The 72,089-nt window shown below is 44.9% G+C and overlaps 1 protein-coding gene across 2 annotated transcripts; it reads right to left on the bottom strand.

Moving 5' to 3' along the window:
* Window positions 1–13,707: 13,707 nt before the first annotated feature.
* LOC134344164 (sodium-dependent organic anion transporter-like) lies at window positions 13,708–61,477 on the bottom strand. Of its 2 annotated transcripts, XM_063043503.1 has the most exons (6): window positions 60,959–61,475; window positions 42,393–42,559; window positions 35,909–35,997; window positions 18,804–18,979; window positions 15,408–15,565; window positions 13,708–14,169 (listed from the first exon to the last, which is right to left on the bottom strand). In XM_063043503.1, exons 1-6 carry the CDS (start codon window positions 61,303–61,305, stop codon window positions 14,126–14,128), a joined length of 981 nt encoding a protein of 326 aa, XP_062899573.1. In that variant the 5' UTR covers window positions 61,306–61,475; the 3' UTR covers window positions 13,708–14,125. The 2 variants fall into 2 exon arrangements, with proteins under 2 accessions (XP_062899573.1, XP_062899574.1); XM_063043504.1 differs by lacking the exons at window positions 13,708–14,169; window positions 15,408–15,565 and adding an exon at window positions 15,807–15,906 and having other exon boundaries at window positions 60,959–61,477.
* Between the last annotated feature and the right edge of the window lie 10,612 nt (window positions 61,478–72,089).

Here is a 72,089-nt window from a genome sequence, read left to right as displayed (position 1 = left end):
ATGAAGAAAGACTGGATGAACTGGGCTTGTACTCGTTGGAATTTAGAAGATTGAGGGGGGATCTGATTGAAACGTATAAGATCCTAAAGGGATTGGACAGGCTAGATGCGGGAAGATTGTTCCCGATGTTGGGGAGGTCTAGAACGAGGGGTCACAGTTTGAGGATAGAGGGGAAGCCTTTTAGGACCGAGGTTAGGAAAAACTTCTTCACACAGAGAGTGGTGAATCTGTGGAATTCTCTGCCACAGCAAACTGTTGAGGCCAGTTCATTAGCTATGTTTAAAAGGAAGTTAGATATGGCCCTTGTGGCTACAGGGGTCACGGGGTATGGAGGGAAGGCTGGGTTCTGAGTTGGATGATCAGCCATGATCATAATAAATGGCGGTGCAGGCTCGAAGGGCCGAATGGCCTACTCCTGCACCTATTTTTTTCTATGATACATTCACGCCTCTAGATCTCACTACTCCATATTGAGAGCCCCACTTTTCTCTGCTATTCCTTCAAATCAAACCAGGTTGTTGCATATATAACTTTAACCTTCTTCATTTCACAGGAATGAGTTATTCAGCTCAGTCCCCATAATACAGCTCTTTTTAAGAGCTTTCGAGTTTAATCCCATGCCCCTTTTTTCCCAGTAATCTGCAAATTTAGTTCTCTTCCAATACATTTCCAAACACCATTTGGAAATTCAGTGGAACCTAATTCAATTATTCTAGCTAGGAATGCTGTTCTTCCTACCAAATTGCATAGCCCATATTTTCCTACACTCTATCTGCCACTTCTTTGCCCACTTTTCAGCAGTCCAAGTCCTGCAGATCCTCTACCTCTGCAATAGTAGCTGCACTTCCACCTATCTTGGTATCTATGTCATATTAAATTTCATGAAACATTGAGTGAATACCTGAACAGTTCAAAATGACAATTTAACTCTTTCTGAACTCTTAGCATGTGAGGCCCATATTTATACTGCTTCTTGGGCTGTTGCTAATGGACTTGCTATATGGTTACCCCGGTGGAACCAGCAGTCTTAAACTATTATGGGATGTCCCTTATGGGGGGCAAAGTTGTGGAAGGACATTTGGAGCAGATCATCTCATGTTACCATGACATTTTACCATGGCGATGCCCATTTGAAAGATGATTCTTCGGTAACAAGGCTCAACAACTTTGCTGATAAACTCGCTGATATTGATATGGTGACACCTAGCCCACAGCCTCAGATACTGCTATGGCCACTTGCTCGGTGGGCCCATGGAGTCTTCTGGTCAATTGGAGGTACAGGATACCATGGAGTGGTCTAGGCTGCGGAGATTATTTCCTTCCCAAAGATATAGCTCATATGGAATTGTGGGTTATGTTTAGGAATTAAGTGCCAACAGCTTTTAAAATGACCCTTGGCATCCATTCACTGTGGACGTGCACCTGTTCAGATTTTGGATGAGGATATAAATTCTTAATGTGAATGGTGAGGTTAATACTTGGATCTGTACAATTTCTTAAGATGATATTAGTTCTAATTGTCAAGAGATACTAATTTGTATTCTTCATTATAAGCAGAAGGAAGAGTTCTATGTGCCTTAGACTGCTGGACATTCAAAGATAGATTGTGCTACATTACATTTTGTAAAACATTGAATAAATGCCTGAACAATTCAAAATGACAATTTAACTCTTTCTGAACTCTTAGCATGTGGGGGCTGTATGTTTGTTAGTGAGTGAACACTGTTAATGTCTTCAGAATGTTTACTGATAGCAGCTGGATTCTTTCTTAGTGTCAGGCACCATTAAAATGTGAATGTCTGTCCCATTGACTGGATTCTTTCTGTATTAGGACCAGTAACTTAAGGGTCTACATGTAAAAAATGATGCCCTTTTGCGAGTCCAAAGGACTGTTGTGTCCAAAATATTGGTGGAATAATGGATGAGAAGTGATCATTGCAGTGTCTAATTAAATTATGAGTGTATGCTGAACGCTGTTAATGGACATGGGATGTGTTTGAAAAAAGATATTTCACATTGAGACAAAAGATCAAGGAGTTTGTCTGTCTAGGACCCAGGGGTGGTTTCACAGGGAGGGAGGGAACATCAACTCAGACCATAAGAGGCCTGCGTCAGGAATTTTCATGCCTTACAAGGTGCAGATTGGAAGCCTGTGTGGGGCGCCACTTCTTGCACAGAAACTAGGGCAATGTGTGATTAAGTGTCTTGCTCAAGGACACAAACATACTACCACAGCTGAGGCTCAAACTAGCAACCTTCAGATCACTAGACGAACCCTTTAACCACTTGGCCACGTGCCCAACAAGTGAGTCAGAATTCAGAGCTCTCTTGACAGCAGCAACAATCAGGTGGTGACTAATAATTACAAGTGCTGAAATCTTTAAACAACGGGAATTCTGCAGATGCTGGAAATTCAAGCAACACACATCAAAGTTGCTGGTGAATGCAGCAGGCCAGGCAGCATCTGTAGGAAGAGGTGCAGTCGAAGTTTCAGGCCGAGACCCTTCGTCAGGACTAACTGAAGGAAGAGTGAGTAAGGGATTTGAAAGCTGGAGGGGGAGGGGGAGATCCAAAATGATAGGAGAAGACAGGAGGGGGAGGGATAGAGCCAAGAGCTGGACAGGTGATAGGCAAAAGGGGATACGAGAGGATCATGGGACAGGAGGTCCGGGAAGAAAGACAAGGGGGGGGGAGACCCAGAGGATGGGCAAAGAGGTATATTCAGAGGGACAGAGGGAGAAAAAGGAGAGTGAGAGAAAGAATGTGTGCATAAAAATAAGTAACAGATGGGGTACGAGGGGGAGGTGAGGCCTTAGCGGAAGTTAGAGAAGTCGATGTTCATGCCATCAGGTTGGAGGCTACCCAGACGGAATATAAGGTGTTGTTCCTCCAACCTGAGTGTGGCTTCATCTTTACAGTAGAGGAGGCCGTGGATAGGCATGTCAGAATGGGAATGGGATGTGGAATTAAAATGTGTGGCCACTGGGAGATCCTGCTTTCTCTGGCGGACAGAGCGTAGATGTTCAGCAAAGCGGTCTCCCAGTCTGCGTCAGGTCTCGCCAATATATAAAAGGCCACATCGGGAGCACCGGACGCAGTATATCACCCCAGTCGACTCACAGGTGAAGTGTTGCCTCACCTGGAAGGACTGTTTGGGGCCCTGAATGGTGGTAAGGGAGGAAGTGTAAGGGCATGTGTAGCACTTGTTCCGCTTACACGGATAAGTGCCAGGAGGGAGATCAGTGGGGAGGGATGGGGGGAACGAATGGACAAGGGAGTTGCGTAGGGAGCGATCCCTGCGGAATGCAGAGAGAGGAGGGGAGGGAAAGATGTGCTTAGTGGTGGGATCCCGTTGGAGGTTGCGGAAGTTACGGAGAATAATATGTTGGACCCGGAGGCTGGTGGGGTGGTAGGTGAGGACCAGGGGAACCCTATTCCTAGTGGGGTGGCGGGAGGATGGAGTGAGAGCAGATTTACGTGAAATGGGGGAGATGCGTTTAAGAGCAGAGTTGATAGTGGAGGAAGGGAAGCCCCTTTCTTTAAAAAAGGAAGACATCTCCCTCGTCCTAGAATGAAAAACCTCATCCTGAGAGCAGATGCGGCGGAGACGGAGGAATTGAGAGAAGGGGATGGCGCTTTTGCAAGAGACAGGGTGAGAAGAGGAATAGTCCAGATAGCTGTGAGAGTCAGTAGGCTTATAGTAGACATCAGTGGATAAGCTGTATAACCTGTAAGGGCTTCCCTTCCTCCACTATCAACTCTGCTCTTAAACGCATCTCCCCCATTTCACGTACATCTGCTCTCACTCCATCCTCCCACCACCCCACTAGGAATAGGGTTCTCCTGGTCCTCACCTACCACCCCACCAGCCTCCGGGTCCAACATATTATTCTCCGTAACTTCTGCAACCTCCAACGGGATCCCACCACTAAGCACATCTTTCCCTCCCCCCCCCCTGCATTCCGCAGGGATTGCTCCCTACGCAACTCCCTTGTCCATTCGTCCCCTCCATCCCTCCCCACTGATCTCCCTCCTGGCACTTATCCGTGTAAGTGGAACAAGTGCTACACATGCCCTTACACTTCCTACCTTACCACCATTCAGGGCCCCAAACAGTCCTTCCAGGTGAGGTAACACTTCACCTGTGAGTCAACTGGGGTGATATACTGCGTCCGGTGCTCCCAATGTGGCCTTTTATATATTGGCGAGACCCGACGCAGACTGGGAGACCGCTTTGCTGAACATCTACGCTCTGTCCCCCAGAGAAAGCAAGATCTCCCAGTGGCCACACATTTTAATTCCACATCCCATTCCCATTCTGACATGTCTATCCACGGCCTCCTCTACTGTAAAGATGAAGCCACACTCAGGTTGGAGGAACAACACCTTATATTCCGTCTGGGTAGCCTCCAACCTGATGGCATGAACATCGACTTCTCTAACTTCCGCTAAGGCCCCACCTCCCCCTCGTACCCCATCTGTTACTTATTTTTATGCACACATTCTTTCTCTCACTCTCCTCTTTCTCCCTCTGTCCCTCTGAATATACCTCTTGCCCATCCTCTGGGTCCCCCCCCCCGTCTTTCTTCCCGGACCTCCTGTCCCATGATCCTCTTGTATCCCCTTTTGCCTATCACCTGTCCAGCTCTCGGCTCCATCCCTCCCCCTCCTGTCTTCTCCTATCATTTTGGATCTCCCCCTCCCCCTCCAACTTTCAAATCCCTTACTCACTCTTCCTTCAGTTAGTCCTGACGAAGGGTCTCGGCCTGAAACGTCGACTGCACCTCTTCCTACAGATGCTGCCTGGCCTGCTGCGTTCACCAGCAACTTTGATGTGTGTTTTGCTGAAATCTTTTATGCCTTGCAGAAATCTTTTGTAGAAGTCTTTGTGGCTTGCTATTAAGTATTTTGTGTGGTTAATTTATGTTATTTTATGATAAAGAAAAAATTAGGCCTGTTACTTTGTTGTGCTGTTACACTTATTACCATATCTCCTAGACACTCAAATGGTTGGGTCCAATTAAATCAGCACATTACAGTATCATCTGCAAAGTTAGCTGCAACACCATCAGCTCATTCATTCTGGTCATTAATGCATAAAGGCATTTGATAAGGTGCCACACATGAGGCTGCTTAACAAGATAAAATCCTATATTGTTACAGGAAAGATACTGGCATGGATAGAGGAATGGCTGACAGCCAGGAGACAGTGAGTGAGAATAAAGGGGGGCTTTTCTGGTCGGCTGCCAGCGACTAGTGGTGTCCCTTGAGGGTCAGCTACTTTTCATTTTTTGTCGGTAATTTGAATAATGGAATTGATGGCTTTGTGGCAAAGTTTGCGGACGATGCAAAGATATGTGGAGGGGTAGGTAGTGCTGAGGAAGCAATGTGATTGCAGCAGGACTTAGACAAATTGGAAGCATGGACAAAAAGGTAGCAGATGGAATACAGTGCTGGAAATGTATGATAATGCATTTTGGTAAAAGGAACAATAGTACAGACTATTACCTAAATGGGGAGAAGGTTCAAACATCAGAGGTGCACAGGGAATTCAGGGTCCTCATGCAAGACTCTCATAAGGTTCATTTACAGGTTGAGTCTGTGGTAAAAGCGGCAAATGCAACTATTGCATTTATTTCAAGGGGAATAGCATTTAAAAACAAGGAGATAATGCTGAAACTTTATAAGACACTAGTCAGGCCACACTGGAGTATCGTCAACACTTTTGGGCCCCATATCTCAGAAAGGATGTGTTGTCATTGGAGAGAGTCATAGAAACATAGAAACAGAGAAAATAGGTGCATGAGAAGGTCATTCAGTCCTTCGAGCCTGCACCGTCATTCAGTATGATCATGGCTGATCATCCAACTCAGAACCCTGTACCTGTCTTCTCTCCATACCCCCTGATCCCTTTAGCCACAAGGGCCATATCTAACTCCCTCTTAAGTATAGCCAATGGACTGGCCTCAACTGTTTCCTGTGGCAGAAAATTCCACAGATTCAACACTCTCTGTGTGAAGAAGTTTTTCCTAATCTCGGTCCTAAAAGGCTTCCTCTTTATCCTCAAACTGTGACCCCTCGTTCTGGACTTCCCCAACATCGGGAACAATCTTCCTGCATCTAGCCTGTCCAATCCCTTTAGGATTTTATACATTTCAATAAGATCCCCCCTCAATCTTCTAAATTCCAACCAGTATAAGCCTAGTCGATCCAGTCTTTCTTCATATGAAAGTCCTGCCATCCCAGGAATCAATCTGGTGAACCTTCTTTGTACTTCCTCTATGGCAAGAATGTCTTTCCTCAGATTAGGGGACCAAAACTGCACACAATACTCCAGGTGTGGTCTCACCAAGGCCTTGTACAACTGCAGTAGCACCTCCCTGCTCCTGTACTCAAATCCTCTTGCTATAAATGCCAGCATACCATTGGCCTTTTTCACCGCCTGCTGTACCTGCATGCCCACTTTCAATGACTGGTGTACAATGATACTCAGGTCTCGTTGCACCTCCCCTTTTCCTAATCGGACACCATTCAGATAATAATTTGTTTTCCTGTTTTTGCCACCAAAGTGGATAACCTCACATTTATCCACATTAAATTGCATCTGCCATGAATTTGCCCACTCACCTAACCTATCCAAGTCACCCTGCATCCTCTTAGCATCCTACTCACAGCTAACACTGCCACCCAGCTTCATGTCATCCGCAAACTTGGAGATGCTGCATTTAATTCCCTCACCTAAGTCATTAATATATATTGTAAACAACTGGTGTCCCAGCACTGAGCCTTGCGATACCCCACTAGTCACCGCCTGCCATTCTGAAAAGGTCCCGTTTATTCCCACTCTTTGCTTCCTGTCTGCCAATAAATTCTCTATCCACATCAATATCATACCCCCAATACCGTGTGCTTTAAGTTTGCACACTAATCTCCTGTGTGGGACCTTGTCAAAAACCTTCTGAAAATCCAAATATACCACATCCACTGGTTCTCCCCTATCCACTCTACTGGTTACATCCTCAAAAAATTCTATGAGATTCATCAGACATGATTTTCCTTTCACAAATCCATGCTGACTTTGTCCGATGATTTCACTGCTTTCCAAATGTGCTGTTATCACATCTTTGATAACTGACTCTAACATTTTCCCCACCACCAATGTTAGGCTAACCCGTCTATAATTCCCCGGTTTCTCTCTCCCTCCTTTTTTAAAAAGCGAGGTTACATTAGCCACCCTCCAATCCTCAGGAACTAGTCCAGAATCTAAGGAGTTTGAAAAATTATCACTAATGCATCCACTATTTCTTGGGCTACTTCCTTAAGCACTCTGGGATGCAGACCATCTGGCCCTGGGGATTTATCTGCCTTTAATCCCTTCAATTTACCTAACACCACTTCCCTACTAACATGTATTTCCCTCATTTCCTCCATCTCACTAGACCCTCTGTCCTCTACTATTTCCGGAAGATTATTTATGTCCTCCTTAGTGAAGACAGAACCAAAGTAATTATTCAATTGGTCTGCCATGTCCTTGTTCCCCATAATCAATTCACCTGTTTCTGTCTGTAAGGGACCTACTTTTGTCTTAACCAATCTTTTTCTTTTCACATAACTATAAAAGCTTTTACAGTCAGTTTTTATGTTCCCTCCAATTTTCTCTCATAATCTTGTTTCCCTTTCCTAATTAAGCCCTTTGTCCTTCTCTGCTGGACTCTGAATTTCTCCCAGTCCTCAGGTGAGCCACTTTTTCTGGCTAATTTGTATGTTTCTTCTTTGGAATTGATACTATCCCTAATTTCCCTTGTCAGCCACGGGTGCACTACCTTTCCTGATTTATTCTTTTGCCAAACTGGGATGAATAATTGTTGTAGTTCATCCATGCAACCTTTAAATGCTTGCCATTGCATATCCACCATCAACCCTTTAACCAGTCTATCTTAGCTAATTCATGTCTTGTGCCTTTAAAGTTACCCTTCTTTAAGTTCAGAACCTTTGTTTCTGAATTAACTATGTCACTCTCCATCTTAATGAAGAATTCCACCATATTACGGTCACTCTTACCCAAGGGGCCTCTTAGGACAAGATTGTTGATTAACCCTTCCTCATTGCTCAATACCCAGTCTAGAATGGCCTGCTCTCTAGTTGGTTCTTCAACATGTTGGTTCAAAAAACCATCTCGCATACATTCCAAGAAACCCTCTTCCTCAGCACCCTTACCAATTTGGTTCACCCAGTCTATATGTAGATTGAAGTCACCCATTATAACTGCTGTTCCTTTATTGCACGCCTTTCTAATTTCATGTTTAATGCCATCTCCAACCTCACTACTACTGTTAGGTGGCCTGTACACAACTCCCACCAGCGTTTTCTGCCCCTTAGTGTTATGCAGCTCTACCCATATCGATTCCACATCCTCCCGGCTAATGTCCTTCCTTTCTATTGTGTTAATCTCCTCTCTAACCAGCAATACTACCCCACCTCCTTTTCTTTCATGTCTATCCCTCCTGAATATTGAATATCCCTGAATGTTGAGCTCCCATCCTTGGTCACCCTGGAGCCATGTCTCTGTGATCCCAACTATATCATATTCATTTATAACAATCTGCACATCTAATTCATCCACCTTGTTACGAGTCCAGAGGAGGTTCACAAGGATGTTTCCAGGAATGAAGGGAACATACTGTATAAGGAGTATTTGGCAGCTTTGGGCTTGTATTCACCGGAATTTGGAAGAATGCATGGGGATCTCAATTAACCTACCAAACATTGAAAGGACTAGTTAGGGTGGATGTGAAGAAAATCTTTCCTATGGTGGGGCTATCCAGAACTACAGGGCACAGCCTCAAAATTGAGAGGCAAACTTTTAGAACAGAGATAAGGAGAATTTTTTAGCCAAAGAGTAGTAAATCTGTGGAATGCAGTGCCACAGACTGTGGAGGAGGCCAAGTCCGTGGGTATATTTAAGGCAGAAGTTGATAGCTTTCTGATTGGTCTGGGCATCAAAAGATGTGGCAAGATGGCGGGTGTATGGGGTTGAGTGAGACCTGGGATCAGTCATGATGGAATGACAGAGCAGACTCGATGGACTGAATGGCCTAATGTCTTCGGCTCCTATGTCTTGTGGTCTAAAGAGAAAAGTTGCAGCCCCAAAACCAACTCCAACATAACCCCACTAGCTCAGGGTACTGTTTGAAAATATACTGTATTATGCAATTATTATTATTATGCATCTGGATTTAATACATTGTGTTTAATATGGAAAAAGTGTTTATGCTACAGCTGGTTTTCTAGTAATGCAACCTCTTAATTTTGATGAACTGTTTTTAATGCAAAAAACTGAATATAAACATTGAGTATAAAAATTCCACAGGTTAAAAAAAATCCACCATAACACAACACACAAAAATGCTGGAGGAACTCAGCAGGAGAGGCAGCACCTATGGAAAAGAGTAAACAGTTGACATTTTGGGCCAAGACACTTACTCAGGACTGAGAAGAGGGAAAATGCCAGAATAAAAAGGGGGGAGGGGAAAGAGTCTAGCTGAAAGGTAATAGGTGATGCCAAATGGGTAGGAAAGGTCAAAGGCTGGAGAAGAAAGAACCTGAGAGGAGAGGAGAGTGGACAATAGAAGAATGGAAAGTAGGAGGAGACCCAGGGGGAAGTGTTTGGCCAATAGAACAAAATATTTAACTCAAAATAATAAACACAAGTGATTCTGCATTGACTAGATGGGCCAAAGGGCCTGTTTCTGTGCTGAACATTTCTATGACTCTACATTGGAAATCAGATGAATCCTGATGAATGGTTTCAACCTGAAACATCAGCCCTTTATTTTTCTCCACAGATGTGGCCCGACCGGCTGAGATCCTCCAACTCTGAGTTCACTTAAACCCTGTGAGATATTATTTGTATACAAAAATAATTGCATTTATAGTATGTTATGCACCCTGTAACTGGGTTGCCAAACCAGCAGAAATGGACCACTTAGTTGGAGTCTGGTTTACTAGAAACTAATAAAGTTTTATTAAAGAAATAAGTAACACAGTAGTCTAATCGTAAGGATATAAATGCAACAGGTTAGCAATTATAAAACACACATGTACACAGAACTAGGGTAATAGGAATCATCCAAGCTCTATCGCAGTCTAGGGGTAAAATGATCAGTCTGAAGTGTCGCAGAGTTCAGTTCAGCTTATTGCAGTTCACAGTAATCGCTTTTGTGCCGTTGGCGGGGGGTGGGGGGGAAGAGGGAGAGAGAGAGAGAGAGAGAGAGAGAGAGATGCAAATCTGATTCAGCAGACCTTTGATGTTCTTTGCAGTTGGCTTTCGAGCGGACCCTTTTATGTCTTCTATCCCGCTGTGGTCACTGACTGTGACCCCTCCGTTCCGGATACGACCGTTCTTCCGCGGTGAACCCAACACCCAGGCAAGGGCGGACACACACACCAGGTTCCCGCTGATCATCGCTTTTCACCCTGTCAGTCTATGGTCGGTTCCTTCGAACTAGACATCCAACTCTCACCAACTTGTGGGGGCAAACCACTCTTCCACGGTCTCGTTATCTCGTGATCTCGTGGTGTGTGTCGTGCCTTAGCGAACCTGTTCTTTTTATCCCCCTGCTGGGGTATCGCCTGTCCATCAAACTTCAAACAGTTCAGGTTCAAAGCAACCGATCTGTCAATACCTGAAATCTGTTTCTTTCTCGTTAATCTCTCTCTTCTCTCTTATTAGCATTTTAAATGTTTCTCCATTGTCTCCTTTATCTCTCTCTCATTAGCATCAATCTTCTGATAACTTGGTTTGTCATCACAAGTAATAAAAGAATAAACTTATCGTAGATATCTGTGTAAGTATACAATTACATTGGTCACAACTACATAAGGATAAATAAAGTCACTTGCTAAATTATTTGTTCATGGGAAAAAAATCACATGGAGCTTGTTGAATTTTTAGTATCATTTTGTACAGCCATCTTGGGAATAATCTAACTTATTAAATCTATTTAATGTATATAACACAAAGTCAAATGCAAGTGATTTATCCATAAAGGTGACCCACCAGAATTTGGCTTTGACGTTTTGCCACTTCCACTCAAAGTGAATTTGAAGCCAACTGTAAACGGATCTTTAATTTGTCAAAGTTCCTCTGGACATAATGGTACATTTTTTTTAGATTTGTGTCTGAACAACAGCAATTGCAAAGTGAAAAGAAAAATGCTGCTGTATTCAATAAAAGCTGTCTTATAGGTCCAATTAATGTTAGTAAAATGTATATTCTTCCTAAATTTTTGCATCTATTTCAGTCTTTACCAATTTTTATTTCTAAAGCTTTTTTTTGATGCGTTAGGTGCTATTATTCTGTCCTATCTATGGAAGGGTAAACGCTCACTTAATAAAGCTCACCTTCAAAAATCTAAAAAGGTGATCTTCATGTTTTTCTCTCTCTAGCCCTATTTTACACAATCACCTTTTCCTACCTTCTGTGCGGGATTCAACATTTCACCATTGGTATAGAAAGGGTATTAGGCACTTTGAAGATCTTTTCATAGATAATCGTTTTGCAACTTTTCAACAACTGTCTGTAAAGTTTAACCTACCTAATACTCATTTCTTTAGATATCTTCAAATTAGACATTTCATTAACCCTTTAATATCAAACTTTCCTGAGATGCCTGAGAAAAATGTTCTGGATATATTTCTTTGTATCAGTCCATTGGGTAAAGGTTTAATATCTGCTATTCGGGATAAGTTAGTGATTTTGAGGCGTGCCCCCTTCGATAAAATTAGAACTGCCTGAGAACATGACCTAAATATCTCCTTATCTGATACGGTTTGGGATTCAATTAAGTCAGTTAACTCAACCTCTTTATGTGCTCACCATTGCCTTTTGCGGTTTAAGGTTGTACACGAGGCTCATATATCTAAAACTAAATTATCGCAGTTTTACCCTAACAGTAGTCCTCTTTGTAATATGTGTAAAGGGGCCAAGGCTTCCCTTATTCATATGTACTGGGCCTGTCCTAGACTTAAGAAATTCTGGGGAGAAGTTTTTTCAACCCTATCTCATATTCCTAATTGCCATTTAGAACCTAACCCTCTGGTTGCTCTTTTTGGCACCTTGGGTGAAGTAGAGATGCACTTGAGTCTGACTAAATGTCGAACATTATCTTTTGCCTCTCTCTTGGCTAGATGGTTGGTTCTTCTTAGGTGGAAAGATACTGTCCCACCCACTCATGCTCAATGGCTTAGTGATACCATGTCCTGTTTAGACCTTGAAAAGATTCATTATTTACTTCTTAATTCGGACATAAAGTTTCATAAGATGTGGGGACCTTTTCTTGAATATTTTCATAACTCCTCTTTAGGTTAAGTTCATTCTTTTTTTCGTATGCTACAATCCCTTACTTTCAGCTTTTTTTTCCTGTAAGTTTTATGGTTTTTTGTTGTGAATTGCATTATAGTTTTGGTAGTCGGCATTATACTTTCTTTTTTCTTATATCTATTACAGCTCTATGGAGTTGAAAGCTCCGATTAATATTTTTTCTTTTATACACAGAAATGTCTGGGCTGGTTTTTTTTCAGTGGGAGGTTGGGGTGGATACTAATCTTACATGATTTTAGTTTGGGTGCTTTTTTATTGTTATGAGTTATATATTGGACTTGTTTGTTTTGCACTGTATAAATCTCCATTTTGTTGATTTTTTCCCCTGTAGCTCTATTGTAGAAACGCATAAAAAAATTAGTTAAAAAAAGGCTGTCTTGTGAAACTTGAGTAAAATCCTGCATGAACTTAGGAATCGACAGTGGTTAGTTGGGGTTCCAAATGAAGCCTAAGGAATACTAAGACATGTTCATCATGGCCCAGGAAAATCAGTTAATAGAGAAACCATTGCCCAAGAAATTCAGATCATGGAAAGCTTGAAATTCTCAATAATAGACAAGAGATTTTTAAAAAATTCATTTATGGGATGTGGACATTGCCAGCTAAGCCAGAAATTATTGGCCATCCCTAGTTGCCCTTGAGATGATGATGAGCTGCCTTCTTGAAACTCTGCAGTCCCTGAGGTGTAGGGACACCCACAGTGCCGTCAGGGAGGGAATTCCATGATTTTGACTCAGCGACAATGAAAGAACGGTGATATGTTTCCAAGTCTGGATGGTGAGTGACTTGGAGAGGGATTTCCAAGTGGTGGTGTTCCCAGGTATCTGCCGTTCTCATCCTTCTGGATGGGTAGTGATCATGGGTCTGGAAGCTGCTGCCTTAGGAACTTTGGTGTGTTGTTGCAGATTGAAGGATAGTACCTGAAGACCAGGGACCTAGCCCAGAAAATTTCAGTTCGTAGACAGGATCCAGGGATGAGGAAATAGGTCAACAAAGCAAAGGAGGCAGAGGCCCAGGAAGTTCCACCAGCAGGAGCAGAGTTCTATTCACTGTATTAGAAAAACATCAAATAATGCAAGTGCCAAATGCAGTGCAGCCTACACCAGATTCTATAGCTGAGAACTGGTATGCTTAAAATGGGTCTTTTTCATTGCCCACACTTAACAGAAGAGGCTTTAATTATTATAGACTTTGAGTTTTGTAAGTCACTCAATAACTTAAATCTAACATGTTTTTTTTAAGTCTAAAAACTTCTCAGTTCAGTTTCTCTGTTATCTACACATAATTGAAAGGCTATTCCCATCAACATTCTTCTGTTGGCAGCCTCAAAATTACTCTGGGAACAATCATTTAATCTGCTCATTATAAATCCTTTTTTTCATTAAATTTTATTAAATAAATACCTACTCTTGTGCCAATATCCTTAAGTTGAAGTGCCATTTTAACTTCTCACTAATAATAAGTTTAAACACAGAAATATATTGGTATTGCAATTTAATGTAAAAATCAAAAGAATCCATTAAAAGGAAATACGGAGTATGTAAGAAATTACTAGGCAATGAAGGAATATCAAGAATTAGAAAAAGAAAATCTAATCCTTTTCTAGGAATCCTTCTGAAGCTTCTGATATATTTAATACTGCTTCGTAAGTTGATTAATTTCATCAGGGTTCTTGTCTGCTGGTGCCTTGCTCTTCATTCTTTGGCCACTGAATTTCCTCTGGCCATTACAAGATGAATCCACTTATACTTCAGGTGAAGTTCTGAATCTTTTGTATAGTTGATAGGCTGGTTGTAAAAAAATATATAAAATTGTATATTACAAAATAAAACCACAAAACAAAAAAGTAATCTGCATAAAACAGGCTTTCATGCAATAATTATCACAAGTGGAGCAGGAATGATTTTTATCTACTGGTGCCAGTGACTTTTTGGCTCCTAAGGTTGTCATAGCCAGGAGTGGTAGTGGGTATAAGCTCCCATTACCTATAAAGTGCTTTGGGAGTAAACACCGAGGAAGAAATCTGGAGCAAGGATCCCTAAGGTAGTTTGATGTTGTTTACAACTTCACTCTAGCAACCTCTGTGACGACACTGGTGCCAAGCTGTATTGGTTTTTGCCCTTCCCCTGGACTACATCAGTGACGTGGAGAGGGGGAACCGCTAAATGGACAACAGCTGGTTCTTCAAATCTTCCTGCCCAGGCTTGCGCCCTAGAAAGGACACAGTCCACCAGAGGCAGAAACCCATGATCCCCTGGACTTTAAGTACAAACTTCCATAACTAAATTCCTAGGAGCCTTCAAAAGACTTTCTGGATTATATTCATAATGTTCCAGCTAGTGAAGCTATAAATGTAAGTATAAGTATGAACAACATGTAAATGCATGCATATATAACATTTGGTATTAATCTACCATAGCAACTAGTAAAATTGGGCTCTTGTTTACTCAAAATAAGGGCTTTGCTATCAGATTGACATGGGAAGAAATGTTTTTATCAAAAGGACTGGAATTCTCCACCCAAGGTGATATGGGGGCCCAGTTGCAAAGTATGGTTTAAGTAAAGACTGATAGGCTTTTAGATGCAAATGGAATCAAGGAAGTGGTTCCTTGATTCTCAACAAAGCACAGGAAAGTGGTGCTGAGACCAAAGATCAATCCTGATCTGATTGATGGCAGAGTAGCCACAATGGGGCAAGTGGCCTTCGCAACCTTTGGTTTCTATGTTAACAGCTTTCTGCTTCGAATATCATTTAATCTAAAATAGCCTTTGTTAACTGAACGTCAGAATGCAATGTGACGTATTTTCTTTTTAAAATCCCACTATTCCTCCTTTACCGTTGTATTCCGCAATAACTGCTAAGCCTATTTTTCCAATTCACTCTCTAACCCCTATGTATCTACCATCCCCACGCACCAGAAGTTTGAATCCTATAAGAGGAATCCTTATAACTTGGTACAAATTGTCTAAATGCTGACAAATGTTTCTAGTCATCCTTTTATCTCACAATAAGTGTATTACGTACCAGAGACTAATATAAATCCATTAACTACTTGAAACAAAATATAAATGGCAGGGTATGCAAGCATTAACTTGAGATCTTCTGTACTGAAGGATACAGATAGGATTGCTACACAAAGTTGTCCATTTTGTGCCCCTGTTTCAAAACCTATTGTTCGACACCTGTGAGGTAAACAAAACAATTAAATTCAAACAATTATTGCAGTTTTCCCAAATTATATGCTCTGTTAAATACAAGTAATCAGATTTCTGACATAATGTTATATCACTTAATTGAGTCACCTATAAAACAAAAGTACTAACCACAAATTTAAATAAAGAAATGCTGAAATGGCAGTTCTCTTCTTAAAAATCAGGAACATTTTAAAATCAGGAAGGAGATCATGCAGTGTTCCCTCTCATTTAACTACAAGAGTCATGTTCTTCGGCCATTAAGCATTCTCATCACTGTCTGGTCTCCTAACACAACTGCTTCATAAGCAGTGAGAATCCAGAAGATATGACTGAAAATATTGAACAGAGACAATATTGTGAAACCTTAAGTCATTAGGTCAGGAAAAATCAAGAGAACCTCTAATGATCACATCTGAATAACCCTCCGGCCTTACATTAATTAAATAATCAATTCTGCATCATGTTAGACATCACCAGAGGAATCTTTGGAGGAAAGGCTATAGAATATACCCTGCATAGAAGATTTCAATATCCACTGTCTGCCACCAATTAGGCTGGGTTCATCATGAAGGACATAATAGTGGAGGAACCAATAGGAGCTATTAATCCACATGACATCATCATCAGCCTGCCATAGAGCATTGCTGACAAGGTGCCTTTCTTAGCTGGTCTCGTTTGTCTGCGTTTGGACCATATCTATTAAACCTTTTCTATCTGTTTACATGTCCCTAAAATATTATAACTGTATTTGCCTTTACAACTTCCTCTGCCAACTTGGTCCTTACATTCACCACAATCAGTGTGACAACTTTGGCCATCAGGTCCCGTTTAAATATCTTCCTTATCACCTTCAGTCTCTGTCTTCTATTTTTAGACCTCCCTGTTCTGGGAAAAAGACTGTGACCATTCACCTGATCTATGCCACTCATGACTTTATAAACATCTATAATATTGCCTTTCCATCTTTGTTGTTCCTAAGAAACAACCCAAGCCTATCCAATCTCTCCTTAATGATCTTTTTTGCACTAGTAAAATCCATGTGAATCTTTTCTGCAGCTTCACCAGTTTAAGCATTTCCTTTCTCTAATATAGCAACCAGAACCACACACAATAGACTTGGTATAGTCTCGCCAACATCTTGACAACTATAACATGATGTCCCAACTCTCTTACTCAATGTCCCCTCCAATTAAGGAAAATATGCCGATAGACTTCTTCACCACTCTGTCTACTTGTGTTGCCACTTTCAGGGAAGTACTGTACTTACACTCTTGGGTCTCTCTGTTTGACAGTGCTCCCCTGGACCCTAGCAGGACTGTTTATGTTCTGCCTTGGTTTAACTTCCCAAAATTCATTACTTCATACTTTGCACCAACTGCAGATGTCATTGTCCACAACAGTAGTGACAAGTAAACACCGAACAAAATTTCTGCCCAATCTTCATCATCAAGCATAGCACTTAACAGTGCCAAATTATCCAGACCATTTTCAGGCCTAGATGATTAAAAGTGGCTCTCTCCAGGAAATGCTGTGGCCTTAGTAGCAGAAATTAATACAACCCAACATGTGACTAACCCTGGTTCAAAGTAGAGTGTAAAAAGTGGAAGAACTGCAAAATGCTTGACACAAAATGGTTCAATATTTAGTGAAGCTATTGCAAAGAGACTTGTACATTAACTACCTTGGCAGTATTTCCCCAGGAATTCCACTATCTGCCCACTCTAACACCGATGGGAAATCTGCCTTTGGTCCTTGGCAATTCCAGCCTGATATGATACTCACTCAGGAAGGCAGAGTTCTGAGTAAAAAGGTAGATGTTAAATTGTCTCCACTCATGGCAAAATCTCATCCGACGGGCATAGTTACACAATTTGGGGCGGTCATTTAAAACTGAGAAACATAAGAACTTGTTACACTGAATAGGGTAGGAACTGGTTACAGAGGTCCATATGAAGGTATTTAGAGTTTTTCCTCTTTAAATACCTTCATATTGACCTCTGTAACCAGTTCCTACCCTATTATTGAAAACTGACACAGAAGGGATCAGAAATGGACCAGAGCAGGTATGATCAGGTTGAATGATGAAAAGCCTTCTCCTACTTTCTCTTGCACTTCAAATTAAGAATGTTGTGAAAGGATAGATAAAGATCATAAAAATATCTCCAATCTTGATGTTCAGCAGATAACTACAAGAGCAACACACACAAAATGCTGGAGGAACTCAGCAAACCAGGCAGCATCTATGGAAAAGAGTAAATAGTTGACATTTTAGGCCGAGACCCTTCATCTAGACTGGAATGAAAGAGCAGTCCGAGTAAGAAGGTGGGGGGAGGGGAGGAAGAAGTACAAGGCAGTTGATAATAGGCAAAACCAGGGGCGGGGGGGGGGGGTGAAGTAAAAAGCTGGGAAGTTGATTGATAAAAGAGATAAAGGGCTGGGAGGTGGAGGGGGTGGAATCTGATAGGAGAGGGTAGTCAGAGTGCCACAGAGATCAGAGGGGGAGCAGTGAGAGTGTATAGCTGAACTCCCAAAGGAAAGGTTTAAACTTCTTCAGGACAGGCATCAGTCTAAGAGATAACTACAAGAGACAAGTATGAATGGATGATCCTATCTAACACGTCCTACCCACCCCAGACTGCTCATTACCAATACCTGGTCAGATTGACTCACATTAAGAGCTAAATACACTGGACACAGCAAAATCTTGGAGACCTGACAATTCCATAGTTTTGGAGATCCACAAATAAGTTTAGCATCTCCTCTGTGCAGGTTGTTTTGGTGTTGATAATATATTTTCATCAAGACAATAATGTGGGCTTTTTTTAAGTATACTCTATCCACAAAAAAAAACAATGGTAGTTTTTACCTAGCCGATTATTAATCAGTAGACATTCCACCCAGAGCCTGGACTGACACCAACCTACTGCCCTCTACTGTGCCTATTGTCTTGTTTATTATTTATTGTAATGCCTGCACCGTTTTGTGCACTTTATGCAGTCCTGGATAGGTCTGTAGTCTAGTGTAGCTTTGTGTTGTTTTACATAGTTCAGCGAAGTTTTTGTATTGTTCGTGTAGCACCATGGTCCTGAAAAACATTGTCTCGTTTTTACTGTGTACTGTACCAGCAGTTATGGTTGTAATGACAATAAAAAGTGACTTGACGACTTGACTTCAGGGGAACATTAACCTAATGGCTCTCAAGTACAGAAATGTTTTGTTACTTTACCTCTTCGATGATTGCCGTAAGATTAGAGCGACAAAAAAACCTGCAGTGTAGCTAATCATAGGGTTGATGGCTCCTATGATGAGTAATAGCAAGTCAGCTTTCCATGCTCCTTTGTAGAGCAGTGTGGTTGTCACTGCTATGATAAAAAATATGACTGCTCCAGCAACGGCCCCACACTGTTTAGAAAAAGAAGCATTTGTTATTTAGGTTGGGACAGAGTTTGGATAAAAATTCTGTGAGTGAAGCATAGTATCTCCAGTACATAGGACAGGACATTGACATCAATCGCTTACTGTTTGGGGAGCCATGCAGCATCTAGGATGAAGAAAGCATGGAGTAAGGTTTGTTGAAGCACAGAATTCAGGAAGGATAAAATGAAGAGAGATAAAATGGGCTTAAATTTTGAGTATTTTTGAAAATTTGAAGAAAAACCAAAGTACAGGTTGAGTACCTGTTATCTTAAATTCCAAAATCTGAAAACCTCAAGATCCAAAATTTATTTTTGGGCGCTGACATGATGTCACAAATCAAAGATTCCACAAGGCGCTGAGAAGGCTCCAAGGAGGTGTGCAGGTCTCTGCACATCACTGACAGTTCTGTTAAGTGACCTCATATACAGTGCCTATAAAAAGTATTCACATACCGCCCCCTGGAAGGTGTTCACATTTTATTGCTTTACAACATTGAATCATACTGGATTTAATTTGGCTTTTTTGACACGGATCAACAGAAAAATACTTTTTTGTGTCAAAGTGAAAACAAATCTCTACAAGGTGTTCTAGATTAATTACAAATATAAAACACAAAATAATTGATTGCATAAATATTCACTCCTTTCAAGTCAGTATTTAGTAGATGCACCTTTGGCAGTAATTACATCCTTGAGTCTGCGTGGATAGGTCTCTGTCAGCTTTGCACATCTGGACACTGCAATCTTTTCCCCATTCTTACTTTACAAATTGCTCAAGCTCTGTCAGATTGCATGGGAATTGTGAGTGAACAGCCCTTTTCAAGTCCAACCACCGATTCTCAATTGGATTGATGTTTGGACTCTGACTTGGCCACTTTGTTGTTTTTAAGCCATTTCGGTGTAGCTTTGGCTTTATGCTTGGGGCCATTGTCCTGTTGGAAACCAATTTTTTTTTCCTAGTTGCAGTTCTCTTGCAAACTGCATCAGGTTTCCCCCTAGGATTTCCCTGTATTTTGCTGCATTCGTTTTACCGTCTACCTTCACAAGCCTTCCAGGGCCTGCTGCAGTGAAGCATCCCCACAGTATGATGCAGCCACCACCATGCTTCACGGTAGGAATGGTGTGTTTTTTATGATGTGCGGTGTTTGGCTTATGCCAAACAGCGTTTAGTCTGATGGCCAAAAAGCTCAATTTTGGTTTCATCAGACCATAGAGCCTTCTTCCAGCTGACTTCAGAGTCTCCCACATACCTTCTGGCAAAGCCTAGCCGAAATTTTATGAGGTTCTTTTTCAAACAGTGGCTTTCTCTCCTATAAAGATACGACAGTTGTATGCCCAGTCTCGCCATTTCAGCCAATGAATCTTGAAACTCCTCCAGAGTTGTCATAGGTCTCTTGGTGACCTCCCTCTCTGGCCCCCTTCTTGCACGGTCACTCAGTTTTTGAGGATGGTCTGCTCTAGGCAGATTTACAGCTGTGCCATATTCTTTCCATTTCTTGATGACCGAAATAACTGCACTCCAAAGGATATTTTGTTGTATCCATCTCCTAATGTATGCTTTTCAATAACTTTTTTTGGCACAGTTACTTGGAGTGTTCTTTTGTCATGCTACAGTTTTTGCCAGGATACTGACTTGCCAGCAGCTGGACCTTCTTCTTCTGACTTTTAATGGTGGTTGGCATTCCCACTTAAAGGTGCATTACTGCCACCAACTGGACTGGAGTGGGATGTAGAGATGGGAAATAAAACCCCTACTAGTTCTTCATCAAATGAAAACTAAATTACCCCAAAAAGCCCTATAGATTGTAAATAATGAAAGACAATATTGTGAATTAAATTAAAGTTTTTTGAACAATGGCTTTCTCTCCCATAAAGATGCAACTAGTGAAGCAGCAAAACTTAGTGAAGTTTTTAAAAGAACACTATCAACACCCAAAGATAGTAGTGAAGCCTGCATTTACTCTCTTTCAACCTTATATGCTTTACATTGTAAGCAGTTGGACCTTTCAGATACAGGTTTATTTTACTACAATCAATTGAAACACCTTAACCGCACACAGGTGATCTCCATGTAACTAATTATGTGACTTCTAAAACCAATTGGCTGCACCAGTGATTACTTGGGGTGTCATATTAAAGGGAGTGAATACTTTTGCAATTATTTTGTGTTTTATGTTTGTAATTAATTTAGATCACCCAGTAGTGATGTTTTCGTTTTGACACAAAAGAGTCTTTTCTGTTGATCAGTGTCAAAAAAGCCAAATTAAATCTACTGTGATTCAATGTTGTAAAACAATAAAATGTGAAAATTTCTGGGAGGGGGAGGGAATACTTTTTATAGGCACTGTAGATAATGAATAGAAGTTAATGAAGAATAGAAAAACATTGGATAGAGCGAAAAATGAAGCTCTTGACCTTGCGCTGAAAGACTGGATTCATCAGCAGTGGACTGAACAAATGCCACTTAAAGTTATGAAACAGGCAAAGATCTATCATGGCAAACTGAAAATTGATGGCAATTGTGAATATTCAGCAGGCTGGTTGCAGAAATTTAAAAGGCATGGCATTAATTTTTAAAAGATTTAAAACATTTTAAAGATAAAGTCTCAGCTGATCACGAGGTAACACAGAAATTCATCGATATGTTTGCGAAGATCATTGCTGATGAAAATCTAACAATAGAACAAGTCTACAATGCTGATTGTTTCTATATCTTATATAAAACCTAAAAAAAGTAAAATATAAATACAGTGCACAGTAATGTTTTAATCAAAACACGATATTGTAGTTAGAGACCGAAAGATTAGGAAGAAATTTTAGAAATTAGCAAGGTTTGACAAAAAGACATTTAATGGCTAAAACTGGAGATTAAAGATGAAAGGTCAGCTTTATTTGGCACATGCACGTCAAAACATAGTGAAATATGTTGTTTATGTTAACGAACAACACAGTCCGAGGATGTGCTGGGCAACCCACAAGTGTCACCATACTTCTGGTGGCAACACAGTATGCTCACAACTCACTGATCCTAACCCATACATCTCTGAAATATGGGAGGAAACCCTCATGATCATGAGGAGAACATACAAACTCCTTATGGACACTGGTGTTAATTAAACCTGGCGTGGTAAAGCATTACACTAACTGCTAGGTCACCCTGCTACCCCACAGAATTAATGCAAGGATTTAAGGAAATGGCAGAGGCCCTGAACAGATATTTTGTATCTATCTTCAATGTAGAAATCACTATAGGCAGTCAAACGCCAGCGTACAATCCAGCACCTGCAGTTACCATGGCTGTCAAATTCAATAATCCTCAGTGGTTGTCATGAACGTGGCAGTCTGTGCAGCTCCTGTAATGACAAACTCTAGGCTGAGAGGACGAGATTTTATTGAAACTGAAGAAACTCCAACAATTTCACTGCAAAAGTATTTTCTTGTCCACCACATGCCAATAGTCTGGGTGATTCATTACATATTTGTTTCAAACTTTTAGTGACAGTGCACCCTAAACACAGAGCCTTACAGAACATAAGACATAGAAAATGAACATAGAACAGAACAGCACAGTATGGGCCCTTCAGTCCATGACGTTGTGCTGGCCTTTTAATCTGTTTGCACGATCAGTCTAGTCCTTCCCCCTATATAATCCTTTCCCCATCACTCCTCTTTCATCCAGCAGACACAGAATGCTGGAGAAACTCAGCAGGTCAGGCAGCACCTATGAAGAGGGATATAAAGTCAATGTTTTTGGCTGAGACCCTTCATCAGTACTGCTTATCTTAGAGTCCCTAATGTATCAGCCTAGCTAGTGAGTCTTGTCTTTGGAAAATGCTGGAGAAACTCAGCAGATCAGGTGGCACCTATGGTAAAAAAAGGACACTCAACATTTCTGGCCCAGACCCTTCGGCGGGACAGCCTCAAAGTCCCAACTTTCTTCCTGTCCAGCTCATGCTATCCCTGGCAGTGCAAGTTATCACCATTCATCTTTGCAGCCATTTTCATTTGTGAAAAAGAAAATCCTTCACAAGACAATGATGGGTGGTTGAATTGAAAACTATTAGACTGAGCAAAACTTGGCTTGAGTTGATGGAATCTACCCACTCCCCCCACCGCGCCCTTCCGATCTGGCTGTATCTTCAACGATTTTTCTGCCCGTCTATTACAACATTGGTTATCCTCCTACCACCAAATCCCTTTGGCTCTTTCCCTTTCTTTAAGCATCTCACATAGTGGGTAAGTCAGATGAACTTAATGCATTAATCAGCATGTGGAATCACAAAAACATTCCGAGGGAAAAACAGGGCTGACTGCATAATGTTCCGGGCTACAGAGGTTTCAGACATGACAGAAGGGGATGGAAAAGAGGAGGAGAAGTAGTGAAAACATCACAACTGTACATAGAATATCCCAGGAGGATCATCCAAAGAGTCTACATGGGTACAATTTAGGAATAAGCGTGGGTGATCACTTTACTAAGATTATATATAAAGTTACATAAAGTTGTGGTGGTAGGGGATTTTAATTTTCCATACATTGATTGGGACTCCCATACTGTTAGGGGTCTAGATGGTTTAGAGTTTGTAAAATGTGTTCAGGAAAGTTTTCTAAATCAATATATAGAGGGACCAACTAGAGGGGATGCAATATTGGATCTCCTGTTAGGAAACGAGTTAGGACAAGTGACAGAAGTCTGTGTAGGGGAGCACTTTGGTTCCAGTGATCATAACACTATTAGTTTCAACTTGATCATGGACAAGGATAGATCTGGTCCTAGGGTTGAGGCTCTTAACAGGAAGAAGGCCAAATTTGAAGAAATGAGAAAGGATCTAAAAAGCATGGATTGGGATAGGTTGTTCTCTGGCAAGGATGTGATCGGTAGGTGGGAAGCCTTCAAAGGAGAAATTTTGAGAGTGCAGAATTTGTATGTTCCTGTCAGGATTAAAGGCAAAGTGAATAGGAATAAGGAACCTTGGTTCTCAAGGGATATTGCAACTCTGATAAAGAAGAAGAGGGAGTTGTATGACATGTATAGGAAGCAGGGAGTAAATAAGGTACTTGAGGAGTATAAGAAGTGCAAAAAATTACTTAAGAAATAAATCAGGAGGGCTAAAAGACATGAGGTTGCCTTGGCAGTCAAAGTGAAGGATAATCCAAAGAGCTTTTACAGGTGTATTAAGAGTAAAAGGATTGTAAGGGATAAAATTGGTCCTCTTGAAGGTCAGAGTGGTCGGCTATGCACGGAACCAAAGGAAATGGGGGAGATCTTAAATAGGTTTTTTGCGTCTCTATTTACTAAGGAAACTGGCATGAAGTCCATGGAATTAAGGGAAACAAGTAGTGAGATCATGGAAACTGTACTGATCGAAAAGGAGGAGGGTCCTTGCTGTCTTGAGGAAAATTAAAGTGGATAAATCCCCGGGACCTGACAGGGTGCTCCCTTGGACCTTGAAGGAGACTAGTGTTGAAATTGCAGGGGCCCTGGCAGAAATATTTAAAATGTCGCTGTCTGCAGGTGAGGTGCCGGAGGATTGGATTGGCTCATGTTGTTCCGTTGTTTAAAAAAGGATCGAAAAGTAATCCGGGAAATTATAGGCCAATAAATTTAATGTCAGTAGTAGGTAAGTTATTGGAGGGAGTACTAAGAGACAGAATCTACAAGCATTTGGATAGACAGAGACTTATTAGGGAGAGTCAACATGGCTTTGTGCGTGGTAGGTCATGTTTGACCAATCTATTGGAGTTTTTCGAGGAGGTTACCAGGAAAGTGGATGAAAGGAAGGCAGTGGATATTGTCTACATGGATTTCAGTAAGGCCTTTGACAAGTTCCCGCATGGGAGGTTAGTTAGGAAAATTCAGTCGCTAGGTATACATGGAGAGGTGGTAAATTGGATTAGACATTGGCTCAATGGAAGAAGCCAAAGAGTGGTAGTAGAGAATTGCTTCTCCGAGTGGAGGCCTATGACTAGTGGTGTGCCACAGGGATCAGTGCTGGGTCCATTGTTATTTGTCATCTATATCAATGATCTGGTTGATAATGTGGTAAATTGGATCAGCAAATTTGCTGATGATACAAAGATTGGAGGTGTAGTAGACAGTGAGGAAAGTTTTCAGAGCCTGCAGAGGGACTTGGACCAACTGGAAAAATGGGCTGAAAAATGGCAGATGGAGTTTAATACAGACAAGTGTGAGGTATTGCACGTTGGAAGGACAAACCAAGGTAGAACATACAGGGTTAATGGTAAGGCACTGAGGAGTGCAGTGGAACAGAGGGATCTGGGAATACAGATACAAAATTCCCTAAAAGTGGCGTCACAGGTAGATAGGGTCGTAAAGAGAGCTTTTGGTATATAGGCCTTTATTAATCAAAGTATTGAGTATAAGAGCTGGAATGTTATGATGAGGTTGTATAAGGCATTGGTGAGGCCGAATCTGGAGTATTGTGTTCAGTTTTGGTCACCAAATTACAGGAAGGATATTAATAAGGTTGAAAGAGTGCAGAGAAGGTTTACAAGGATGTTGCCAGGACTTGAGAAACTCAGTTACAGAGAAAGGTTGAATAGGTTGGGACTTTATTCCCTGGAGCGTAGAAGAATGAGGGGAGATTTGATAGAGGTATATAAAATTATGATGGGTATAGATAGAGTGAATGCAAGCAGGCTTTTTCCACTGAGGCAAGGGGAGAATAAAACCAGAGGACATGGGTTAAGGGTGAGGGGGGAAAAGTTTAAAGGGAACATTAGTGGGGGCTTCTTCACACAGAGAGTGGTGGGAGTATGGAATGAGCTGCCAGACAAGGTGGTAAATGCGGGTTCTTTTTTAACATTTAAAAATAAATTGGACAGATACATGGATGGGAGGTGTATGGAGGGATATGGTCCGTGTGCGGGTCAGTGGGATTAGGCAGAAAATGGTTCGGCACAGCCAAGAAGGGCCAAAGGGCCTGTTTCTGTGCTGTAGTTTCTATGGTTTCTATGGTTCTATTATACTACAGCCTCTCAGTAGTTAATGGAACAGAGTATGTAAGCAAATCACAGAAGGTTAACTGGGTTATTGTAGTGGGAGTGTGAACTTTCCTAATATTGAGGGGGATTAGTAAATTGTTTAATCACTGTCTCATGTACAATGTTCTGCATGCCACCCACACATCACATCAGTACACCAAGATAGCACCAGGAAAAGGCAGCAACGGAATACAGTCCTACAGTTACAGTGAAAGTGTAGTTGTCACGGGGCACGGGGGGTGCTGGGAACAGACCCAAATGTGAGACACAGACACTGATGTACAAGGAACAGGACTTGACTAGAGTAGGGTCGTGACAGGATACAGACAAGGAGCAGGGACAAGAACGTAGACTAGGGCTTAGACCTCGAGCCAGAGACTGGACAAGGACCCAGAACCTGGGTCTTGCCTTGGGCTCGGGCCCCAGAACCAAGCATGGACATGACATGATTGCAGGACTGGATGCTGGGGTCTTGAGGCTTCAGGCTTGAGGCTGGGGTCTGGGATCTTGAGCTTGGCTGCTGGCTGGGGTCTGGGATAGTTATAGTCATAGTCATACTTTATTGATCTCGGGGGGGAATTGGTTTTTGTTACAGTTGCACCATAAATAATTAAATAGTAATAAAACCATAAATAGTTAAATAGTAATATGTAAGTTATGTCAGTAAATTATGAAATAAGTCCAGGACCAGCCTATTGGCTCAGGGTGTCTAACCCTCCAAGGGAGGAGTTGTAAAGTTTGATGGCCACAGGCAAGAATGACTTCCTATGACGCTCTGTGTTGCATCTCGGTGGAATGAGTCTCTGGCTGAATGTACTCCTGTGCCCAACCAGTACATTATGTAGTGGATGGGAGACATTGTCCAAGATGGCATGCAACTTGGACAGCATCCTCTTTTCAGACACCACCGTGAGAGAGTCCAGTTCCATCCCCACAACATCACTGGCCTTCCGAATGAGTTTGTTGATTCTGTTGGTGTCTGCTGCCCTCAGCCTGCTGCCCCAGCACACAACAGCAAACATGATCGCACTGGCCACCACAGACTCGTAGAACATCCTCAGCATCGTCTGGCAGACGTTAAAGGACCTCAGTCTCCTCAGGAAATAGAGACGGCTCTGACTCTTCTTGTAGACAGCCTCAGTGTTCTTTGACTAGTCCAGTTTACTGTCAATTCATATCCCCAGGTACTTGTAATCCCCCACCATGTCCACACTGACCCCTTGGATGGAAACAGGGGTCACGGGTACCTTAGCTCTCCTCAGGTCTACCACCAGCTCCTTAGTCTTTTTCACATTAAGCGGCAGATAATTCTGCTCACACCATGTGACAAAGTTTCCTACCGTAGCCCTGTACTCAGCCTCATCTCCCTTGCTGATGCATCCAACTATGGCAGAGTCATCAGAAAACTTCTGAAGATGACAAGACTCTGTGCAGTAGTTGAAGATCTTGAGCTTGGCTGCCGGCTGGGGTCTGGGATCTGGGATCTTGATCTTGAGGCCTGCCGACTGGGGTCTTGATCTTGATTCGGGCTCGGACTCCAGAACTAGGCAAGGACAAGACGAGGCTACAGGACTGGACATGGCTTGGGTGTGGAACTCCTGGGTAGGACAAGACACAAGGACAGGACTCAGATAGGACTGGACTAGGTATGGACTGGACGAGGGCCTTCAGGAGCACAGAGCCTTGGACTAGAAGAGACAGGAGCACGGAACACAGAGCTGAGACCCCTCCTGGGAAGAGGATGTAGGGCCAGGGCTCACACACATAACACCGAGCCGGGACCCCTCCTTGGGAACAGGACGTAGGGCCAGGACTCACACACATAACACAGAGCCGGGACCCCTCCTTGGGAACAGGACATAGGGCCGGGACTCATACACAAAACACTGAACATGAAGAGACGGATCCCAACACAAGGTGGCGGCAAGCAGCCAGACCCACCTAGCGAAAGTGAGGACACAGAGACAGTTCCCAACACTAGGTAGCGGCAAATAGCCAGACCTACCTAGCGAAGGCGTGGACACAGAGAGACAATTCCACAGAACAAAAGACAGTTCCTTATCTTGACCTAACTAGGCTCCAGTCTTGCTCTGGCAGTAAAACTTCAGCGATACAGGCAGGGTATCCAGGCTAGGTGAGCAGGCAGAGAGCCAGGCAAGGGGGGAAAAGACAGGGAGGGAAACAGGACAGAGAAGTAGGGAATCCCTGATTTGCAGAGGTATTTATGTCTCAGCCCCAAAACGAGAAACATGTGCCCACAACAGAAACTGGGAAAAACCAGAAACCCCGGAACAAGGAACCATGGATCGGACCATGAACCGGAACATGGACTTCACGGACCGGACTATGGCAGTAGTGCAGAAGATAAAGATAAAATTAAGGGGCTATGATGTTCAACTTAGGAATCTTGTGTCAGCCACCCAGGATGATGGAATTGGGAGAAGGTTCTAATGAAACTTGGGCGAAGAGAGATTTGTGACGAACTCTGGTGGGGTGCGTGGTCTTTTTAGCAGGAGATGCAGAGGGGGGGAGATCAGGAGAGATGGCCGTAGGATTTTATCCGACGGGAAGACCCGATTGCAAAGAGTGCTTTGCGAGTTGAAGGAGTCCAAGACAGGAAATTCTACCTGTGACTGGTGACGAGAATTCAGCATCATGAGTAACGGTCACGCACAGCTTTTGGACAATGCCAGCTCCAACGCCATGTACACATTTAGACAGGTTTAACTGTAAAGGGCCCTTCTGGTTTTTTTAAATTTTTCTTTTCCTCTTAGTAACTGGCTGACAAAGCTGAAAGCAGTAAATACACTTTCTTTATAATTGCATGAGGTGTATGATCTGTCATTTCTTGCCTATAGATAATTGGTAGTGTTTACACAGCATTTGCATAAATCAGAGTTCTGTTAATCAAAACATCCCAACTTTCCTGTTTGGGAGGACCCAAATCATACTGACCCTAAAAATATATTCAGAAAGGTGAGTCCAGTGGTTGTTAGCAGATCCAGCTAACGAGACAGGTTTCCAACGAGCCTGGTGAAGGGGCTTCGGTGATGTGCTGAACTGTGTCCACAACTCGACAGTTCTTGGGATGTCGGGCAAGAGAGTTTGCCATACCAAGCTGTGATGCATCCAGGTAAGGTGCATCTAAGCTGCCTTCATGTAAAGGGCTGAAATGGGGCAGAATTTAAGTTCATCCAAGAAACCATATGTAGAGAGTCCTACTAGAAAGAGGACAATACTTGACCCCTTCTCAAGAAATGAGTCTGGAAGGTAGTGGAAGTGGGGAAATCTAAAAATTATAACCATAATTCTGTAAATTTCAAAGTAGCTATAGAAAGGGACAAGTTTTGGCCTAAAGTTGAGGTATAAATTAGGGGACAATTTCAATAGTATAAGAGTCATCCTGTAAAATGTCGATTTGTAGCAAATGATTGCTGGCAAGATGACATCCGACAAAGAGTCTTTTAAAAGGGAGTTAGTAAGAACTCAGGCCAGCATGTTCCACTAAGGGTGAAGAGCAAAGATTGTTAGCATTAGCGAACTTTGGTTGACAAAATATATTTAAGGTGTGATCAGGAAAAGCGAAGCGCATGCCAGGTATGGGTAATGTCATGAACCATGCAGGCCTTTGTGGCTTTCGATAGAGTGTTGGGCTTCAGGGTTTCTCAAGCACCTGCATTTACTGAGTGTTAGAGCCATTAAACCCAGGTGCCTTCTGTTTGGTCTTGTCAGGTCAATGGTGACCGGCCCACATTCCCCGTGTTCTATGATTACTTAAAGGGGACTCTCATTGTGCTCTTCTGCCATTCCTCCGCCCCTAGGCCAAGACATTGTCAGTGCTAAGCATGACTGAGGCTGCCACCTGCCGCACCTGGATTGAGTCAGTGACAACTTCCTCTGTGACAGAGAGAATCTGCCGTCCCTCTGCATTTGGGCCCATTCCTGCAAGTGCACACCATGGCAGAAGCACTCGCCGCCTTCAGACCCAGTGGAAGTACTACAGCAGCTTGGACATCGGTCGGCTGAAGATAAGGATGGCTTCTTCACTCAGTTCATGTCCCAAAGGCTTCATTCTGAGGGATTCTCGAAGGCTTCATTCTGAGGAGATCCTGAAAGCTTTGTTCCAAGCTTCAGCAGTCTACATTTCAGATTCCCCCCTCCCCCCCCCAGAGGTTCTCTGGGTCAACAAGGTTCATACCGTCTCCCATGTTATGCCTTGTTTCCGGCTCAAGAGCATCAGATATGCCCCAGGTTTCCTCCGCTGGCTCAAAGCATTAGGTTTGCCTGGGCTTTTCCCAGTCCTGGCTCTAGAGCATCAGATCTTCCCTGGGTTTTTCCCAGTCCTGGCTCTAGAGCATCCGATCTGCCCTGGGCTTTTCCCAGTCCTGGCTCAAGAGCATCCGATCTGCCCTGTGCTTTTCCCAGTCCTGGCTCAAGAGCATCCGATCTGCCCTGTGCTTTTCCCAGTCCTGGCTCAAGAGCATCCGATCTGCCCTGGGCTTTTCCCAGTCCTGGCTCAAGAGCATCCGATCTGCCCTGGGCTTTTCCCAGTCCTGGCTCTAGAGCATCAGATCTGCCCCAGATTTTTTCCATCCCTGGCTCAAGGGCATCAGATTCGCCCTGGGCTTTACCCAGCCCTGACTCAAGAGCATCAGGTCTATGCTGAATTTTTCCCAACCCTGGCTCAAGAGCATCAGGTTTGCCTGGGACTTTCCCAGCCCTAGCTCAAGCATTATGTTTGCCGCATGTTTTTTCTCAGCACAGTCTCAAGAACATCAGATCCGCCTTGGACTTTTCCAATCCCTGGTTCGAAAGCATCTGGTCTATGCTGGCTTTTCCCAGCCCTGGACTGAAAGCATCAAGTCTAGGCTGGGTTTTTCCCAGCTCTAGCTCCAGTTCCCCAGGGCTCGCCAGCCTTAGGGAGGCCCTATAGGCCTCTGTGGTTTGCTGCAGAGTGTCAGTCTACAGGGTTTCTCCAGCAGCTGTGTTTACTAATTGTTTAAGTCATTTAGCCCAGCTGGTTTCAGTTTGGATTTGTCGGATTGATTGTGACCAGAACATGTTTCCCACGTTCAATAATTATTTTAAAGGCACTTTCATTGTGCTCCGGAATTTGCCTTCCTCCATTCCGGGTCAAGTCGTTGTTAGTGACTGAGGCTGTCATCCACCGCACCTGGATTGAGTGGGTGCCAGTGACTACCATGACGTGGAAAGCCTGCCTTTGCTCTACATTTGCCTGCCAGCACGCACCATGACAGACAATTGGAATTGAGTGAGTCTCTGAGGAATATGACAGGTGTAGGAGAAAACTTAGGAAACTAATTAGGGGGGTAGCAAAGCACCATAAACCATCCTTAATTAAGACATTCTATATGTATATCAGGGGCATGTGGGTTCTCTTAGAGACCAAAAGAGTAATGTGTGGAAACAGGGAAAGTTGGCAATATCCTAAATGACGACTTCTCAGCTGTATTCACCAGGGAGTGGTTTGTTGATACTTGGATCTTATCAGTATTAAGAAATTGAAAGCGCTGAAGTCATGGAATGCCAAAGGACTGAATAAACTGTCAAGGAAGATAATATCTATATCCAAATGCTGTGGAAACCAACCAGTAAAGGCCCCCTTTATTCACTTTCTTAGCCTCTTGTCAGTCAGCCAATCTTCTATCCATGCTAGTATCTTCCCTTTTACCATGGATCTTATCTAAAACCTCCTAATGCCCCATCTTGTCAAAGGTCTTCTGAAAATCTAAGTAAACAACATCCACTAACTATCCTTTATATATCTGCCCGTCATTTCCTCAAAAGAATTCCAGCAGATTTGTCAGGCAAGGTTTCCCCTCAAGGAAACCATGTTGACTTTGGCCTACTTTATTATGTGCTTCCAAGTATCCTGTATCCTCACCCTTAATAATGGACTCCAACATCTTCTAAACCACTAAGGTGAGGCTAAATGGTCTATAATTTCCTTTCTTCTGCCTCTCTCCATTCTTGAAGAGTGGAGTATCATTTGCAATTTTCCAGTCCTCCAGAACCATTCCAGAATCTACTAATTTTTGAACGATCATTATTAATGCCTCCACAATCTCTTCAGCTACCCCTTTCAGAACCCTGGGGTGTAGTCCATCTGGTCCCGGTGACTTATCTACCTTCAGGCCTTTCAGCTTCCCAAGCATTTTCCCCATAGTAATAGCAACAACACTCCCTTTTTCCCTGACTCTCGAATTTCTGGCATACTGCCAGTGTCATCCACAGTGAAGACTGATACAAAATACTTACTTTCATCCACTATATCTTTGCTCCCTTCCCCCCATTACTATTTCTCCAGCAGTCCAATATCCACTCTCAGCTCTCTTTTACTCTACATATCTGAAAAATTGTTTTTATCCTTCAATATTATTGGATAGCTTACCTTCATATTTCATCTTTTCTCTCCTTACATTTTTTTCTTTGCCTTCTGTTGGTTTTTAAAAGCTTCCCAATCCTCTAACTTCCCACTAACTTTGGCCGTATTATATGTCCCTCTCTTTTTCTTTTATGCTGTCTTTGATGTCCCTTGTCAGCTTTGGTTACATCGTTTTTCCTTCAAAATACTACTTCTTTGGGATACATCTTTCCTGTGCCTTCCAATTGCTCCCAGAAAGTCCTGCCATTGCTGCTCTGCCATCATCCCTGCTAGTGTCCCCTTTCAATCAGCTTTGGCCAGTTCCTCTCTATGCCTCTGTAATTGTCATAGTCCAGTCCGTGAAGTCCGTGTTCTGGTTCAAGGTCTGGTCCATGGTTCCTTGTTCCGGGGTTTCTGGTTTTCCCCAGTTTCTGTTGTGGGCATATGTTTCTCATTTTGGGGCTGAGACATAAATACCTCTGCAAACCAGGGATTCCCTGCTGGACTGTCCTGTTCCCCTCCCTGTCTTTTCCCCCCATTGCCTGACTCTCTGCCTGCTCACCTAGCCTGGATACCCCGCCTGTATCACTGAAGTATTAATGCCAGAGCAAGTCAGGAGCCTTTTTAGGTCAAGATAAGGAACTGTCTTTCGTTGTGTGGAATTGTCTCTCTATGTCCACACCTTCACTAGGTAGGTCTGGCCATTTGCTGCTACCTAGTGTTGGGATCTGTCTCTGTGTCCTCACCTTCACTAGGTGGGTCCGGCCATTTGCCGCCACCTAGTGTTGAGATCTGTCTCTTCATGTTCAGTGTTCTGTGTATGAGTCCCGGCCCTACGTCCTGTTCCCAAGGAGGGGTCCCGGCTCTGTGTTATGTGTGTGAGTCCCGGCCCTACGTCCTGTTCCCAAGGAGGGGTCCTGGCTCTGTGTTCCATCCTCCAGTCTCTTCTAGTCCAAGGCTCCATGCTCCTGAAGGCCCTTGTCTAGTCCGTGCCTAGTCCAGTCCTATCTGAGTACTGTCCATGTGCCTTTACCTGTCCTTGTGTCTCGCCCTACCCAGGAGTTCCACACCCAAGCTATGTCCAGTCCTGTAGCCTTGTCTTATCCTCGCCTAGTTCTGGAGTCCGAGCCCGAGTCAAGTCCCAGGTTCTGGGTCCTTGCCCAGTCTCTGGCTCGGAGTCCATACCCTAGCCTCGAAGTACCCTAGACCCAAGACCCAAGGCCCCAGCCCGTCTCCGACTCGGGCCTCTAGACCCAAGGCCCCAGCACATGTCCGAGCTCGGGCCTCTAGCCCCAAGGCCCCAGCCCATCTCTGAGCTCGGGCCTCTAGACCCAAGACTACAAGCCTGTCTCCAAGCCTCAAGCTTCAAGACCCCAGCCTCCAGTTCTGCAATCATGTCACGTCCATGCCTGGTTCTGGGGCCTGAGCCCAAGGCAAGACCCAGGTTCTGGGTCCTTGTCCAGTCTCTGGCTCGGGGTCCAAGCCCTTGTCTGCATTCTTGTCCCTGCTCCTTGTCTGTATCCTGTCACGTCCCTACTCTAGTCAAGTCCTGTTCTTTGTACGTCAGTGTCTGTGTCTTGCATTTGGGTCCGCTACCAACACCCCCCCTTATGACAGTAATTCCTTTTACTCAGATGTAATACCTGTACTGATACATCTGATTTCATCTTCTCCCTCTTAAGCTGCAGGATAAATTTTATCATATTATGACCACTGCCTCTGAAGGGTTCCTTTACCCTAAGCTCCCTAATAAAATCTGGTTCATTACACAGCACCCAATCCACAATTACCTTTTCCCTAGTGGGCTCAAGCTCAAGCACAAGCTGCTCTATAAAGTCATCTCATAAATATTCTACAAATTCTCTTTCTTGGGATCCAGCCCCAAACTGATTTTCCCAATTTACCTATATATTAAAAACTCTTTTACTTCACCCCCTGTCTGTTTTGAAACTTCTAAATCCTGAAACAACTGGAACCATTCCTGCTCTTGTGACAGCAAAGTCTGTGTCACAATATCATAGTTCCATGTACTGATCCACGCTCCAAGTTTATCACCATTGTCCCTGATACTTCTCGCATTAAATTGAACACATTTCAACCCATCCAACTCACTGCATTTTTGCCCTAACCACAGCCTATTGTACCACAGTCTATCTACACATTGCAACTCCCTTTACACCAACTGCTCCATCATCTGATCTATCGTTCCAGTTCCCATCCCCCTACTAAACTAGTTTAAACCCTCCACAACAGTTTGAGCAAATCTGCCCACAATGGTATTGGTCCTTCTCAAATTCAGATGTAACCCATTCCTCTTAAACAGGCTATACCTTCCCCAGAGGTGAACTCAATGATCCACAAACATGAGAAAGTCTGCAGATGCCCGGAAATCTAAAGTAACACACACAGGAAACCGGAGAAACTCGGCAGGTCGGGCACATTTATGGAAAAGAGCAACTGTTGATGTTTCGGGCCAAGATACTTCTTCATGACTGAGAAGGAAGGGAGAAGATGCCAGAGAAAAAGATGGGGGTGGAGGGGAAAGAGGCTAGGTGGAAGATAATAGGTGAAGCCAGGTGGGTGGGAAAGGCCAGGGGCTGGTGAAGAAAGAATCTGATAGGAAAAGAGAATGGACAATAGGAGAAAAGGAAGGAGGAGGGGACTCAGTGGGAAGTAACATGCAGGTGAGAAGAGGTGAGGGTTCAGATTGGGGAACACAGGAAGGGGCAGGGGGAATTCATTGACCGGAAGGAGATATCAATATTCATGCTATCAGGTTGAAGAGTACCCAAACAGGATATAAGGTGTTGCTCCTCCACCCTGAGGGTGGCCTCATTATCCACAAATGTGAAACACTCTCCCCTGCAGCAGTTCCTCAGCCACACATTCATTTGCCATGTCATTCTTTTCTTACCTTCACTAGTGTGTGGCTCAGGCTGCATTGCAGAGGTTACTACCCTTGATACCCTCCCTTTTAGGAAATGACTAAGCCACTGGAGTTAGAGGGCAAGAATAATGGTCAAATTGGCAAAATCTGGTTGGTGTTCCACAAGTAAATATTATATTCTTAAGTATTCATTATGTTATGTTTTGCGACTCCAGAAACTAATAGAGAGACACAAGAGCTGGGAGAAATGTGTCAATTTAGTTTTACTTCAGTGAGCTTCTCACTTATGGTGTGGTGGCATAGTGATGAATGCCATTCAAACACTTTCACATACAACCTGTAATGAATTATGTCACAACAAAGAATGCTTATCAAATACATTTGCTATTTTACCCAAATACTACTGAAATATTAAACACACATCATATCAATGAGCAACTTAAACAAGATCTGTCAATGATTGAAAGGCAAGTACTATTGAATATGTGTACATTGGATTATTGTTATAAAGAGATAGTAAGAAATTAAGAAAGAAAAGATTATATCTACATATATCATGCTTCAATTGACAAAGCAAATATACCCTATATCAATAATTCTGTGTGAAGGGTTTATACAAATAGAAGACATTAACTCACCTTTAGAAGAATTCTTGATTGCTTTGGCCACTTCCATGCAATGAAAATTCCAAATACTATTGGGAGGATCAAAGTAGTCAATGTAAAACCTATTTCAGAAGGAAAAGTAAGATTTTACAACAGTCAGATAACCAGAAATGGCCCTTCAATTTGATTTTACATGAATGCATGGAGCAGGAGGGGCAGGTCATATACTCAGTCCCTTGGGCCTACTCACCATTAAATAAGGTCATGGCTAATCCAACTGTAGCCTTAATTCCATGTACCCTTTACTTGTAGTCACCTTTCACCCCAATGCTGTTCATCTATTTCTGTCTTAAAAATATTTAAAATCTCCTCTTCCACTTCCCCTTGAGGGAGACAGTTCCAAAGACTCGTGAGAAATTTCTTTAGCCAAAGGGTGGTGAATTTGTGGAACTTGTTACCACAGGAGGCCAGGTCGTTGGGTGTACTTAAGGCAGAGATTGACAGTTTCTTGATTGCACACAGTGTCATGGGTTAAAGGGAGAAAGCCGGGGAGTGGAGCTGAGGGGGGTGGAAAGGACCAGCCATGACTGAATGGTGGAGCAGACTCGATGGGCCAAATGGGCCAATTACACTCTTCTGTCTTATGGCTTCAACTACTACTTCCCATCCATGGAATAACCCTCAGTTAATCTGGAGACAAGGCACAATTTTACTATTTGCTCTACCATGGCAAAACTTCTGAGAAGGGGTTGCAAATCTGAGGTTTCTATCTGTGATGTGACTATGGCCACAGATGCAAAAATGTTCATCTCCGGGTTTTTCCAGTCAAACAATAATTAGGAGAAATTTTCAGGAAAAGCTGCAAGTGGGCTCCACACACTTCTGCTGAAGGTGTGGAGTACATCGGTGGCAGGAAATTGGAACACATGAGGATGCATCAGAGGCAAGAGAGTGAGCATTTTATTTCATTAAAGCACTAGAAACTGTAGCAGAGGAGATGCAGTGGACGTAACGTTTTCTCCCGGACAGAGCAAGGAGACCTAAGGGAGCAATTAATAAAGTAGATGTTGGATAAGTTGGGTTATAGTTGTTAGATGTGTTGTGTATTTAATATTTCAGTAATATTTGAGAAACATTATAAATATATTGTTTGATTAAGCATTGTTTAATTAATTCATTACCAGTTACATTAATGGTAAATGTCATAATGCTGCCATGTCATAAGAGAACACCCCTCTAAAATGTCAAAACAAGACATGCATCTCTCATGCTCCCTTGATTTTCTTTTGATTAGTTTAATGCTTTGGAGTTACAGAACACAAAACTAATCAAATCATTGAAATGTATCAAATGCTGAAAGACCTATTCAGAGTGGATATGGAGAGGATGTTTCCTATAGTGGGGGAGTCTAGGACCAGAGGGTACAGCTTCAGGTTAGAGGGATTTCCTTTTAGAACAGAGAAGAGGAGGAATTTCCTGAGCCAGAGGGCGGTGAATCTGTGAAATTCATTCCCACATGCAGCTGTGGAGGCCAGGTCATTCAGTGTATTTAAGGCAGAGGTTGATAGATCCTCCATAGGTCAGGGTATGAAAGGGTTACGGGGAGAAGACAGGAGAACAGAGTTCAGAAGAAAATAGATCAACCATGATCAAATGGGGGAGAAGACTTGGAGCCAAATGGCCTAATTCTGCTCCTACCTCTTATTGTCTTATGGCCTAAAACATAATGAGGCAATGAAAAGGTTTTAAATGAAACTGAGATGATTATCTACCTGTTGATATGCAGTGAGATGTTAAAGATTTTTTTTTAAAAAAGCAGCACAATATTTGCTTCACTAAGAAGGTACAGAGACAGTCGGGTTGAAATAAAAGGCAGAAAACAGACAGATCCATGGGTTCATAAACAGTGAGTACTGGATATTGAAAATAATACATTTTAAACCACACAGAAATAGCTGTTTGCATGTGACAGTAGCCACACCCTGCTTCACTGCTTCAACAGATGTGCTGAACTAGATGAAGGTAGTCAGTGGGCCTCATAGCCCAGTGAGATAAGGACGTATCGGATCTAACGCATACTCAGCTCTGGCAGACTAGGCGGATGAGATCAACATTGAGATCTAAGAGTCAGGAAGGCGGTTCCACAAAACTTCATGGACAGCAAAGGCCATGACAAGGCACAGAAGTAGCCATGGTCATCCACTACAACCCAGGAAGACCCCATTTGTGACGCCTACTCATACCACTGGACCCAGACTTCTGAGGTCGAGAGGAGAGTGGAACTGCCCACAGCAGCAGCTTTTCCACTTTTAAAAACACTCTCGCACAGGTTCCAGAAACTGTCGTCATGAGACAACCAATCAATCAACAGATCAACTCAGAAATTGGTGGAACACCAACCTACTTTTAAACCACCTGGTCCCTTCTTCCTCTCCTCCAAAAGGGCCACTCACCAAGATCCCTGTAACCAACCACACCTTTTCTTCTGGTGCCTCATGATCTCCAATAAGATAGGGTTGTGCAGTGCTCATTCTGCTTCCGTAAAATCTTCAGAGAAACGATTGGAGAAATCTGAGCAAAATTTCCCAATATTAATTAAATTTCTCTTCAAACACGGTCTGGTCAGTCAGCATCCAGCAGCGAATCAAGGGGAAATGCTCATTACAGCTTCAAGTTACATTCACAATCACCACCAGCAATTTCTGCAGGCTTTTATACATCTCTTCTTTATCAGTTTGAAGCCCATCAAAAATCACAGTTCTATCTTCCATTGCCGAGACTCAGGCAACATCATCTTCCCTGGTGAAAAGTGATGTAAAGTTTGCTGACGATATATAGCTGGGCAATACTCTGGGCTGTGAGGAGGATGCAGAAAGACCACAGAGGCATGAAGGCAGGGTACGTGAATGGTTGAGAGTGTGAAAGATGGAGTACCATGTGGAGTAATCTGAGGTAATCAAAATGGAAAAAACAATGTATATTTTTAGATAGCAATGAAAAAAAGCAAAAAAAAAAGCAGATATTGGAGATTAGAAAATAAAAACAGAAAATGCTGGAAACTCTCAGCAGTTCAGGTTGTATCCATGAAAACAGGAACAGGTGCAGTTCATTTTAGGTCAATAAACTTGCAGCAGGAAGAGAAAAAGTTAGAATTCAAACATGCTTTTACTTTCAGGGAATGGGGAGCATGGGAGAGAATTTACCCAAGTGATCATGAACTGAATCTCTTTGCTTAGCAACACACACAAAGTGCCGATGGAACACAGCAGGCCAGGCAGCATCTACAGGAAGAAGTACAGTTGACGTTTCGGGTCGAGACCCTTTGTCAGGACTAACGGAAAAAAGAGATAGTAAGAGATTAGAAAGTGGGAGGGGGAGGGGGAGACCCGAAATGATAGGAGATGACAGGAGGGGGAGGGATGGAGGTAAGAGCTGGGAAGTTGATTGGCAAAAAGGATACAAGGCTGGAGAAGGGGGAGGATCATGGGACAGGAAGGCCTAGGGAGAAAGAAAGGGGGAGGGGAGCACCACAGGAAGATGGAGAACAGGCAAGGAGTTATTGTGAGAGGGAAGGGGGGGGAGGGGGGAGAGGAATTATAAATAAATAAATAAACAAACAAACAAATCAACAGACAGATAAATAAGGGGAGGGGCATTAGCGGAAGTTAGAGAAGTCAATGTTCATGTCATCAGGTTGGAGGCTATCCAGACGGAATATAAGGTGTTGTTCCTCCAACCTGAGTGTGGCTTCATCTTTACAGTAGAGGAGGCCATGGATAGACATATCAGAATGGGAATGGGACGTGGAATTAAAATGTGTGGCCACAGGGAGATCCTGCTTCCTCTGGTGGACAGAGCGTAGGTGTTCAGCAAAGCAGTCTCCCAATCTGCGTCGGGTCTCACCAATATATAGAAGGCCACATCGGGAGCACCGGACGCAGTATATCACCCTAGCCGACTCACAGGTGAAGTGTCGCCTCACCTGGAAGGGCTGTCTGGGGCCCTGAATGGTGGTAAGGGAGGAAGTGTAAGGGCATGTGTAGCACTTGTTCCACTTACAAGGATAAGTGCCAGGAGGGAGATCAGTGGGGAGGGATGGGGGGGGGGCGAATGGACAAGGGAGTCACGTAGGGAGCGATCCCTGCGGAAAGCAGAAAGTGGGGAGGAGGGAAAATATACTTGGTGGTGGGATCCTGTTGGAGGTGGCAGAAGTTACGGAGAATTATATGTTGGACACGGAGGCTGGTGGGGTGGTAGGTGAGGACAAGGGGAACCCTATCCCTAGTGGGGTGGTGGGAGGATGGAGTGAGAGTAGATGTGGGTGAAATGGGAGAGAAATGTTTGAGGGCAGAGTTGATGGTGGAGGAAGGGAAGCCCCTTTCTTTAAAAGAGGAAGACATCTCCTTTGTCCTGGAATGAAAAGCCTCATTCTGAGAGCAAATGCGGTGGAGACAGAGGAATTGAGAGAAGGGGATGGCATTTTTGCAAGAGACAGGGTGAGAAGAGGAATAGTCCAGATAGCTGTGAGAGTCAGTAGGCTTATAGTAGACATCAGTAGATAAGCTGTCTCCAGAGATAGAGACAGAAAGATCTAGAAAGGGGAGGGAGGTGTCGGAAATGGACCAGGTAAATTTGAGGGCAGGTTGGAAGTTGGAGGCAAAGTTGATGAAGTCAATGAGCTCAGCATCCCACACCCCGCACTTCCCGTTTCTAACTTCATACTCAAGATCCACAAACCTGCCTGTCCAGGTAGACCCATTGTTTCAGTTTGCTCCTGCCCCACTGAACTCGTTTCTGCATACCTCGACACTGTTTTATCCCCCTTGTTCAATCCCTTCCTACCTATGTTCGTGACATTTCTCATGCTCTGGATACTTTCAATGAATTCAAGTTCCTTGGCCCCCATCATCTAAAGGCTGATTTATACTTCTGCGTCAACTCGACGCCATAACCTACGCAAGTGGGCTACGCGCATTGTGAGCATTTATACTTGTGCGTTGGTGTGTCTGCGTCGCTCTGCAATTCAGGCACGTCACACATGCGCATACACCTGCCCACGCAAGACTTTATGGTCATGGTAGTCTTTCTCAGGGTAAACAAGTTTATAGAGAGTGTCTTTTTTCGTAAAAGCGAAATGTGTCCTCCATAATTTCGGAGGTCTGTAAAGCTTTATGGAAAGCAGTGCAGGCAGAGTTCCTTCCCTGCCCTTCAGTCGCCCAATGGGAAGCTACTGCAGCGTAGGAGGAAATGCGATGCTACCAAGCAGGCCAATCACAGTTGTTGCGTCCTGTGTTGCCGCGACGCACAGTTTCATTTTGGGAGAGGCGCGCGTCAGGCAACGGCGTAGGGATCCACGTAGGGTTCACGGCGACACCGTACTTACGGCATCAAGTTGACGCAGAAGTATAAATCACCCTTTATTTTCACCATGGATGTCCAGTCCCTGTATACCTCCATCCCCCACCAGGAAGGTCTCAAAGCTCTCCATTTCTTTTTGGATTCCAGACCCAACCAGTTCCCCTCTACCACCACTCTCCTCCATCTAGCAGAATTAGTCCTTACTCTTAATAATTTCTCCTTTGGCTCCTCCCACTTCCTCCAAACTAAAGGTGTAGCCATGGGCACCCATATGGGTCCCAGCTATGCCTGCCTTTTTGTTGGCTTTGTGGAACAATCCATGTTCCAAGCCAATACTGGTATCTGTCCCCCACTTTTCCTTCGCTACATTGACGACTGCATTGGCGCTGCTTCCTGCACACATGCTGAACTCGTTGACTTCATCAACTTTGCCTCCAACTTTCACCTTGCCCTCAAGTTTACCTGGTCCATTTCCAACACCTCCCTCCCCTTCCTTGATCCCTCTGTCTCTATCTCTGGAGATAGCTTATCTACTGATGTCTACCTTAATGGGAACTAAAAGGGGAAGCAAGAATGGTAAAGGGAGAGTGTGAGAAGAACTGACAGAAAACATAAAATGAATTTTCATTATTGTATAGGCCTATGAACGAGATAAGGGCTTGAGGAGGAAAGATGGGCTGATAAGAAACCATAAAGAAAATTTGTTCATGGAGGTAAAGGCCTCTGCTGAGGTACAAAACAAATGCTCAAAAAATAGAAGCAGGAGTAAGCCATTCAACTTTTTGTCTCTTTTCTGATATTAAGATTGCAGCTGAACTTTCAAATCAGCAATACTTAACTGCATTACGCACATATTCTTTTAATTCCCTTATAATCAGAAAATTTATTGATTGTTGCCTTGAACACACTTAACAGAGCATCTCCACAACTCTCTTGAGTAGACCACTCCCATGTTTCACTTGCATTAAGGTGAAGAAACTTATTCTCACCTCCATTCTGAATGGCTAATTCCCTAACTTGATATTATGAACTTTGTTTCTAGACACTGCATCTGGTGAAAACATAATTCTTACATCTATCCTGCCAAGTCCTTTAAGAATTGTATTTGTTTACATTATTTTAATATTTCTAATAAAAAGACAGAAATAAATTTAATCACCTATATTCTTGTAAAGTTCTTGAAAATTGATGTTGCTAGAACAATTGTTGGCAGAAGAAATATTGGCAGAAGAAACATTGGCTTGTTTAAAGGCGGGTGAGTAGATAAAAACATTCAGAGGCATGAAGCCAGTAGCCAGGATTGTAGAGAAGACCGTCATGGATATACTGCAAAAATCAAAGTGGTTATTAAGAAACAGACTAAACTTCACAACCAGTTAAAAACAAATAACACAAGAGAATCATAAAACTTTATATTAAGCTCATAAGGAAATATACATTATACAGATACATCAGTGCGAAAAGCAGTAGATAAATGAACTTTTTGGCAATTATGACACTGTACCAAAATACGATGATGAATATCCACTGGTTAAATTACAAAACACCAAATATTGATCTTTTTCTTGATCCCTACAATGAGGTTCTGAGCTCACCCATGGTCCTGATCAGGTTGAAGATAATGACTTTATTTTAAAACAAGAACACATTATTCATTGGAGATGATCTTGACAGTTTTCTTATGTGCAGTTAGGGTTTGTGTACAGTAAGTAAGGGAATAAAAGATCGCCTTATGCGGTTTTGAAAGATGGGTAAAGAATCACAACTGCCTATAACAGGTGGGACATAAGCAAAGGAATCAGGCCGGCATTGGTATAGGGGAGGGGAGATCTTGAGATTGAGGGAATGCAAATCAAAGGGCTTCCTCCTGCACCTATTTTCTATGTTTCTATGTTTCTATGTTTGGCGCGAGAGTTCATTAACATAAAGTTTCAAGGGCTTAGCATTGTACTTTAATTGCCTGTAGGCTTCCTAAGCTTCCTAGGTTGGTGTCATGATAAAACATTAAGTATTCCCAGAACAGGAGTCCCAGGACAATATGGTCCAACTTCCCCTGCAGAACAAGAGCAGTGACACATGAGGAAATGACACCACCCATGAATCTTCAAGATAGGAACGTATGACAAGAAATGCCTAGGCAAATATTTCAAATGAAACAAAACAGCTTGGAAATTCATATGGGGGAAAAGAACTACTGTTTCACACAATGCTAAAAGTAACAACATTTTAAAATGTTTTAAAGACCTAACTGTATTTTAGAAGTGCATCAGGTATAACACAGTAATAATTGGAGACTTTAACTCCCATTCTATAGAGCAGCCTTTGTCAACCTTTTTGGCCTGAGGAACCCTTGAAATAATTTTCAAGTCTCAGGGAGCCCCTGCATAAAAGTTACTGTATCTAGAGCTCATGGTACATTAGTGTGATCAGTAAGTTGTAGATATGATAATCCAAAAATAATTGTCAATGTTTTTTGAGTAGAGAATGAATTTTTAGCTAACCTTTCTTGAAAAAAAAGTAGTTGGGCTTCGTCTACCTTTCTTGAAATTAATCCCTTTCTTTCTGTTTCCTAAATTTTAAAAACTCATAAAGCAAACATAATAAATTTCTGTTAAATAACTGGCTTAAACCAAAATGAGGTTTAATTTTCCTAAAGGTAGACTTAATAGATTTGATTAAATGAAGGTTTATGTTGATTTGAATTAAAAGCTTTACCCTTTGTTTTGAGATTCCAATGGTAGTTGTTTGGAATAATCAGCACTTTTACGTGTCATATGGCTGTGATTTGTAGCTAAGTGTCTTTTCAATTTTGCTGGAGCCATTGCTACATTTGTAAATTGTTTCCACAGACTAGGCACAATGGAATAGGGGTTAATAAAAGATTTTAAAAAGAACGGCATAATAAATAACTAAATAAGGAAAACGGCAAAAAATATGAAAACCATGATACAATTGACTTCTAACCTACAGAATCCAACTTTTGGAATGTTTACAACAACAAGAAAGCAGCAGGACGGCAGCCAAGCTGCAGCGTTTAAAAATTCCTTCTTAGAAATGAAAATTTCCCTCCCATTTTCTACCACACTGATAGTTTGTTTGTGCCCAAAAGTCAGTCGGCAGCGCGTTAGGGGAAGTTGGGGGAGGTAATTCGGGAGGGAGAGGCTGACATCGCAGCCCAAGTTGGGTGCATCCATTCAAAGCTCAGAAACACACTTCACGCTCCTGAGCAGCCTACCACCCTCCCCTCCGTGCAATACAGCACTCACCAATTATCATCCTACCATCCTCCCCTCCGTGCAATACAGCAGTCACCAATTATCATCCTACCACCCTCCCCTCCGTGTCACCAATTATCATCCTACCATCCTCCCCTCGTGCAATACAGCCTCACCAATTATCATCCTACCACCTCCCCTCCGTGCAATACAGCAGTCACCAATTATCATCCTACCACCCTCCCCTCCGTGCAATACAGCACTCACCAATTATCATCCTACCACCCTCCCCTCCGTGCAATACAGCACTCACCAATTATCATCCTACCATCCTCCCCTCCGTGCAATACAGCACTCACCAATTATCATCCTACCATCCTCCCCTCCGTGCATACAGCAGTCACCAATTATCATCCTACCATCCTCCCCTCCGTGCAATACAGCACTCACCAATTATCATCCTACCATCCTCCCCTCCGTGCAATACAGCACTCACCAATTATCATCCTACCATCCTCCCCTCCGTGCAATACAGCAGTCACCAATTATCATCCTACCATCCTCCCCTCCGTGCAATACAGCATCACCAATTATCATCCTACCACCTCCCCTCCGTGCAATACAGCACTCACCAATTATCATCCTACCACCCTCCCCTCCGTGCAATACAGCACTCACCAATTATCATCCTACCATCCTCCCCTCCGTGCAATACAGACTCACCAATTATCATCCTACCATCCTCCCCCTGTGCAATACAGCACTCACCAATTATCATCCTACCATCCTCCCCTCCGTGCAATACAGCCTCACCAATTATCATCCTACCATCCTCCCCTCCGTGCAATACAGCAGTCACCAATTATCATCCTACCATCCTCCCCTCCGTGCAATACAGCAGTCACCAATTATCATCCTACCATCCTCCCCTCCGTGCAATACAGCAGTCACCAATTATCATCCTACCACCCTCCCCTCCGTGCAATACAGCACTCACCAATTATCATCCTACCATCCTCCCCTCCGTGCAATACAGCACTCACCAATTATCATCCTACCACCCTCCCCTCCGTGCAATACAGCACTCACCAATTATCATCCTACCATCCTCCCCTCCGTGCAATACAGCACTCACCAATTATCATCCTACCATCCTCCCCTCCGTGCAATACAGCACTCACCAATTATCATCCTACCATCCTCCCCTCCGTGCAATACAGCACTCACCAATTATCATCCTACCATCCTCCCCTCCGTGCAATACAGCACTCACCAATTATCATCCTACCACCCTCCCCTCCGTGCAATACAGCACTCACCAATTATCATCCTACCATCCTCCCCTCCGTGCAATACAGCACTCACCAATTATCATCCTACCATCCTCCCCTCCGTGCAATACAGCAGTCACCAATTATCATCCTACCATCCTCCCCTCCGTGCAATACAGCACTCACCAATTATCATCCTACCATCCTCCCCTCCGTGCAATACAGCACTCACCAATTATCATCCTACCATCCTCCCCTCTGTGCAATACAGCACTCACCAATTATCATCCTACCATCCTCCCCTCCGTGCAATACAGCACTCACCAATTATCATCCTACCATCCTCCCCTCCGTGCAATACAGCACTCACCAATTATCATCCTACCATCCTCCCCTCCGTGCAATACAGCAGTCACCAATTATCATCCTACCATCCTCCCCTCCGTGCAATACAGCAGTCACCAATTATCATCCTACCATCCTCCCCTCCGTGCAATACAGCAGTCACCAATTATCATCCTACCATCCTCCCCTCCGTGCAATACAGCAGTCACCAATTATCATCCTACCACCCTCCCCTCCGTGCAATACAGCACTCACCAATTATCATCCTACCACCCTCCCCTCCGTGCAATACAGCACTCACCAATTATCATCCTACCACCTCCCCTCCGTGCAATACAGCAGTCACCAATTATCATCCTACCATCCTCCCCTCCGTGCAATACAGCACTCACCAATTATCATCCTACCACCCTCCCCTCCGTGCAATACAGCACTCACCAATTATCATCCTACCATCCTCCCCTCCGTGCAATACAGCACTCACCAATTATCATCCTACCACCCTCCCCTCCGTGCAATACAGCACTCACCAATTATCATCCTACCATCCTCCCCTCCGTGCAATACAGCACTCACCAATTATCATCCTACCATCCTCCCCTCCGTGCAATACAGCAGTCACCAATTATCATCCTACCATCCTCCCCTCCGTTGCAATACAGCACTCACCAATTATCATCCTACCACCCTCCCCTCCGTGCAATACAGCACTCACCAATTATCATCCTACCTCCTCCCCTCCGTGCAATACAGCACTCACCAATTATCATCCTACCATCCTCCCCTCCGTGCAATACAGCACTCACCAATTATCATCCTACCATCCTCCCCTCCGTGCAATACAGCATCACCATTATCTCCACCACCCTCCCCTCCGTGAATACAGCCTCACCAATTATCATCCTACCATCCTCCCCTCCGTGCAATACAGCATCACCAATTATCATCCTACCATCCTCCCCTCCGTGCAATACAGCAGTCACCAATTATCATCCTACCACCCTCCCCTCCGTGCAATACAGCAGTCACCAATTATCATCCTACCATCCTCCCCTCCGTGCAATACAGCACTCACCAATTATCATCCTACCATCCTCCCCTCTGTGCAATACAGCACTCACCAATTATCATCCTACCATCCTCCCCTCCGTGCAATACAGCACTCACCAATTATCATCCTACCATCCTCCCCTCCGTGCAATACAGCACTCACCAATTATCATCCTACCATCCTCCCCTCCGTGCAATACAGCAGTCACCAATTATCATCCTACCATCCTCCCCTCCGTGCAATACAGCAGTCACCAATTATCATCCTACCACCCTCCCCTCCGTGCAATACAGCAGTCACCAAATATCATCCTACCATCCTCCCCTCCGTGCAATACAGCACTCACAATTATCATCCTACCATCCTCCCCTCCGTGCAATACAGCACTCACCAATTATCATCCTACCATCCTCCCCTCCGTGCAATACAGCACTCACCAATTATCATCCTACCACCCTCCCCTCCGTGCAATACAGCACTCACCAATTATCATCCTACCATCCTCCCCTCCGTGCAATACAGCACTCACCAATTATCATCCTACCACCCTCCCCTCCGTGCAATACAGCACTCACCAATTATCATCCTACCACCCTCCCCTCCGTGCAATACAGCAGTCACCAATTATCATCCTACCACCCTCCCCTCCGTGCAATACAGCACTCACCAATTATCATCCTACCACTCCCCTCCGTGCAATACAGCACTCACCAATTATCATCCGTATCATCCTCCCCTCCTTTTGTGCAATACAGCACTCACCAATTATCATCCTACCATCCTCCCCCCGTGCAATACCGTCACCAATTATCATCCTACCATCCTCCCCTCCGTGCAATACAGCCTCACCAATTATCATCCTACCATCCTCCCCTCCGTGCAATACAGCAGTCACCAATTATCATCCTACCATCCTCCCCTCCGTGCAATACAGCAGTCACCAATTATCATCCTACCACCTCCCCTCCGTGCAATACAGCAGTCACCAATTATCATCCTACCATCCTCCCCTCCGTGCAATACAGCACTCACCAATTATCATCCTACCACCCTCCCCTCCGTGCAATACAGCACTCACCAATTATCATCCTACCATCCTCCCCTCCGTGCAATACAGCACTCACCAATTATCATCCTACCATCCTCCCCTCCGTGCAATACAGCAGTCACCAATTATCATCCTACCATCCTCCCCTCCGTGCAATACAGCACTCACCAATTATCATCCTACCATCCTCCCCTCCGTGCAATACAGCACTCACCAATTATCATCCTACCTCCTCCCCTCCGTGCAATACAGCAGTCACCAATTATCATCCTACCATCCTCCCCTCCGTGCAATACAGCAGTCACCAATTATCATCCTACCATCCTCCCCTCCGTGCAATACAGCAGTCACCAATTATCATCCTACCACCCTCCCCTCCGTGCAATACAGCACTCACCAATTATCATCCTACCACCCTCCCCTCCGTGCAATACAGCAGTCACCAATTATCATCCTACCATCCTCCCCTCCGTGCAATACAGCAGTCACCAATTATCATCCTACCACCTCCCCTCCGTGCAATACAGCCTCACCAATTATCATCCTACCATCCTCCCCTCCGTGCAATACAGCACTCACCAATTATCATCCTACCATCCTCCCCTCTGTGCAATACAGCGCTCACCAATTATCATCCTACCACCCTCCCCTCCGTGCAATACAGCAGTCACCAATTATCATCCTACCATCCTCCCCTCCATGCAATACAGCGCTCACCAATTATCATCCTACCATCCTCCCCTCCGTGCAATACAGCACTCACCAATTATCATCCTACCATCCTCCCCTCCGTGCAATACAGCAGTCACCAATTATCATCCTACCGTCCTCCCCTCTGTGCAATACAGCAGTCACCAATTATCATCCTACCACCCTCCCCTCCGTGCAATACAGCACTCACCAATTATCATCCTACCACCCTCCCCTCCATGCAATACAGCAGTCACCAATTATCATCCTACCATCCTCCCCTCTGTGCAATACAGCAGTCACCAATTATCATCCTACCATCCTCCCCTCTGTGCAATACAGCAGTCACCAATTATCATCCTACCATCCTCCCCTCCGTGCAATACAGCGCTCACCAATTATCATCCTACCATCCTCCCCTCCGTGCAATACAGCAGTCACCAATTATCATCCTACCATCCTCCCCTCCGTGCAATACAGCACTCACCAATTATCATCCTACCATCCTCCCCTCCGTGCAATACAGCAGTCACCAATTATCATCCTACCATCCTCCCCTCCGTGCAATACAGCAGTCACCAATTATCATCCTACCACCCTCCCCTCCGTGCAATACAGCACTCACCAATTATCATCCTACCACCCTCCCCTCCGTGCAATACAGCACTCACCAATTATCATCCTACCATCCTCCCCTCCGTGCAATACAGCAGTCACCAATTATCATCCTACCATCCTCCCCTCCGTGCAATACAGCACTCACCAATTATCATCCTACCATCCTCCCCTCCGTGCAATACAGCACTCACCAATTATCATCCTACCATTCTCCCCTCCGTGCAATACAGCACTCACCAATTATCATCCTACCATCCTCCCCTCCGTGCAATACAGCAGTCACCAATTATCATCCTACCACCCTCCCCTCCGTGCAATACAGCAGTCACCAATTATCATCCTACCATCCTCCCCTCCGTGCAATACAGCAGTCACCAATTATCATCCTACCATCCTCCCCTCCGTGCAATACAGCAGTCACCAATTATCATCCTACCACCCTCCCCTCCGTGCAATACAGCAGTCACCAATTATCATCCTACCACCCTCCCCTCCGTGCAATACAGCACTCACCAATTATCATCCTACCATCCTCCCCTCCGTGCAATACAGCACTCACCAATTATCATCCTACCATCCTCCCCTCCGTGCAATACAGCAGTCACCAATTATCATCCTACCATCCTCCCTCCGTGCAATACAGCTCTCACCAATTATCATCCTACCATCCTCCCCTCCGTGCAATACAGCAGTCACCAATTATCATCCTACCATCCTCCCCTCCGTGCAATACAGCAGTCACCAATTATCATCCTAACATCCTCCCCTCCGTGCAATACAGCAGTCACCAATTATCATCCTACCATCCTCCCCTCCGTGCAATACAGCAGTCACCAATTATCATCCTACCATCCTCCCCTCCGTGCAATACAGCAGTCACCAATTATCATCCTACCACCCTCCCCTCCGTGTAATACAGCAGTCACCAATTATCATCCTACCATCCTCCCCTCCGTGCAATACAGCAGTCACCAATTATCATCCTACCATCCTCCCCTCCGTGCAATACAGCAGTCACCAATTATCATCCTACCATCCTCCCCTCCGTGCAATACAGCAGTCACCAATTATCATCCTACCACCCTCCCCTCCGTGTAATACAGCAGTCACCAATTATCATCCTACCATCCTCCCCTCCGTGCAATACAGCACTCACCAATTATCATCCTACCATCCTCCCCTCCGTGCAATACAGCACTCACCAATTATCATCCTACCACCCTCCCCTCCGTGCAATACAGCACTCACCAATTATCATCCTACCATCCTCCCCTCCGTGCAATACAGCAGTCACCAATTATCATCCTACCATCCTCCCCTCCGTGCAATACAGCAGTCACCAATTATCATCCTACCATCCTCCCCTCCGTGCAATACAGCACTCACCAATTATCATCCTACCACCCTCCCCTCCGTGCAATACAGCACTCACCAATTATCATCCTACCACCCTCCCCTCCGTGCAATACAGCAGTCACCAATTATCATCCTACCACCCTCCCCTCCGTGCAATACAGCACTCACCAATTATCATCCTACCACCCTCCCCTCCGTGCAATACAGCACTCACCAATTATCATCCTACCACCCTCCCCTCCGTGCAATACAGCACTCACCAATTATCATCCTACCATCCTCCCCTCCGTGCAATACAGCAGTCACCAATTATCATCCTACCATCCTCCCCTCCGTGCAATACAGCACTCACCAATTATCATCCTACCATCCTCCCCTCCGTGCAATACAGCACTCACCAATTATCATCCTACCATCCTCCCCTCCGTGCAATACAGCACTCACCAATTATCATCCTACCATCCTCCCCTCCGTGCAATACAGCAGTCACCAATTATCATCCTACCACCCTCCCCTCCGTGCAATACAGCACTCACCAATTATCATCCTACCATCCTCCACTCCGTGCAATACAGCAGTCACCAATTATCATCCTACCACCCTCCCCTCCGTGCAATACAGCAGTCACCAATTATCATCCTACCACCCTCCCCTCCGTGCAATACAGCACTCACCAATTATCATCCTACCATCCTCCCCTCCGTGCAATACAGCAGTCACCAATTATCATCCTACCATCCTCCCCTCCGTGCAATACAGCAGTCACCAATTATCATCCTACCACCCTCCCCTCCGTGCAATACAGCAGTCACCAATTATCATCCTACCATCCTCCCCTCCGTGCAATACAGCAGTCACCAATTATCATCCTACCATCCTCCCCTCCGTGCAATACAGCAGTCACCAATTATCATCCTACCATCCTCCCCTCCGTGCAATACAGCACTCACCAATTATCATCCTACCACCCTCCCCTCCGTGCAATACAGCACTCACCAATTATCATCCTACCACCCTCCCCCCGTGCAATACAGCAGTCACCAATTATCATCCTACCATCCTCCCCTCTGTGCAATACAGCGCTCACCAAATATCATCCTACCACCCTCCCCTCCGTGCAATACAGCAGTCACCAATTATCATCCTACCATCCTCCCCTCCATGCAATACAGCGCTCACCAATTATCATCCTACCATCCTCCCCTCCGTGCAATACAGCACTCACCAATTATCATCCTACCATCCTCCCCTCCGTGCAATACAGCAGTCACCAATTATCATCCTACCGTCCTCCCCTCTGTGCAATACAGCAGTCACCAATTATCATCCTACCACCCTCCCCTCCGTGCAATACAGCACTCACCAATTATCATCCTACCACCCTCCCCTCCATGCAATACAGCAGTCACCAAATATCATCCTACCATCCTCCCCTCCGTGCAATACAGCGCTCACCAATTATCATCCTACCATCCTCCCCTCTGTGCAATACAGCACTCACCAATTATCATCCTACCATCCTCCCCTCCGTGCAATACAGCTCTCACCAATTATCATCCTACCATCCTCCCCTCCGTGCAATACAGCAGTCACCAATTATCATCCTACCACGCTCCCCCCGTGCAATACAGCTCTCACCAATTATCATCCTACCATCCTCCCCTCCGTGCAATACAGCACTCACCAATTATCATCCTACCACCCTCCCCTCCGTGCAATACAGCACTCACCAATTATCATCCTACCACCCTCCCCTCCGTGCAATACAGCACTCACCAATTATCATCCTACCATCCTCCCCTCCGTGTAATACAGCAGTCACCAATTATCATCCTACCACCCTCCCCTCCGTGCAATACAGCACTCACCAATTATCATCCTACCATCCTCCCCTCCGTGCAATACAGCACTCACCAATTATCATCCTACCATTCTCCCCTCCGTGCAATACAGCACTCACCAATTATCATCCTACCATCCTCCCCTCCGTGCAATACAGCAGTCACCAATTATCATCCTACCACCCTCCCCTCCGTGCAATACAGCAGTCACCAATTATCATCCTACCATCCTCCCCTCCGTGCAATACAGCAGTCACCAATTATCATCCTACCATCCTCCCCTCCGTGCAATACAGCAGTCACCAATTATCATCCTACCACCCTCCCCTCCGTGCAATACAGCAGTCACCAATTATCATCCTACCACCCTCCCCTCCGTGCAATACAGCACTCACCAATTATCATCCTACCATCCTCCCCTCCGTGCAATACAGCACTCACCAATTATCATCCTACCATCCTCCCCTCCGTGCAATACAGCAGTCACCAATTATCATCCTACCATCCTCCCTCCGTGCAATACAGCTCTCACCAATTATCATCCTACCATCCTCCCCTCCGTGCAATACAGCAGTCACCAATTATCATCCTACCATCCTCCCCTCCGTGCAATACAGCAGTCACCAATTATCATCCTAACATCCTCCCCTCCGTGCAATACAGCAGTCACCAATTATCATCCTACCATCCTCCCCTCCGTGCAATACAGCAGTCACCAATTATCATCCTACCATCCTCCCCTCCGTGCAATACAGCAGTCACCAATTATCATCCTACCACCCTCCCCTCCGTGTAATACAGCAGTCACCAATTATCATCCTACCATCCTCCCCTCCGTGCAATACAGCAGTCACCAATTATCATCCTACCATCCTCCCCTCCGTGCAATACAGCAGTCACCAATTATCATCCTACCATCCTCCCCTCCGTGCAATACAGCAGTCACCAATTATCATCCTACCACCCTCCCCTCCGTGTAATACAGCAGTCACCAATTATCATCCTACCATCCTCCCCTCCGTGCAATACAGCACTCACCAATTATCATCCTACCATCCTCCCCTCCGTGCAATACAGCACTCACCAATTATCATCCTACCACCCTCCCCTCCGTGCAATACAGCACTCACCAATTATCATCCTACCATCCTCCCCTCCGTGCAATACAGCAGTCACCAATTATCATCCTACCATCCTCCCCTCCGTGCAATACAGCAGTCACCAATTATCATCCTACCATCCTCCCCTCCGTGCAATACAGCACTCACCAATTATCATCCTACCACCCTCCCCTCCGTGCAATACAGCACTCACCAATTATCATCCTACCACCCTCCCCTCCGTGCAATACAGCACTCACCAATTATCATCCTACCACCCTCCCCTCCGTGCAATACAGCACTCACCAATTATCATCCTACCATCCTCCCCTCCGTGCAATACAGCACTCACCAATTATCATCCTACCACCCTCCCCCCGTGCAATACAGCACTCACCAATTATCATCCTACCACCCTCCTCTCCGTGCAATACAGCAGTAACCAATTATCATCCTACCACCCTCCCCCCGTGCAATACAGCACTCACCAATTATCATCCTACCACCCTCCCCTCCGTGCAATACAGCAGTCACCAATTATCATCCTACCATCCTCCCCTCCATGCAATACAGCAGTCACCAATTATCATCCTACCATCCTCCCCTCCGTGCAATACAGCAGTCACCAATTATCATCCTACCATCCTCCCCTCCGTGCAATACAGCAGTCATCAATTATCATCCTACCATCCTCCCCTCCGTGTAATACAGCGCTCACCAATTATCATCCTACCATCCTCCCCTCCGTGCAATACAGCACTCACCAATTATCATCCTACCACCCTCCCCTCCGTGCAATACAGCACTCACCAATTATCATCCTACCACCCTCCCCTCCGTGCAATACAGCACTCACCAATTATCATCCTACCATCCTCCCCTCCGTGCAATACAGCAGTCACCAATTATCATCCTACCATCCTCCCCTCCGTGCAATACAGCAGTCACCAATTATCATCCTACCATCCTCCCCTCCGTGCAATACAGCAGTCACCAATTATCATCCTACCATCCTCCCCTCCATGCAATACAGCAGTCACCAATTATCATCCTACCATCCTCCCCTCCGTGCAATACAGCAGTCACTAATTATCATCCTACCACCCTCCCCCCGTGCAATACAGCGCTCGCCAATTATCATCCTACCATCCTCCCCTCCGTGCAATACAGCACTCACCAATTATCATCCTACCATCCTCCCCTCTGTGCAATACAGCAGTCACCAACTATCATCCTACCATCCTCCCCTCCGTGCAATACAGCACTCAACAATTATCATCCTACCACCCTCCCCTCCGTGCAATACAGCACTCACCAATTATCATCCTACCATCCTCCCCTCCGTGCAATACAGCACTCACCAATTATCATCCTACCATCCTCCCCTCCGTGCAATACAGCAGTCACCAATTATCATCCTACCACCCTCCCCTCCGTGCAATACAGCAGTCACCAATTATCATCCTACCACCCTCCCCTCCGTGCAATACAGCAGTCACCAATTATCATCCTACCATCCTCCCCTCCATGCAATACAGCAGTCACCAATTATCATCCTACCATCCTCCCCTCCGTGCAATACAGCAGTCACCAATTATCATCCTACCATCCTCCCCTCCGTGCAATACAGCAGTCATCAATTATCATCCTACCATCCTCCCCTCCGTGTAATACAGCACTCACCAATTATCATCCTACCATCCTCCCCTCCGTGCAATACAGCAGTCACCAATTATCATCCTACCATCCTCCCCTCCGTGCAATACAGCAGTCACCAATTATCATCCTACCACCCTCCCCCCGTGCAATACAGCGCTCGCCAATTATCATCCTACCATCCTCCCCTCCGTGCAATACAGCACTCACCAATTATCATCCTACCATCCTCCCCTCTGTGCAATACAGTAGTCACCAATTATCATCCTACCATCCTCCCCTCCGTGCAATACAGCAGTCACCAACTATCATCCTACCATCCTCCCCTCCGTGCAATACAGCACTCAACAATTATCATCCTACCACCCTCCCCTCCGTGCAATACAGCACTCACCAATTATCATCCTACCATCCTCCCCTCCGTGCAATACAGCACTCACCAATTATCATCCTACCACCCTCCCCTCCGTGCAATACAGCAGTCACCAATTATCATCCTACCACCCTCCCCTCCGTGCAATACAGCAGTCACCAATTATCATCCTACCACCCTCCCCTCCGTGCAATACAGCACTCACCAATTATCATCCTACCACCCTCCCCTCCGTGCAATACAGCAGTCACCAATTATCATCCTACCACCCTCCCCTCCGTGCAATACAGCAGTCACCAATTATCATCCTACCACCCTCCCCTCCGTGCAATACAGCACTCACCAATTATCATCCTACCATCCTCCCCTCTGTGCAATACAGCACTCACCAATTATCATCCTACCATCCTCCCCTCCGTGCAATACAGCAGTCACCAATTATCATCCTACCACCCTCCCTCCGTGCAATACAGCACTCACCAATTATCATCCTACCATCCTCCCCTCTGTGCAATACAGCAGTCACCAATTATCATCCTACCATCCTCCCCTCCCTGCAATACAGCACTCACCAATTATCATCCTACCATCCTCCCCTCCGTGCAATACAGCACTCACCAATTATCATCCTACCATCCTCCCCTCCGTGCAATACAGCACTCACCAATTATCATCCTACCATTCTCCCCTCCGTGTAATACAGCGCTCACCAATTATCATCCTACCATCCTCCCCTCTGTGCAATACAGCAGTCATCAATTATCAGCCTACCGTCCTCCCTCAGTGGAATACAGTGCTCACCAATTATTAACAGCCTCCCCTATCTCACGTTAAAATCAGAGAATGGTCTCAAGGAAATAGATACAGTCCTGCCGCACACTGCCATAGGGCTGAGAGGCCTCTAACGAGATTGCCAACGGGGTGCTCGATCATTGCCCACCACTGCATCATGCTTTGCGCAATGTTCAAAAAAACATTTTTTGTTTCATCACAATCTCTCTCAATGAATCTCTTCACTCAACTTCACCTGCCCCATCATTTAATTTATTTTCAAGGACTGGTCATCTCATGTTCTTGATACTTTGTTGCTTATTTATTTATTTATTTATTTATTTATTATTGTCTCTTTCTCTATTTTGCACAGTTTGTTGTATTCTGCACTCCGGCTGATTGCCCAAGTTGGGTGGACTTTCATCGATTCTGTTAAGGTTATTATTCTATAGATAAATTATTGAGTATACCCACAAGAAAATTAATCTTTGGGTCATATATGATGACATATATGTATTTTGATAATAAATTTATTTTGAACTTTGAACAATAGACTGGATGGGATAAATTTTCTGCAGTTACAGTTGAAGAAGAATTTATGAAATGTCTAAAGATCTGATTGTTGTGCTATTTTAGACCTTGGTTTGTGCAACTGATAAATCATGTTGTCGCGGGCACTTTGGGGCTGAGGGAACACAGCATGACAGAATTTGACATTGTTTAAAAGTGATACAGTTGTATACAAAACAAAGGAAGCTACGATGCATGAAAGGCAAGCTGGCTGTAGTTGTTTGGGATGTTACTTTGAAAAGTATGACTTTGTAAAGGCAATGGCTAGTACTGCAAAAAATAAATATGTTGAAGAACATATTTCCCTTTAAGGCACAAAGTCCCAACAGGAAATGTGGTGCCTCCTTGGGTTAGAAGAGAAATGAAAGATCATTAAATCCAAGGAGAGGATTTCTCAACTTGCCAGAAGTACCAATGGGCAAGTTAGAAATCAGCAAAGACAAAGAAATTGAGGGCAAGCTAAAGAATAAGTCTGGAATTAAACGTAATCACACACTGTAAGACTTTTCAAAGATGCATAAAGCAGAAAATACCAGTGAGCACTAGTGCTAGCTCCTCACAGAGCAGAAAAAATTATAACGATGCTGCACAATTAAACAATTACCTCACGTCTTCACAAAGAGAGACACATATGCCTACGAGAAGTATTAAAGTACAACAAATCCTATAAGAATGCATGGATTAAAAACAGAGATGGGGAAATTTCGGAACATTCAGAGATGAAGAGAAGACTGAGCGTGAAGGGTTATCTTACCTCCCAATCTCCACAACACACCACAGTGGTGGAGTAAATCGAGACACAAAAAGAAATCAGTCCAGAGGAGATGCAAGTAGGAATTAATGAATTATCCAGAACTGTTGAACACAATGTTCGAATCATAAGGCAGTAAAGAATGCTGTGAATGTGTGGTTTTATACTTGGAGCAAATGTTGGAGCATAGAGTGTATGTGTTATCATTTTAGTACTGTCCCTTCACACAAAAACTCAGTTGTGATTAGGATGAGACTGCAAGTTATCAGCTATTGCACATCATCACACTAAAAGAAGATGTCATTTATTTGTCCCTTCCCAAGTTTGGGTTTAGGAAATCATTCACTGGTGGGATTGGGTCTTTGGCTTAAGGAAAACATTGGATCACCTTTATCAGCACTGTCTAAAGGAGAATGCAAGTATGATGCTGCCATCCTCCCTATCATTTATTGGGTGGGGAAGGGTACAATCACCTGGATCAGATTCTGTGGAGATGTGGGGGGAAAAGTCACTCCTCTGCGGTTGGGTGGGCAGGTGGAGAGAGAGAGAGAGAGAGACGACAAAAAAAAAGCAACTGCATCATTCCCTGGAAAAAAGTACAGTCGATGTTTTGAGCCAAGATCCTTTGGCAAAGCTGGAGAAAAAAGATGCAGAGTAGACTTAAAAGGTAGGGAAGGGGAAAAAGAAACACAAGGTGATAGCTGAAACCATGAGGGGGAGAGGGATGAAGTAAAGAGTAGGGAAGTTGATTGGTGAAAGAGATACAGGGCAGGAGAAGTGGGAGTCTGAAAGGAGAGGACAGAAGGCCACGGAAGAAAGAAAAGGGGGCAGGAGCACCAGAGGGAGGTGATGGACAAGCAAGGATATAAGGTGAGAGAGGAAAAAGAGGATGGGGAACAGTAAAGGGGGTGGGGGCATTACTGGAAGTTTGAGCAATGGATATTCATGCCATCAGGTTGAAGGCTACCCAGACAGAATACAAGGTGTTGTTCCTCCTGAGTGTGGCCTCATCACGACAGGAGAGGAGGCCATGGATTCTCATATTGGAATGGGAAACATCAACTGTACTTTTCTCCAGAGATGGCCTGCTGAGTTCCTCCTGCATTCTGTGTGTGTTGTTTGGATTTCCAGCATCCGCAAATTTTCTCTTGTTTGCATCATTTTTGGTTGTAGGGTTGGGGAAAATCACACCCAACATTCATTGGGGAAGGGATGTTCACCTGAGAAAAGTTGCCTAATGAACTTCAGCAAGGGTGGGTTTGTGTCACCTCCTTCTTCTCTAGATAGGCAGCGTAACCCTCCTCTCCCTCAGTTGTGGGGTATGGAGAATGGTTATCTGCTTGTGTGAGCAAATGAGATCAGGGAGCTGGCATGGACCCGCAGCCACACTAGGATGCAGACGGTGAGAGATGACGAAACTGAAGGATGGCTGGGCACAGATCAAGGGCTCAGCAGCAATGTTCCCTCTAATTTTTTGTAGTCAGTGCGTGCAAAAACCTTATGTTGTGCACATTTTTTTCCTATGACAAAACTGTCTATTACAGTATTTTCAGCTAGAAAATCATGATATTTTAGACATAAGGCATTAACTTGTTCATTGCCAAATGTGAAGTCACAATCTGCAATTGCGGAGAAATCAAAAGCTGACCATTCTTGTACCTCATCTTCAGGAAACCTTTCTTCTCAATGAACACAAAGACCATTTATAAAAGTCAACAGCGAACTTGTATCTACTGTGACGTTTTCTTCGCATTGTTGGCTTAGCAAAACTTTAACTTTGTCACTCCACGAAACATTGTCTCCCAGATACTGCTTTCTTATCTTGTTAATTTTGCCTCACACAAAATGAAGTGAATCAATTGGTGTCAGGCCACTCTTTTGCAGAATCTTGCACAGTGCAGCCAGTTCATCAAAGACTTCACTTAAAACCTGTAAAACTACTTTGTATGTGATGTTTATCAATTTCTTGTGACAGTATTTAGCCACAGGGCCATTTGACTGATCTTTTTTAATATAAACTTAGTAAGCTATCTACAGGATTTGAAGCAGATCTGTATAACTTTATGGTATGAACACTCTCCACCAAAGATGGCTGCCGCCGTGATGCAGCTGTACAAACCGGAACAGGAAAGGCGAGGTGACGTAAATCAGCGACGTGCTTTGTGGTATTTGAAAAGCCGACTAACTAGTTAACAGAAACATTTAGTTAAAAGATTATTTTCAATAAGTATAGTTATTAATTATTACATTATTTTAGGTAACTAAACTTCTGTGCGCTGGTTGAAAAACGTGTGTGCTCGCGCACACATGCATAGCTTAGAGCGAACATAGCTCAGGAGGCAGGTTAGAGATAACTACGCTACTGGTGGAGGGTACAGAGTTCCCAAAGATGAAGGTAAAGCTTATGTTTCAATCTTCCAGATTACAGTTCATTTTTAAAACCATGCTGTCTTCCAAGTACTCTATACTGGCACTCGCCATCCACAGGTCAAGATGTTTATATGTAGCCCTAATGCTTTAAAAAGAGTACCTCATTGTGTGCATCACTGATGCAAAAACAAATCAAGGGTGAATCCCAGCAGATCCATCCAATCAAATTTCACAGTTGTCATGCTAAATTAAAGGCATCCATTAGTCTTGTGAGACCATGGATCTGTGCCTGGAAAGTCTTCACTCTCCAGGGCGCAGGCCTGGGCAAGGCTGTATGGAAGACCTGACGAAGGGTCTCGGCCTGAAATGTCGACTGTACTTCTTCCTAGAGATGCTACCTGGCCTACTGCGTTCACCAGCAACTTTGATGTGTGTTGCTACAATTAAAAGTGCATGGTTTCACTTGGAAACCATGTGTCTGAGTCCTATGCAGTAAGAAAGGAGCTAATATTTACAAAGGTTGGTACACTGGGGAAAGAGAGGGGATACTCAAGGATTCAGGACTAGTCATACTCCTGACAGTCAAGTGTGTTAAAATACAATTCAGAGTTACTCGATCCTTTTGCAGAAAGGATGTGCAGTAAAAAGAAACAAACTTGATAGTGAAATTGAGAAAAAGAGAAAAGCATAAAAACTCACCTGAGATCCATGTCTCCATCTGCCCAGTAGCTCATTATGTTGGAAATAATCCCTCCAGGACAACAGCCCATAAAAAGAACAGCAAATGCCTGAGGAGATTTCAACTTAAAAGAAGTTGCAAGAGTAAATGCAATGAGTGGCATAAATCCAAACTGGCAAGCAACACCAACGGCAAGACCCCATGGTCTCTTAACAAGAGCCCACAATTTCTTCAAATCAACGGCGCAGCCCATGGAAATCATGACCAAAATCAGTGTAATATAAAGCATTGAACCGGCAATTTTCATTACCATATTATTATCATCACTTGTCTTGTCACATTTTGAAAGGATTGTTGAATTTCCCATTTTTACTTTCTCGCTGTGCCAGCTGTGTGCAGCAGGTTTTAAACTTGTACTCCAGTGCACTTATTTATACTCCAGGGGAAGAACTACGTAAACATGGAATACTGACTGGTATTGGAGAATATGATATTGTGCAATTTTTAGCCTATTGAAAACTAGAACCTATGTAGATTATCTCCAAAAACAGATCTGCTTGTGCAGCTTTTTTAAAAATGAAAGTAAAACAAAAATTAAATTGCTTAGTACAATTTGGGAAGGAAACAGCATGTCTGAAAATTCATTTTTCCTGGAATGTCTGTTAGTACCAAAGCCGGTTTTCTAATGTGTGGATGAAGAGAGTTTAGTGACTGGATGCTAGTTTTTTCTTTGTCTCAATGTGCCAATGTACTTCTCATCTTAAGCCTACACAAATGGTTAGCAACATCTGAAAAGGAGAGCCAGATAAGACCATAAGACATAGGAGCAGAATTAGGCCATTTGGCCCATCGAGTCTGCTCCACCATTTCATCATGGCTGATCCATTATTCCTCCCAGCCCCAATCTCCTGCCTTCTCCCTGTATTGCTTCATGCCCTGACCAATCAAGAATCTATTAATGTCTGCCTTAAATATTTGTAAAGACTTGGCCTCCACAGCGTTCTGTGGCAATGAATTCCAGATTCTTTGAACATCAGTGAGAGCAAGTCTTCTGTTGGTCTTCAATGTGGCAATGCATGGAAATACACAATCACAAGCCCCAAACTACAGCAGAACACAGATAAGGCAAGGCTGCCTGAAGCGCAGTGGACAATTCTGTCAGTGACACTCAGAAAGGAAGTGTCCAGCTAAGGGTAATTAAGCACATTGGCATGTGCTTACGTTGGGTAACAGGAAATCAATAAAAGCAAATCTGAATAAAAATCTGGAACAGATATCAACTCAAAAGAAACCATAAATGTTGGTGCAATGAGAGGCTAACTACCAAACAATGTTTTTAATTAGCCCCCATTGCCTCTTTAAGCAAATCCGCAGAATGCGGATTGAAACACTGAACACTGGGATTTCGAACAGGGACAGTGGGCTGAGCAGTATCCTGTTGTTGTATAATACTATCATTCAATGCCCTCAGCACATATGTACCTGGAACTAAGAATCAGAACAACAGCTTTTCAGAAAAACCAAGAATTTCATGTCCACGTTAAAATTGTTGCCGCACACTACAGTGTTGCTTAAGTTTGTTTATTGTTACATTTTAGCTTGGGTTATACAGTTATTCACTTGTGTATTTGTGGGTCACCCTGACTGTAACCGGGGTGTGTGATGGTCACCTCCCCCGTCTGTGTGAGACTGGCTGGATTCACTCTCCAGGTCAGAGTGCCCTGTCTGATTTATGTTTATCACAATAAAACGGTTTTTGAGTTAACAAGCTTCCTTGTCGGGTAAGGACGGCGAGCAGCTGAAATAAAGAACTTTAAATGGTGGCGGACCTTAAACTCGAAACAACAGGAATTCTGCAGATGTTGGAAATTCAAGCAACACACATCAAAGTTGCTGGTGAACGCAGCAGGCCAGGCAGCATCTGTAGGAAGAGGTGCAGACGACGTTTCAGGCCGAGACCCTTCGTCAGGACTAACTGAAGGAAGTGAGTAAGGGATTTGAAACCTGGAGGGGGAGGGGGAGATCCAAAATGATAGGAGAAGACAGGAGGGGGAGGGATGGAGCCAAGAGCTGGACAGGTGATAGGCAAAAGGGATACGAGAGGATCATGGAACAGGAGGTCCGGGAAGAAAGACGGGGGGGGGACCCAGAGGATGGGCAAGAGGTATATTCAGAGGGACAGAGGGAGAAAAAGGAGCGTGAGAGAAAGAATGTGTGTATAAAAATAAGTAACAGATGGGGTACGAGGGGGAGGTGCGGCATTAGCGGAAGTTAGAGAAGTCATTGTTCATGCCATCAGGTTGGAGGCTACCCAGATGGAATATATTATTCCAACATATTATTCTCCGTAACTTCCGCAACCTCCAACGGGATCCCACCACTAAGCACATCTTTCCTCCCCCCCCCTGCATTTCACAGGGATCGCTCCCTACACAACTCCCTTGTCCATTCATCCCCCCCATCCCTCCCCACTGATCTCCCTCCTGGCACTTATCCGTGTAAGCGGAACAAGTGCTACACATGCCCTTACACTTCCTCCCTTACCACCATTCAGGGCCCCAAACAGTCCTTCCAGGTGAGGCAACACTTCACCTGTGAGTCGGCTGGGGTGATATACCGCGTCCGGTGCTACCGATGTGGCCTTCTATATATTGGCGAGACCCGACGCAGACTGGGAGACCGCTTTGCTGAACACCTACGCTCTGTCCGCCAGAGAAAGCAGGATCAACCAGTGACCACACATTTTAATTCCACATCCCATTCCCATTCTGACATGTCTATCCACGGCCTCCTCTACTGTAAAGATGAAGCCACACTCAGGTTGGAGGAACAACACCTTATATTCCGTCTGGGTAGCCTCCAACTGGATGGAATGAACATCGACTTCTCTAACTTCTGCTAATGCCCCACCTCCCCCTCATACCCCATCTGTTACTCCTTTTTATGCACACATTCTTTCTCTCACTCTCCTTTTTCTCCCTCTGTCCCTCTGAATATACCTCTTGCCCATCCTCTGGGTCACCCCCCACCCCCCTGTCTTTCTTCCCGGACCTCCTGTCCCATGATCCTCTCGTATCCCCTTTTGCCTATCACCTGTCCAGCTCTTGGCTCTATTCCTCCCCCTCCTGTCTTCTCCTATCATTTTGGATCTCCCCCTCCCCCTCCAACTTTCAAATCCCTTACTCACTCTTCCTTCAGTTAGTCCTGACGAAGGGTCTCGGCCTGAAACGTCGACTGCGCCTCTTCCTATAGATGCTGCTTGGCCTGCTGCGTTCACCAGCAACTTTGATGTGTGTGACCTTAAACCGGCGTGCTTGAACGTGCACAGTTTGACGAGTACTGGGCGATGCGTTAGCGCGCTCCAGTACTTGGACACTGTAAAGGCCGACGTGACCTTCCTCCAGGAATGCGGACTACCACGCCTCCGCAACTACCGGAGCTGGTCACGGTGGTGGACCCAGGGTTTGTCTGTGTGGTCGGGGGGCAATGATTGTCGCGCCTCCGGCCTGGGGATTCTGCTACGGGGAGGTAACTTCTCAATCACCCAAGTTAAAGAGGTGGTTGCGGGGCGCCTCCTGGTAGCAGACGTCAAATACCGGGGCACTCCGCTCCGGCTGATCAACGTGTACGCCTCGCCCGTGCGGAGCGAGCGGCTGGCCGTCTTCGAGCAGCTCCCACCGCTGCTGGTGCCGGCCCAGCCGGTCGTTCTGGCCGGAGACTTCAACTGCACCATTGATGCGGCTGGAAGATCCGGCAGTGCCGACGGCAGGCTGGACAGTACCTCCAGACTTCTGGTGGAAACGGTAAAGACAGCCAAGCTGCGCGACGTCTTAGGCACCTCCACAGGTGGAGCACAGCCACAAGCCACCTGGACATGATCGGACGGCTCAGCCCGCTCCCGGATCGTCTTCCTCTCAGAGTCCCTCACGGTCAGGTCCACCGACATCACGCCGGTGTTCTTCTCTGACCACTGCCTTCTGAGAGCCACCTGTCACTTACGGGGAGGACCAGGAGGCAGTCAGGGGGACATGGATACTGAATGTAAAGCTGCTAACCCCAGAGAACATCGAGGAACTAGAGAGGGAGTACACAGGTTGGAGAACCTTGAAAGCCTTCTTTGATTCCCCTGTTCATTGGTGGGAACCACCAAGGAGAACCTCAAGAGGTTCTTCATCCGCAAGTGTATCCAGAAAGCAAGGCAGGAGCAGAGGGAACTGCGTAAACTCCAGACAGAGTTGCAGCAACTTCTCCTTCTGCAGTCGAAGGGGGTGGATGTCAGGGAGGAATTGCGAGAGATGAGGGGCCGGCAAGCCTAGCACCTCGCCGCCGAATCCTCCAAGATCATCTTCCGATCAAGGGTCCAACCGTGCAGCAGGACGAGACGTGCTCACGCTTCTTCTTCCAAAAGGTACACAGGGGGAGCTCTGTGATCCACAACCTTAAGGAAGAGGGCGGCTCAGTCGCGTCCGCGCAGAAAGACATACTGAGGATCTGCAGGTCCTTCTATTCCGGTCTGTACGACAGAAAGGGCTACAGAATCCACTGCCTCCCGCAACTTCCTGTCGTCTATCACGCAGGTCTTAGACGACGGCAAACGGGAGAGTCTGGATCAGCCATTGACCCTGGACGAGCTGACAGGCTCCATCCGTTCGTTTGAGTCGAGTAAGACTCCCGGAAGCGACAGCTTACCGGCTGAGTTTTTACTCGGCTCTGTGGAACGGGATGGGCTCAGACCTGCTGGAAGTGTACTACGCTATGCTTCTGGCCGGCTGCATGTCAGAGTCCATGAGGAAGGGCATCATCACCCTTCAAGCAGAAGGGAGAAAGGGAAGACATTAGGAATTGGAGGCCCATCTCTCTCCTGAATGTGGATTGCAAGATCCTGTCCAAGGCTACCGCCAACAGCGTCAAGTCTGCTCAGGTACAGGTGATCCACCCGGACCAAACTTGTGCTGTACCGGGCAGGAAGATCTCGGACCGCCTCGCGCTGCTGAGGGACACCATCGCCTACGTGCAGGACACGGGGGTGAACGCCTGCCTGGTCAGCTTGGACCAGGAGAAAGCCTTCGACAGGATATCGCACACGTACATGGCGGACGTGCTCACCAAAATAGGATTTGGGGAGGGAATCCGGAATTGGATCAGACTGCTCTACACAAACATCTATACTGCAGTCCAGGTCAACGGGTGGGAAACAGACAGCTTCCCCATCAGGTCTGGAGTCAGGCAGGGCTGCCCCCCTCTCCCCTGGCTTGTTTTTGTGCTGCATTGAACTCTTTGCCAAAGCCTTCAGGAGGGATGAGGGCATAAGAGGGGTGACGCTGCCAGGCAGTGGAGGGACCCAAGTGAAAACCTCCCTGTACATGGACGATGTCACCATCTTCTGTTCTGATCCGAGGTCAGTTCGCAGGCTGATTAGCATCTGCGAACAGTTTGAGCTAGCGTCGGGGGCCAGGGTCAACCGCACGAAGAGCGAAGCCATGCTCTTCGGCAACTGGCCCGACCGATCCAGTGTCCCTTCACCATCAGGTCTGACCACGTGAAGGTGTTGGGGATCTGGTTCGGAGGGGCCGAGGCGTGCAACAAGAACTGGCAGGAGCGGACTGCCAAGGTGAAACAGAAAGTGGGACTGTGGGGAGGGCACTCCCTGTCGATAACGGGCAAGAACCTGGTCATCAGCTGTGAGGCGCTCTCAGGGCTGCTGTACTTGGCGCTGGTGTGGCCCATCCCCCGCTCCTGCAGCTCGGAAATCACCCGAGTTGTCTTCAGATTCGTCCGGGGATCCAAGATGGAGCGGGTCAGACGGGCCGTCATGCTCAAGTCCCTGGACAATGGGGGCAAGAACGTCCCCGGTGTCGCCCTCACCCTTATGGCCAGCTTCGTGTGTGGCTGCATCAGGTTGTGTGCAGAACCCAGGTATGTGGGCACCAAGTACCACTATGTGCCCAGGTTGTACCTGTCGCCCTGGTTACGAAGGATGGGTCTGGCTCCTTTCCCGCGCAACGCCCCAGTCAGCTGGTCGTTACCGCCATACCTGTCCTTCTTAGAAAAGTTCTTCCAGGTCAACGCCTTTGACCACGGGGCCATCAGGCAGTGGTCGGCACGTAATGTCCTGCAGGCACTGCAGGAGAAGGACGTGATGGACACAGTGGGGTGGTTCCCTGAGCAGACCGTCCAGTTCATCTGGCAAAATGCCTCCTCGCCAGACCTCACCAACAGGCACCAGGACCTCGCCTGGCTGGCGGTGAGAGGGGCCTTCCCAGTCAGATTCCTCCTGTACGCCCGGGACGTCGCCTCCACATCCCGCTGCCCACGGGAGGACTGCAGGGAGGAGCAGTCTGTGACCCACCTCTTTGCACACTGTCAGTTGGCAGAGAGGGTGTGGAGGAAGATGGACAGGCTAGTGTCACGTTTCATCCCCAGCAGCAGCGTAACAGAGGACTCTGTGATCTACGGGCTGTTCCTGGGGACTCACACGGAGACCAACATCCGGGGCTGCTGGCAGATCATCAACTCGGTGAAAGACGCTCTTTGGTCGGCCCGAAACTTGATGATCTACCAGCACATGGAGATGTCCATGGGAAAATGCTGCCGACTGGCACATTCGCGGCTGCAGGAGTACGTGCTGAGGGACGCACTGAAACTCAAGGGCCCGGTGGGGAAGGACCGCGGTTAAGGTTCTTCTCCCGCGGGAGTGGGAAGGGTCGGCTGGTGGGGAGTATACCCCTCAACAATGGTGTGGTAAGGTGAACCAACAGAGTGCCACGTGGGTGGCTAAAAGTGTGGAAATGTATAGACAGTAATGGAAACATCTGTAAAGGATTGAGAGGCATTGAATGGTTTATTGTAGATAATTTTATTTTTGAAAGCATATTTTGAAATTTAAAAAAACTTCCTTGTCTGTCATTATGGACCAAATGCTCACTACAATATATAATGTAAAAAGAATCGGTCGTAACACAGACCCCTGTCGAACACCACTAGTCACTGGCAACCAGTCAGAAAAGGCTGCTTTTAGCCCCAGTGTTTGCCACCTGTTAATCAGCCACTGCTTTATCCATGCTCGAACCTTTCCCTGTAATATCATGGGCTCAAAGCTTGTTAAGCAGCCTCATGTGTGGCACCTTCTGAAAATCCAAGTACACGTCAACCGATTCTCCTTTGTCTATCCTGCTCATTATTTCTTCAAAGAATTCCAACAGATTTGTCAGGCAAGACTTTCCCTTGCTGATTACGATCTATTTTATCATGTGCTTCCAAGTACGCTGTCATCCTTGACAATCGACACCAACATCTTCCCAACCACTGAGGTCAGAATAACTAGCCTATAGTTTCTTTTCTTTCTTTCTCTTTCCCTCTCCCTCTCCTCCTCCCCCTCTCTTTTCTTGAAGAGTGGGATATCCAAGGTGGATATGATTTCGGGTGTGCAGAAAAATAATAGCTTGAATGTTCCTTTTAAGGGAAAACAAAGGCAGTTACTGTGTGAACACTGACACAGCTTTGCAAATTTACTGTTCAGGAGGAAATAACTCACACCAGGATCAAAAATGTATTGTCAAAAATACTTGTACTATGACATAATAATTACACACTGACTTTGGGAATGGGACCCACTCTTGGGGTCTTAGGACTGGTCATTATTCGATATATCGACGCGGCCTAGAAGATCAGCTCGCCTTTGGAGTTTTGGGATTTCATGGCTCTGGAGGCAGACGGACTCGAGGTCATTGCCTCTGCAGGGGATCGGTGTGTCGTGGGAGTACACGGAAGATCGAAAGCAGCAAGCTGGCTGCTGGCTGTGTGCCCGGAGACCCGAGTTCTTTGGGCACAGAGCTCGGAAAAAGCGACGCAACGGACTTCTAACACCATAAATCAGAGAGTTGTTTTGTTATGTCTCCCCTCTCGCTGTGAAACAAGGACATCTCTTTTTCCCTTATTAGGGAGAGAGAGAGCCAAATTACAGGGTGAATGAGTAGTCTTTGGGGTACTGCAAGTCTACATCCTTATTGATGCTTTGCTGCACACTTGAGTGCTCAGTGGGGGGGCAATGCTTTCATTTTGCTGGTGGGGGAGAGGGTATTGTTGCTTTGCTGCTGCTTACACATGGGAGGGGGAGCTGGGGGGCTTTGGAGCTATAACATTTAACTGTCATTCAATCTTTGGGGCTCCCCACTGTTTTTGTGGATGGTTGCGAAGAAAAAGAATTTCAGGATGTATATTGTATATATTTCTCTAACATTAATGGTATCTTTGAAACCTTTAATATTGTGTAAGTAACTGTTGGAGCTCATTGTTGCATAATCAATTCAATTTACTTCACTTCATTTACTCACAACATGAAGTGGCTTTGTGCCGAAGAACCTGTCCCAGGAAACAAGGAAAAAAATGTCGAACTTTCTTCAATGTCAGGTGCTAACTAAAAGTTTTCTGCACATTCTCTGTGAGATCATTGTCTGCATGGGAATTTCCTAACATCGGTTTAAGCCCTTTGTGAAAGTTTCATCGTGTTCTCCTTCAATCCCTCCCTCTTCTAGAGCAGGGGTAGCAAACCTTTTACATTCCATGCGTCAATTTTTTCACGCATGAGTTCAGATGCAATTTTTTCACGCATGAGTTCAGATGCAATTTTTTCACGCATGAGTTCTATATTAACATTTTTACAAGAATTGAATGGGGGTACAAGAGTTGTATGGCACATCTGAACTCGTGAGTGAAAAAATTGACGCATGGAACGTAAAAGGTTGGCCACCCCTGCTCTAGAAGATGGGTATCCCGTTCTTTTCCCACGCCCTTTTTATAAAAATGTCAGCAAGACATCCTATTTTCTAATTCAACAAGCCTAATTAATCAACTAAATCACTACTTTAAACGGCAAAAAGTACTCTATTGTATAATGTAATTAAGATAACACTTTGAGAAATAGCAGTTTGAGAAAATCTGCAGAAAATACCCAACAGCATAACTGTATTAATCAAATAAATTATGATCTTAAACCAGAGTATAACAATTACAATGATCAAAGTATATAAAATTGATATTACAGTAGCATGTGATACTATCATCACCCATGTACGTATTTGAACATTAGACCTCCAGATCCAAAACTGACTCCCAACATCTGTGTCATGCAATACCTTATTTGCTTTAGTGTGTTTTGTCTATTGAGGGACTATTTCCTTTGCCTCTTCCCCATCTTGTCTCCAGTCTGCAGTAAAGTGTGAAATTGGTGGCAACTCATTAACAGCATACCTCCACAAATATTGATCCGTATCAGTGTGTTGAACCACGAGGTTTTCCTTTGTTACCACATTTACTATTGGTTACACTGTGTCCTTTCAAAGGGCACTGTTTCCATTCCTTGGTATAACTTGGAGTTGCTATTTCTATACAGTACATCTGTCTCACAAGTACATATTGCAAGAAAGGCTAATTATACACAGGCATGATAGATTAGAAATCATTTCTTAAGAGTGCAACCACAATCTATGAGTTGTTGTCATGTATTCTATTCAAGTCCAGTCAACTTCACTTTGGTGACATCTTAATAATTCTGTTCCATTTCCCAATACCATTAATAACAAATAATACGTTGGTGGTTTACTTTAAAATATCTAAGTATGTTCAGGATACTTGCTCCCAGTATGCACATTTTTTCAAAGATAGCGTTAAATTGTTTCCATTTGTTGGAACACTGCATTGACATAAACCTTTCCTTCACACATACCCAATACTCTTATCACAAACGAGAGAAAATCTCCGGATTCTGTAAATCTGAGCAGCATACACAAAATGCTGGAGGAACTCAACAGGCCAGACAGCATCTATGGAAAAGTGTCACCAGGTGCGGATATGGCCCAAGTGCGGAGTGATGCAGGTCGATAGTTCACAGACTTTAATGTGAACAGTGTTACAGGGAAAAGAAAACAATAAACACAAGGCCAAACAGGGCCGTAAACTGTGGCTGAAAAGAACAACTAAATGTAAAATCAATACCACTAGTCTTCACAGTCAGTTGACTCGACAGTCCAATTTCTTAGGCAAGGCTGAATGCATACAAGCAGCGAAGCTTTGCTGTGCTGTGTCCAAGTCTCAACAAGTACTACAGCAGAATGAATGGAGTTAAATACCATCACAGTGAAATAGTAATTAGCTGGCACATGCAAATTCACGAGTCTATTTGTCGTATTTATTGCGCTGCCGAATTCATAGTTGTACAGTCGACATTTCGGGCCGAGACCCTTCATCAGGACTAGAGAAAAACAAAAGATGTGGGGGGAGGGAAGGAAGAACCACAAGGTGATAGTTGAAATGGGGAGGTGAGGGCGAGGGGCAAAATAAAGAGCTGGGAGGTTGATTGGTGAAAGAAATACAGGGCTGGGGAAGGGGGAATCTAATTGGAGAGGACAGAGCCCATGGAAGAAAGAGAAGGGGGAGGAGAACCAGCAGGAGGCAATGGGCAGGAAGGGAGATAAGGTGAGAGAGGGAAAGGGGATTGGGAAATGTTGAAGTGGGGGGCTGGTTTATTGTTGGAAGTTCGAGAAATTGATGTTCATGCCATGAGATTGGAGGCTACCCAGACGGAATACAAGACCATAAGGTATAGGAGCAGAAGTAGGCCATTTGGCTCATCGAATCTGCTCCGCCATTCAATCATGGGCTGGATGTTGCTCCTCCAAACTGAGTGTGTCCTCATCGCATTGGTAGAGGAGGCCATGGACTGACATGTTGGAATGGGGAGTGGAATTAAAATGGGTGGCCACTGGGTGATCCTGCTTTTTCTGGTGGACAGAGCGTTGATTTTCAGAGCAGTGGTCTCCCGATCTACATCGGCTCTCTCCGATATTTAGGGTGCCACACCAGGGGCACCAGATATTCTTCAAAGAAAGGGGCTTCCCTTCCTCCACAATCAATACTGCCCTCAACTGCATTTCTTCCATTCCGTGCACATCTGCCCTCACCCCATCCTCCCGCCACCCCTCCAAGAATAGGGTCCTCTTGTCCACACCTACACCCCACCGGCCTCCACATCCAGTACATAATTCTCCATAACTTCCACCATCTCCAAGGTGATCCCATGACTGCACACATCTTTTTCTGCCCCCCTTTCTACTTTCCGCAGGGATCACTCCCTACATGATTCCCTTGCCCATT

This window comes from Mobula hypostoma, chromosome 3 (genome assembly GCF_963921235.1).
Source record: "Mobula hypostoma chromosome 3, sMobHyp1.1, whole genome shotgun sequence".
NCBI lineage: Eukaryota > Metazoa > Chordata > Chondrichthyes > Myliobatiformes > Myliobatidae > Mobula > Mobula hypostoma.
The sequence above is the reverse complement of the archived record's forward strand: the minus strand, read 5'-3'. Positions and strand labels throughout refer to the sequence as shown.

Bases quoted from the DNA above. Each gene is read 5' to 3' on its own strand.
- LOC134344164 (XM_063043503.1), bottom strand. From the start codon at position 61,305: ATGGGAAATTCAACAATCCTTTCAAAATGTGACAAGACAAGTGATGAT. The intron at 15,566-18,803 runs GTAAAGTAACAA...TTTACCTCACAG, and splicing joins TTACGGCAATCATCGAAGAG to GTGTCGAACAATAGGTTTTG. The intron at 14,170-15,407 runs GTACGTAATACA...TTTTACAACCAG, and splicing joins TGGATTTATATTAGTCTCTG to CCTATCAACTATACAAAAGA.